A 71,794-nucleotide genomic window follows, 5' to 3' on the forward strand; every position below is an offset into this window, starting at 1 on the left:
TATAACATGCATGAATCACACAATGCACATGAAGAGGATGATGAAATGCAACATGACAAGAAGCACAAATGCAACACTAAGATGAGGCCATGATGCAACATAAGATGGCAAGTGCATAAAGAAGATGACAAGTAATGACAAGACAATGTAATAAGTACAAACCAACAAACAAAACAAAAGAGACCAAAAAGGATTGAACCCAAATGGAATTGGATGAAGAACAAGGTTGGATACATTGTCAAATATGGAAGTTTAAATCTGGGGTGTTACATATCATTGATGACCCACAAGTGTAGGGGATCTATCGTAGTCCTTTTGATAAGTAAGAGTGTCGAACCCAACGAGGAGCAGAAGGAAATGACAAGCGGTTTTCAGTAAGGTATTCTCTGCAAGCACTGAAATTATCGGTAACAGATAGTTTTGTGATAAGGTAATTTGTAACGGGTAACAAGTAACAAAGGTAAATAAGATGCAGCAAGGTGGCCCAATCCTTTTTGTAGCAACGGACAAGCCTGGACAAACTCTTATATAGAGAAAAGCGCTCCCGAGGACATATGGGAATTATCGTCAAGCTAGTTTTCATCACTCTCATATGATCCGCGTTCGTTACTTTGATAATTTGGTATGTGGGTGGACCGGTGCTTGGGTGCTGCCCTTTCTTGGACAAGCATCCCACTTATGATTAACCCCTATTGCAAGCATCCGCAACTACAAAATAAGTATTAAGGTAAATCTAACCATAGCATAAAACATATGGATCCAAATCATCCCCTTACGAAGCAACTCATAAACTAGGGTTTAAGCTTCTGTCACTCTAGCAACACATCATCTACTTATTACTTCCCAATGCCTTCCTCTAGGCCCAAACAATGGTGAAGTGTCATGTAGTCGACGTTCACATAACACCACTAGAGGAAAGACAACATACATCTCATCAAAATATCGAACGAATACCAAATTCACATGACTACTTATAGCAAGACTTCTCCCATGTCCTCAGGAACAAACGTAACTACTCACAAATCATATTCATGTTCATGATCAGAGGGATTTTAATATGCATAAAGGATCTGAACATATGATCTTCCACCAAATAAACCAACTAGCATCAACTACAATGAGTAATCAACACTACTAGCGACCCACAGGTACCAATCTGAGGTTTTGATACAAAGATTGGATACAAGGGATGAACTAGGGTTTTAGAGGAGATGGTGCTGGTGAAGATGTTGATGGATATTGACCCCCTCCCGATGAGAGGATCGTTGGTGATGACGATGGCGATGATTTCCCCCTCCCGGAGGGAAGTTTCCCCGGCAGAACAGCTCCGCCGGAGCCCTAGATTGGTTCCGCCAAGGTTCCGCCTCATGGCGGCGGTGTTTCGTCCTGAAAGCTTGCTTATGATTTTTTTCAGGGTAAAAGACTTCATATATCAGAAGATGGGCACCGGAAGCCTGCCAGGGGGCCCACGAGGCAGGGGGCGCGCCCAGGGGGGTAGGGCGCGCCCCCCACCCTTGTGGATGGTGGGTGGCCCCCCTCTGGTACTTTCTTCGCTCAGTATTTTTTATTAATTCCAAAAACTGCTTCCGTGAAGTTTCAGGACTTTTGGAGTTGTGCAGAATAGGTCTCTAATATTTGCTCCTTTTCCAGCCCAGAATTCCAGCTACCGGCATTCTCCCTCTTCATGTAAACCTTGTAAAATAAGAGAGAATAGGCATAAGTATTGTGACATAACGTGTAACAACAGCCCATAATGCAATAAATATCGATATAAAAGCATGAGGCAAAATGGACGTATCAATCATGCCTAGTGGTAGCTTCACATTGGGTTTAGAAAGTGAAATCTTTTGAGGCTTGACAATCACAATATTGGTCATACAAGCAATTCACGAATAATTAGTATAAGGAAGAGAACTTTCACATGCAAATACACTATCATGGAAATCTTTTGTGATTGTGAGCCCCCATCAAAATATTATATGCCAAAATTGTTGACGTTGGAAAAGGAAGACAACATAATGATTTATGTTTGCTCATATTCACATAGAAGTCATAGATCCTTCAACATGTGGTGCTTGCCCCCCATCTTTGCTAGCCAAAAATTCCGCACCAAGTAGAGATACTACTTGTGGATCCAAAAAATCCTTAAGCCCAAATCTTATTTTCAAGAGTCCACCATACCTAACTAAGGATTGAGCAAGATCCTTCAAGTAAGTTGCCATCGGTGCAATAAGGCAATAAAATTTTCTTCTAAAAAGTGTTAGATCATTTAGTGTAAGAAAAAATTGAGCGTTGTACGAACTTGTGATGGCAAAGAATAAAAGCGGCAGCCTGCATAATAAAGGTTGCTATCATAAGGGGCAATATAACGTGATGTTCTTTTACACTAAGGGGTTGAGCATACAAACAAATAAGCACATGGCAACCTCTACTTCCCTCTGCGAAGGGCCTATCTTTTACTTTTCAGTATTTACTTTTATGCAAAGAGTCAAAGTTTTTCTCTCTATTTCTTTATATTTTTCTCTTTTGTCAAGCATCACGTGGTGAGGAAAGATCTAGGCACATATGTCCAGTTGAATATGGGTAGCATGAGTTATTATTGTTGACATCACCCTTGAGGTGAATACGTTGGGAGGCAAAACAATAAGCCCCTATCTTTCTATGTGTCCGGTTGAAACGTTTTGCTCATGTGTATGCGGTGAGTGTTACCAATCATAGAAGACTATATGATGGTTGAGTATGTGGAGCTCTTACTTAAACTATGTTGAATAAGTTGAATTACAATTGCTTGGTGACTGAGAACATAGGTTGTTGAGTTTCAAGAGAATTCATTGTTTGAACCTTAACATGTGAGTTGGTTGCCACTATAACATGAGAAGTTTTATAAGGAAGAATTGTTGTTATGATGCTAGGAAAAGTGATAGAAATTGTCATTGATCAAACTGATGCACTTTGCTAGCATTCACACTTCATAAATTATTTCTTTTACCATTTACCTACTCGAGGACGAGTAGGAATTAAGCTTGGGGATGCTGATACATCTCCAACGTATCTACAATTTATGAAGTATTCATGCTGTTATTTTATCATTCTTGAATGTTTTACAATCATTTTATAGTCATTTTATATCATTTTTTGGTACTAACCTATTGACATAGTGCCAAGTGCCAGTTGCTGTTTTCTGCATGTTTTTACATCACAGGAAATCAATACCAAATGGAGTCCAAATGCAACGAAACTTCCATTGGGCCAGAGCAGCACCTAGGGGGTGCCCTAAGGGGGGCACAACCCACCAGGGCATGCCTGGGGGCCCAGGCGCGCCCAGGTGGGTTGTGCCCACTTCGGTGGCCTCCCACACCCCCTCTTTACCCTATAAATTCAAATTTTTCCAAAACCCTTCGGGGTTAACCTAGATCAGAAGTTCCGCCGCCGCAAGGCTCTGTAGCCACCGAAAACCAATCTAGACCCGTTTCGGCACCCTGCCAGAGGGGGGAATCATCACCGGTGGCCATCTTCATCATCCCAGCAGCCACCATGATGAGGAGGGAGTAGTCCACCCTCGGGGCTGAGGGTTTGTACCAGTAGCTATGTGTTTGATCTCTCTCTCATGATCTATATCATGGGCTTTGTTAACATAGATGGATCATATGATGTTTCTCCCCTCTATACTCTTGTTGTGATTAATTGAAACTTTACCCTTTGAAGTTTTGTCTTGCCGGATTGAATATTCAGATATGAGAACACATGATGTATGTCTTGCGGTATGAATACTTGAGGTGACAATGGGGTATCATATTTATTCACTTGATGTATGTTATGGCACTCAATTTGCGGTTTCCCAAGGTGACATTGGGGTAATCTATGCATAGGGGTTGATGCATGTTTTTATTATCTTTTCTCCGATAGAAACTTTGGGGTCTCTTTGTAGTTCTTTGTGTGGATTGAGTATTATGATCATGAAGTTGTTTGATGCATATCGTAGAATTAACTCATGGATACTCGTGGTGACATTGGAGTATCTAGGTGACATTAGAGTTGGTTGATGTGTGTCATATGGTGTTATTTTAGTATGAACTCTTGATTAGATCGATCAGAAAGAATAGCTTTGAGGTGGTTTCGTACCCTACAAACAATTTCTATCTTTTGTTCTCCGCTAATAGGAACTCGGGAGTGATTCTTTATTGCACTTTGATGGATAATCATATGATCCAACTATGTTAGCACTGTTTGGATATTGCACTAGCGAAAGTACGTAGCCTAGGCATTGTTTTCAAGCATTGCAATACCGTTTTTGTGCCCGTTTAATATTTGCTACCTTGCTGTTTTTATTTATTCAGATTATAAAAATATATTTCTACCATCAATATTACACTTTTATCACCATCTCTTCGCCAAACTAGTGCACCTGTACAATTTGCCATTGTATTGGGTGTGTTGGGGACACAAGATATTTCTTGTATTTGGTTGCAGGGTTGTTTGAGAGAGACCATCTTCATCCTACGCCTCCCGCGGATTGATAAACCTTAGGTCATCCACTTGAGGGAAAATTGCTACTGTCCTACAAAACTCTACGCTTGGAGGCCCAACACGTGTCTACAAGAATAAAGTTGTGTAGTAGACATCAATCAACCAGATATCGCACACTCTCTTCTCCCTTATTCTTGCATTAGGTTTGCTAATGTTGTTGATTCGATAGCTCCTATTCTGTTGCATAGCCTGTCATTGTTGCTACAATTGTTTATACCTTTACCTGCTATCCTAATTCTTAGTATAGGATGCTAGTACTTCAATAGTGGCCCTACATTCTTGTCCGTCTGCCATGCTATTCTACTGGGCCGTGATCACTTTGAGAGGTGATCACGGATATATACTATATACTACTATACTGCTACATCACTTGTGATACTGTTCGGATGTGGGGGCTGAAGGGACAGGTGGTTCCATCTAGGTAGTGGTGGGTCTGGGTTCCCGATGGCCCCCGAGTGTTACTTTGTGGCGGAGCGACAGGGCAGGTTGTAACCACCTAGGAGACAGGTGAGCCTGGTACTGGTCGGCGTCCGCGGTTACTTCAAAATAGCATGCTTAACGAGATCTGGATATTTGATCTGAGTCTGGCCACTGGCCTATATGCACTAACAAATTACGCGGGAACAGTTATGGGCACTCGACGTCATGGTATCAGCCGAAGCCTTCTTGACACCAGCGACTGAGCGACACGCGCCGGGTTGGACCGCGTAGCAATTTCCTTTCTATTGGAGGTTGCTAGGTCTGCTCACCGGCCGCGTACGCAACGTGCAGGTGTGCAAAGGGTGATGGGCCCAGACCCCTGCGCGCTTAGGATTTAGACCGGCGTGCTGACCTCTCTGTTGTGCCTAGGTAGGGCTGCGACATGTTGATCTTCCGAGGCCGGGCATGACCCAGGAAAGTGTGGCCGGCCAGAGGACTCGAGCTTGTTGGGTAATGTGATGCACCCCTGCAGGGAAGATTGATCTATTCGAATAGCCGGGTCCATGGTAACAGACGCTCGGAGTTGTATCCCCACTGATACAACTAGAACTGGATATTGAATGCTGAGGCATATTATGGATATGTGGCTCCGGGATCGCTTTCTCGCAGGGAGTCGAGAAAGGATCTCTGGGTGCTAATGTTACAACATGTTTGCTAAATATAAACTGCTATTCTATACTCTTATGAATGTTGCAAGATGCCTGGAGCTACTTGATGATGCTAGTATTCGATAGGCTAGGCTTTCCCCTTCTCTTCTGGCATTCTGCAGTTCAGTCCACATATACTACCCATTTCATTGACACCGATGCATATGTAGTGTAGATCCTTGCTTGCGAGTACTTTGGATGAGTTCTCACGGTTGCTTTGCTCCCCCTTTTCCCCCTTTTCCATTTTTCTCGGATGTCGCTACCAGATGATGGAGTCGAGGAGCCAGAGGATTCCGAGGATGTTTCTACGTGGAGTTCGGCTTCGAGGAGTAGTTAGGAGGTCCCAGGCAGGAGGCCTTGCCTTTTCGACCGTTGCTACTTTTGTGCTAGCCTTCTTAAGGCAAACTTGTTTAACGTATGTTTGTACTCAGATATTATTGCTTCCGCTGACTCTTGTGTATTTGAGCTTATGTATACGAGCCCTCAAGGCCCCTGGCTTGTAATATAAAGCTTGTATTACTTTAATTTGTGTCTAGAGTTGTGTTGTGATATCTTCCCGTGAGTCCTTGATCTTGATCGTACACATTTGCGTGTATGATTAGTGCACGGTCAAATCGAGGGCGTCACAAATTGGTATCAGAGTCGATTGCCTGTAGAATCCCCCTTTCCAACTCCTTGGCCGAAGTTGAGTCTAGTAATTACAAATTTTTTACTAACATGGTTGTGTGGCTTACGGGCCCACGTCGCCATTGGGTGGTATTAGGATCTTTTACTCCTCGATCTTTACTTTGGGACTCTGATATCTCTTCTACTCAGGTTAAATGATTTTGCAAACTCTAACATTAGGTTCTCGTAAATACTTCCTCCCACAGAGCCACTCATTCTAGATGGTCGCCTGTTTCACCAGAAGATTCTGAAGATACTTTTCGATGTTTTTCCGAGACCCTTGTGCCCATCGCTTCTGCAATTCCCTTCCATCGATAAACCCCTATGGATGACCATGTACACTTGTCATTCATACAATCATTCCCCGTTGCTCTTGTTATTACAAGGAACCCTGTAATACTTTCAGATATTTCAAGAATCCATTGTGCCTACTGCCTTGCCGTTCCTTATCGCCTGAATACACCTGCAAATTAATCCTCACACTTATCGAGGATTTGTTTCTCCCCAGTTGTTCATGTGTTTCACAAAATTCTTTGAAATACTATTCGATCTTTCGAAAATCCTCAATAGCCTATTGCTCTTGAAATTCTTGCTTGCTTGCATTATGGTTAATCCCATAAGTCTAGTAATCTTATTGGCATCCTTTGTCATTATCCTTTTGAGTTTGTTGATTCAATATGTTGCGAATTCTCGCAATCCTCAAACAGATCCTAGAATTCGTCCTTCTAGCTCAGACGTCATTTTAAACATGATTTGGATCTCGACCAATCAAATTGTCGTCGATTGTACCCCTAAGCTTACTCAACTTTTCCATCCTTAATCAGAGCGTTTGCTTCGGATCCCTTGTTTTGGGAATTCTTTTGCAATTGAGCTTCGAATTAGTCAGTTGTTTCTATAATCTGATCTCCTTGCATTCTTTCTTCCTATGGTTGAGTACTAATGCTCACATCAGATCCCTTGTGTACCACCAGATCCTTAGTTGGATTTTATCAAAAACGTCCTTCATAGTCAATCACTTTGGACGCTCTTTCCCTAATACATAATGCCATTGGTAATTCGTATTCTCTGATTTGGCCAACCATGCTCTACTATTGATCTTGAGTTATTTACCCCTGGAGTTTTTGGTATATGTTCCTAAGATGCCTCGGTGGGTTGAACCTATGCCTTCCCTAATCTGTGTGAACTCAAAAGTTATGCGGGTTATACTCTACTGGCTTTTCGTCAGATAAAATTTCAACGCTACAACTTCATGGAAAGTGAGAAGTGAATGAAAGATTATGCATTGGAGAAGTGGGAGTCGACCTTGAACTTTCTGTTCATGCCCATGGACACGATGTAGATCCTATCATGGAAGCTTCTTGTACTAATAATTATTTCCTTGATATAATATCATCTGGTATCTGTGAATTGATCCTTTGCAATCGTGGTTCTGACCATATTCTTCTTCTTTGATCCCATTTCTCGGACAAGTTAAAGTACTTGTCTTCTGCAGATCATTCACATGGACAACCTCTATCCTGCTCTACCTTCGAGTACTACCCTATGGTATCTTGATAGTATCATAGAACCTTGTTTCTTAAAGTGAGTCTTCTTCAAGTATTACATTCTCACTGATTCAAATTTTCCTGGGTTCTTAGTTATTAGTCACTCGAGAACACCGATAGGTGAATCAGTTCCACACTCCAATTCAATAACTCTAAGTAATTTTTGTTGCTTACAAGTTTAATAATCCTTCAAGTCATTTCTAGCCTGATCGGCTATATCATTATCGTGCTAAATTTTAATTGTGCTACCTGGTCCTTCCCGGAGGACAATTTTTGATGATGAGCTAAGCTTAAGTCGATCTTCCTCGTCATATCATTTCTCCTTGAACAACAACCTTGTTTTCGAGTTTGTGCCGTACCCGTGGTTCCAATAACCTTTCGCGTCATCATTCCTTTGACTTGATGTCATCGCCGATCAATTACATCTTCATGAAATCTCTCGACAAATGTGTCATGACCATCATCAACATTCTGAGCTCTTCCAGGTCATGAATTGAATCCATGATGAGAAATACCATCCTTGCCCCTCGATGATTTGTGTTATCATCGACAACATTATTGCCTTCCCTCCAACACAAACTTGTTCATGTCCAAATTCTCGCGTAGCAATGCGCGTAACGCCTCATCGATCGTAGGGTCTAGCTGGGCTCCAATTATCGCTATTTTGTTGGGGTCCGTTGGATGCATTTGGAATTTGATGGTTTCGTCAGCTGGTTTAAAGGATGTGGACTTGGGCCTCTTACTGAGGGTGACGTCATCCCTATCCACCATTGTGTGGAGTGCACTCAGTTCCTCAGCTGCCAGAGCCTCGGATGATGTTTTGAGGGCGAGAGACGTTGTTTTGTTTTCGGCTCAAAGGGCTCTATTCGGATCGCTTGTGATTGTAACCACGCCATTGGGCCCTTGCATGTCTAGTTTCATGTACCCGTAATGTGGTACACCCTGAAACCTTGAGAATGCCTCACGTCCTAACAGGGTATGGTATCCGCTATGGATGAGCACAGTGTGGAAGAGCAACTCTTCGGACCTGTAGTTCTCTGAAGTGCCAAATACTACGCCTATGGTGACTCGTCTGGAGCAACGAGCCTCTCTGCTGGTGATAATTCCTTGAAAGGTAGTTCGGCTCTGCTTGACTCGGGATCTGTCGAACTACATTTTATCAAGGGTATCCTCGTAAATGAGGTTTAAACCGCTGCCTCCATCCATAAGCACCTTGGTTAGTCTAAAGACATCCACTATAGGGTCGAGGACTAATACGGCGGGTGCTCGGATGGAGTGGTCCCTTGGTTCATCTTCTTCATCGAAAGTAATTGATGTGTCACCTCAGGAGTTTGCGGCTGTGACTTGGTGGACCCAGCCGAGCTCTCGAAGGACACTTTTCCTCTGATTGTTCAAGGAGAAAGTTTCGTAGATAGTCAAGACGTCATTCTCACTGTATGAGGGTGATCTTCTACTGGGGGGTACGAGTCCGAGGATAGATTCGTCGCTCTTTGCCACCAGCCTGACCACCCAAGAAGTTCGAAGCCTGTGCGTTCGGTTTGTATTAAGTAAGGCTGAGTGTATGGGGCATGGTTTGTCCAGTAGCTCTTCCAAGACTGTCCTAGGTCTTGTGAGAGGTCGAGTCTTCTTTTCAGTGGGCTCGTGTTCGGGTGACCGTCGTGAATATATGCGCTTTGCCTGAGATTTTCTCGGTTGCTCAGTGTGGGTTGACTCCGTACGCATTTTGCAGCGACCCGACCTCAAACGGTCAAGCCTTTGTGTAATCTGTGCCATCCCTGGATCAGTATGCTGGCACACACAGTACATCCACCGGTGCGCGTCGGTCCTAAACAAACGGTTTTTAACCCCTTTCCGTGACGGCATTTGGAACTGTCACAAAGTGAGTGTGTGCGATAGGGTGTCCTTCCCACACGACCCAGAAATCGTTGTGGATAGGCCCTTCTGGGACCCAAGCTGGGGCCGTGTGCGATCGGGCGAGGCATCGAAACCCAATCATTTCCGTAGGTATGTACATCCCACACGGTAATCCGAGAAAATCATTTCCGTAGGTATGTACATCCCACACGGTAATCCGAGAAAATCATTTCCATAGGTATGTACATCCCACACGGTGAATCCCTGAAAAACATTTCCGTTCGTATGTATATCACACACAGTCAATCCAAGGAATACGTTTCCGTTCTTATGTACATCCCACACAGTCAGTCCAGGGAAAACGTTTCCGTTCGGACGTACATACCACACAGTTTTGTGTGTAGGCTCGTGTGTGAAACGTGTAACTATCACACATGGTCTTCCTTGGTTAACTGTTTGCTTTTATCAACTATATCACACACGATTTGATGAAGAAAACTGTGTGGCATTGGGCTATCCATCGCAAGTGATTTTACTGCTAGAACCGTTTGCAAAGGTCCATGACACATTTAGCAGGTTTATTAGTTTACAATTAATAATTCCAGTATTACGCAAATTCACATTTCATATCGAACAACAGTTTGCCAATTTCATATCAGGCACATAAATATATTATAACATGACGGTACGGTAGCTACATGGAAACAACACAGTACCACATATAGCTAGTTCAACTTCATAAGAACAATATATTCATTTCCCTAATCGAGATCATCCAGGCTCGTCTTATCCACCTCTGCTTTCAGTTCAGTAAGAACCCGTTTTGCACGGGCCAACTGGAAAAGTGCCTCCTCCTTCGCCAACACCATCTTAGCAAAGTCTGGTTTAAAAACTCTGAGCTCATTCTCCACCTTCAACTTTTTATCCCGCATCTTGAAATATGCTTCAGCGTTGACAAGACTTTCTCTAAGCCTACGTGTGTTCTCTTCCTCATACATGCTCCAGAGCCTGGTTAGGCACATCTTCGAAGACTGTGGCCACTCTTGATCAACGCACTCCAAGTACGAACACTTCCGTTCATCCTATAATATTTAAAACTAGATCAGTAACAATTGTAGGGGAAATGGGTTTATAGAAACATAGAAAATCACCAATGCTTATTTTAAAAAACTGAAGAAACATGTTAATTATGACATATCTTCTCAAAAAGATCAATGTGCAAATGAAATAATTGGTACTGAGACAACAACCAAATTCTGGAACATCAGTTGCTATAATTAACTACAACGATGCTACAAGTTCTTACTCATGTACAATAAATAACAAATTGAACATTTTATGAGGAAGGTAAATATAACTGCAACAGCATAGCGACAGTGTTTGGATGACAGCAAATTGATACTAACAGGTGTGTACATGCACAAATTTAGTAACATATAACTAATAGCACTATGGTCGTCCACTATGTATGCCAAAACTGGGGTAAAGACAACTGTTGCTACATCTTGCCTCGGTGCCCTGCACTGGCGAGCCGATGCAGCGGAAAAAAATCAGGGACCCGGACTCCGGAGCACGTAGTTGCTCCAATGCCCAGTTCCTTCATGCCATAAAGATTTAGTATTTTATTGCTTGGCTGCTCGGATGTGTGGACCAAAGTTGGTTGCACAAACTGTTGAAGCAGTGCCAAATAATTTTCTAATGGCACCGCTGATGAGATGTCAACAATTTAAGATACTAGGTACAAACTGTGACACTGTCTTAGGATGCGTTTGGTTGAAGGTGTGATATGAATGGGTTGGGACCATGACAGTGTCTGAATCTCATCTAACAAATGATTGTAACAACGAAAGAGGGTCTAACCTTCTCTGCACATGCCAGAAACTTCCTCCCACTGTCCACAGAATCAAACGCAACTAGCTTCACTCATGGAGATTGATGGTGACAACGAGCAGATAGATCTTCAGCCACCCCGCTCCATTCGTTGCCACTGATGGTCTTAGGAAGCTACAAGAGGAAGAAACGACTCAAATCGACCTCCGGGTAAAAATCCTTCATTCCAAGTCATAGCCCGAGAGAGAGAAGAGAGGCATACCCGGGTGGTGAAGGTGTAGTCGCCGGAGGAGGAACCGCTGGAGATGTCTTTGAAGAAGACCATGGCGACCCCGGCGGTAGGATGCGAGACGGCGAGAGCGAGGAAGCGGCTATAGCTTAGCAAGGAAGGAAGGAGGAAACATGGGAAATGTGACTTGTGGTCGGGAAGACAAGGGGGTGGGGACGGGGGGAAGGGGGGCGGGGTAGATATTTTGGCAGTAGGCCAAAATTTTGGAAATGTGGAGGGAAACTTTGCGCGCGGTGCCACCGGACCATTCACTTTGAACGATTGTGTGCATCGCAAACGATTCTTTTGCTTTACGCGCATGGGATGAGTTTGATATTCAAATTTTGGTCTCAAGGCATGGGCACATTCACTTTGAACGCGCGCGGTGCCGCCGGACCATTCACTTTGAATGATTGTGTGCATCGCAAACGATTCTTCTGCTTTACGCACATGGGATGAGTTTGATAATTCAAATTTTGGTGGAAATTTCCCCGGGTACGTCATTGCATAATTTAACATCGCTTGCTAATTTGGGCACACAAAAGAGCGTATAGCAGACAGACCACACTTACTAAATAGAGCAATTTTAGTAATTACACAGAGCCAGTTGACCTAAACATTGCTCTAACAAAAGACCAGCATTAAAAACAAAGCCTAAGTACGCATAATTAAAAATCCGCCGCCGCGCCGGCCTATGCATCGCCGGTGTGAGATGAGACGTCGATGACTTGTCCTGGCGACATGCCTGTTGGAAATATGCCCTAGAGGCAATAATAAATGGTTATTATTATATTTCCTTGTTCATGATAATTGTCTATTGTTCATGCTATAATTGTGTTATCCGGAAATCGTAATACATGTGTGAATACATAGACCACAACATGTCCCTAGTAAGCCTCTAGTTGACTAGCTCGTTGATCAACAGATAGTCATGGTTTCCTGACTATGGACATTGGATGTCATTGATAACGGGATCACATCATTAGGAGAATGATGTGATGGACAAGACCCAATCCTAAGCATAGCACAAAAGATCGTGTAGTTCGTTTGCTAGAGCTTTTTCAATGTCAAGTGTCATTTCCTTAGACCATGAGATCGTGCAACTCCCGGATACCGTAGGAGTGCTTTGGGTGTACCAAACATCACAACGTAACTGGGTGACTATAAAGGTGCACTACGGGTATCTCCGAAAGTGTCTGTTGAGTTGGCACGGATCGAGACTGGGATTTGTCACTCCGTATGACGGAGAGGTATCTCTGGGCCCACTCGGTAATGCATCATCATAATGAGCTCAATGTGACTAAGGAGTTAGCCACGGGATCATGCATTACGGTACGAGTAAAGTGACTTGCCGGTAACGAGATTGAACAAGGTATTGGGATACCGACGATCGAATCTCGGGCAAGTAACGTACCGATTGATAAAGGGAATTGTATACGGGATTGATTGAATCCTCGACGTCGTGGTTCATCCGATGAGATCATCGTGGAACATGTGGGAGCCAACATGGGTATCCAGATCCTGCTGTTGGTTATTGACCGGAGAGGCGTCTCGGTCATGTCTGCATGTCTCCCGAACCCATAGGGTCTACAGACTTAAGGTTCGGTGACGCTAGGGTTGTAGAGATATTAGTATGCGGAAACCCGAAAGTTGTTCGGAGTCTCGGATGAGATCCCGGACGTCACGAGGAGTTCCGAAATGGTCCGGAGGTGAAGAATTATATATAGGAAGTCCAGTTTCGGCCACCGGGAAAGTTTCGGGGGTTATCGGTATTGTACCGGGACCACCGGAAGGGTCCCGGGGGTCCACCGGGTGGGGCCACCTATCCCGGAGGGCCCCATGGGCTGAAGTGGGAAGGGAACCAGCCCTTAGTGGGCTGGGGCGCCCCCCCTTGGGCCTCCCCCTGCGCCTAGGGTTGGAAACCCTAGGGGTGGGGGGTGCCCCACTTGCCTTGGGGGGCAAGCCACCCCCTTGGCCGCCGCCCCCCCTCAGATGGGATCTCCAGGGTGGCCGGCGCCCCCCCAGGACCCCTATAAATAGTGGGGGGAGGGAGGGCAGCAACAGAACAGCCCCTGGCGCCTCCCTCTCCCCCTGCAACACCTCTCCCTCCCGCTTGCGCTTGGCGAAGCCCTGCCGGGATCCCCGCTACTTCCACCACCACGCCGTCGTGCTGCTGGATCTCCATCAACCTCTCCTTCCCCCTTGCTAGATCAAGAAGGAGGAGACGTCACTGCTCCGTACGTGTGTTGAACGCGGAGGTGCCGTCCGTTCGGCACTCGGTCATCGGTGATTTGGATCACGGCGAGTACGACTCCATCAACCCCGTTCACTTGAACGCTTCCTCTCGCGATCTACAAGGGTATGTAGATGCACTCCTTTCCCCTCGTTGCTAGTATACTCCATAGATGGATCTTGGTGATGCGTAGAAAATTTTAAAATTCTACTACGATCCCCAATAGTGGTATCAGAGCCAGGCCTATGCGTAGTTACTATGCACGAGTAGAACACAAAGCAGTTGTGGGCGTAGATGTTGTCAATTTTTCTTGCCACTACTAGTCTTATCTTGTTTTGGCAGTATTGTGGGATGAAGCGGCCCGGACCGACCTTACACGTACACTTACGTGAGACAGGTTCCACCGACTGACATGCACTAGTTGCATAAGGTGGCTAGCGGGTGTCTGTCTCTCCCACTTTAGTCAGAACGGATTCGATGAAAAGGGTCCTTATGAAGGGTAAATAGAAATTGGCATATCACGTTGTGGTTTTACATAGGTAAGAAACGTTCTTGCTAGAAACCTATAGAAGCCACGTAAAAACTTGCAACAACAATTAGAGGACGTCTAACTTGTTTTTGCAGCATGTGCCTTGTGATGTGATATGGCCAGAAGATGTGATGAATGATATATGTGATGTATGAGATTGACCATATTCTTGTAATAGGAATCACGACTTGCATGTCGATGAGTATGACAACCGGCAGGAGCCATAGGAGTTGTCTTTATTTTTTGTATGACCTGCGTGTCATTGAATAACGCCATGTAAATTACTTTACTTTATTGCTAAACGCATTAGCCATAGAAGTAGAAGTAGGCGTTGGCGTGACAACTTCATGAAGACACAATGATGGAGATCATGGTGTCATGCCGGTGACGAAGATGATCATGGCGCCCCGAAGATGGAGATCAAAGGAGCAAAATGATAATGGCCATATCATGTCACTATTTGATTGCATGTGATGTTTATCATGTTTTGCATCTTATTTTCTTAGAACGACGGTAGTAAGTAAGATGATCCCTTATAATAATTTCAAGAAAGTGTTCCCCCTAACTGTGCACCGTTGCGAAGGTTCGTTGTTTCGAAGCACCACGTGATGATCGGGTGTGATAGATTCTAACGTTCTCATACAACGGGTGTTGACGAGCCTAGCATGTACAGACATGGCCTCGGAACACACGCAATACACTTAGGTTGACTTGACGAGCCTAGCATGTACAGACATGGCCTCGGAACACGGAAGACCGAAAGGTCGAGCATGAGTCGTATAGAAGATACGATCAACATGGAGATGTTCACCGATCTTGACTAGTCCGTCTCACGTGATGATCGGACACGGCCTAGTTAACTCGGATCATGTTTCACATAGATGACTAGAGGGATGTCTATCTGAGTGGGAGTTCATTGAATAATTTGATTAGATGAACTTAATTATCATGAACTTAGTCTAAAATCTTTACAATATGTCTTGTAGATCAAATGGCCCACGTTGTCCTCAACTTCAACGCGTTCCTAGAGAAAACCAAGCTGAAAGATGATGGCAGCAACTATACGGACTGGGTCCGGAACCTGAGGATCATCCTCATAGCTGCCAAGAAAGATTATGTCTTAGAAGCACCGCTAGGTGAAGCACCCATCCCAGAGAACCAAGACGTTATGGACGCTTGGCAATCACGTGCTGATGATTACTCCCTCGTTCAGTGCGGCATGCTTTATAGCTTAGAACCGGGGCTCCAAAAGCGTTTTGAGAAACATGGAGCATATGAGATGTTCGAAGAGCTGAAAATGGTTTTCCAAGCTCATGCCTGGGTCGAGAGATATGAAGTCTCCGACAAGTTCTTCAGCTGTAAAATGGAGGAAAATAGTTCTGTTAGTGAGCACATACTCAGAATGTCTGGGTTACACAACCGCTTGTCTCAGCTGGGAGTTAATCTCCCGGATGACGCGGTCATTGACAGAATCCTTCAGTCGCTTCCACCAAGCTACAAGAGCTTTGTGATGAACTTCAATATGCAGGGGATGGAAAAGACCATTTCTGAGGTATATTCAATGCTGAAATCAGCGGAGGTGGAGATCAAAAAGGAACATCAAGTGTTGATGGTGAATAAAACCACTAAGTTCAAGAAAGGCAAGGGTAAGAAGAACTTCAAGAAGGACGGCAAGGGAGTTGCCGCGCCCGGTAAGCCAGTTGCCGGGAAGAAGTCAAAGAATGGACCCAAGCCTGAGACTGAGTGCTTTTATTGCAAGGGAAGTGGTCACTGGAAGCGGAACTGCCCCAAATACTTAGCGGACAAGAAGGCCGGCAACACCAAAGGTATATGTGATATACATGTAATTGATGTGTACCTTACCAGTACTCGTAGTAGCTCCTGGGTATTAGATACCGGTGCGGTTGCTCATATTTGTAACTCAAAACAGGAACTGCGGAATAAGCGGAGACTGGCGAAGGACGAGGTGACGATGCGCGTCGGGAATCGTTCCAAGGTCGATGTGATCGCCGTCGGCACGCTACCTCTGCATTTACCTACGGGATTAGTTTTAAACCTCAATAATTGTTATTTAGTACCAGCTTTGAGCATGAACATTGTATCTAGATCTCGTTTAATTCGAGATGGCTACTCATTTAAATCCGAGAATAATGGTTGTTCTATTTATATGAGAGATATGTTTTATGGTCATGCCCCGCTGGTCAATGGTTTATTCTTAATGAATCTCGAACGTGATGTTACAATATTCATAGTGTGAATACCAAAAGATGTAAAGTTGATAACGATAGTCCCACATACTTGTGGCACTGCCGCCTTGGTCACATTGGTGTCAAGCGCATGAAGAAGCTCCATGCAGATGGACTTTTGGAGTCTATTGATTACGAATCATTTGACACGTGCGAACCATGCCTCATGGGTAAGATGACCAAGACTCCGTTCTCCGGAACAATGGAACGAGCAACCAACTTATTGGAAATCATACATACCGATGTGTGTGGTCCAATGAGTGTTGAGGCTCGCGGAGGATATCGTTATGTTCTCACTCTGACTGATGACTTAAGTAGATATGGGTATGTCTACCTAATGAAACACAAGTCTGAAACCTTTGAAAAGTTCAAGGAATTTCAGAGTGAGGTTGAGAATCAACGTGACAGGAAAATAAAGTTCTTACGATCAGATCGTGGTGGAGAATAATTAAGTCACGAATTTGGTACGCACTTAAGGAAATGTGGAATCGTTTCACAACTCACGCCGCCTGGAACACCTCAGCGAAACGGTGTGTCTGAACGTCGTAATCGCACTCTATTGGATATGGTGCGATCTATGATGTCTCTTACCGATCTACCGCTCTCATTTTGGGGCTATGCTTTAGAGACTGCCGCATTCACTTTAAATAGGGCTCCGTCGAAATCCGTTGAGACGACACCGTATGAATTATGGTTTGGGAAGAAACCTAAGCTGTCCTTTCTAAAAGTTTGGGGATGCGATGCTTATGTCAAGAAACTTCAACCTGAAAAGCTCGAACCCAAGTCAGAAAAATGCGTCTTCATAGGATACCCTAAGGAAACCATTGGGTATACCTTCTACCTTAGATCCGAAGGCAAGATCTTCGTTGCCAAGAACGGGTCCTTTCTGGAGAAAGAGTTTCTCTCGAAAGAATTAAGTGGGAGGAAAGTGGAACTTGATGAGGTGATAGTCGCCCCTTCCGAACCGGAAAGTAGCGCAGCGCGGGAAGATGTTCCTGTGGTGCCTACACCGACTGGGGAGGAAGTTAATGTGATGACCATGAAGCTTCGGATCAAGTTACTGCTGAACTTCGAAGGTCCACAAGGACACGTTCCGCACCAGAGTGGTACGGCAACCCTGTCCTGGAAATCATGTTGTTAGACAATGGTGAACCTTCGAACTATGAAGAAGCGATGGCGGGCCCGGATTCCGACAAATGGCTAGAAGCCATGAAATCCGAGATAGAATCCATGTATGAAAACGAAGTATGGACTTTGACTGACTTGCCCGATGATCGGCGAGCCATAGAAAATAAATGGATCTTTAAGAAGAAGACAGACGCGGATGGTACCGTGACCATCTATAAGGCTCGACTTGTCGCTAAGGGTTGTCGACAAGTTCAAGGGGTTGACTACGATGAGACTTTCTCACCCGTAGCGAAGCTGAAGTCCATCCGAATCATGTTAGCAATTGCCGCATTCTATGATTATGAGATATGGCAAATGGACGTCAAAACGGCATTCCTTAACGGCTTTCTTAAGGAAGAATTGTATATGATGCAGCCGGAAGGTTTTGTCGATCCTAAGAATGCTAACAAGGTATGCAAGCTCCAGCGCTCCATCTATGGGCTGGTGCAAGCATCTCGGAGTTGGAACATTCGTTTTGATGAGATGATCAAAGCGTTTGGGTTTACACAGACTTATGGAGAAGTCTGTGTTTACAAGAAAGTGAGTGGGAGCTCTGTAGCATTTCTCTTATTATATGTGGATGACATACTATTGATGGGAAATGATATAGAAATCTTGGAAAGTATAAAGGCCTATTTGAATAAGTGTTTTTCAATGAAGGACCTTGGAGAAGCTGCTTATATATTAGGCATCAAGATCTATAGAGATAGATCAAGACGCCTCATTGGTCTTTCACAGAGTATGTACCTTGACAAGATATTGAAGAAGTTCAATATGGATCAGTCCAAGAAGGAGTTCTTGCCTGTATTGCAAGGTGTGCAATTGAGCACGGCTCAATGCCCGACCATGGCAGAAGATAGAGAAAAGATGAGTGTCATCCCCTATGCCTCGGCCATAGGGTCTATTATGTATGCCATGCTGTGTACCAGACCTGATGTAAACCTTGCCGTGAATTTGGTAGGAAGGTACCAAAGTAATCCCGGCATGGAACACTGGACAGCGGTCAAGAATATCCTGAAGTACCTGAAGAGGACTAAGGATATGTTTCTCGTTTATGGAGGTGACAAAGAGCTCGTCGTAAAGGGTTACGTCGACGCTAGCTTCGACACAGATCTGGATGACTCGAAGTCACAAACCGGATACGTGTATATTTTGAATGGAGGGGCAGTAAGCTGGTGCAGTTGCAAGCAAAGCGTCGTGTCGGGATCTATATGTGAAGCGGAGTACATGGCAGCCTCAGAGGCAGTGCAAGAAGCAATCTGGATGAAGGAGTTCATTACCGACCTAGGGGTGATTCCCAATGCGTTGGGCCCGATGACTCTCTTCTGTGACAACACTGGAGCTATTGCCCTTGCCAAGGAGCCCAGGTTTCACAGGAAGACCAGGCATATCAAATGTCGCTTCAACTCCATTCGTGAAAGTGTTCAAAATGGAGACATAGATATTTATAAAGTACATACGGACCTGAATGTAGCAGATCCGTTGACTAAACCTCTCCCTAGAGCAAAACATGATCAACACCAGAACTCTATGGGTGTTTGATTCATCACAATGTAACTAGATTATTGACTCTAGTGCAAGTGGGAGACTGTTGGAAATATGCCCTAGAGGCAATAATAAATGGTTATTATTATATTTCCTTGTTCATGATAATTGTCTATTGTTCATGCTATAATTGTGTTATCCGGAAATCGTAATACATGTGTGAATACATAGACCACAACGTGTCCCTAGTAAGCCTCTAGTTGACTAGCTCGTTGATCAACAGATAGTCATGGTTTCCTGACTATGGACATTGGATGTCATTGATAACGGGATCACATCATTAGGAGAATGATGTGATGGACAAGACCCAATCCTAAGCATAGCACAAAAGATCGTGTAGTTCGTTTGCTAGAGCTTTTCCAATGTCAAGTATCATTTCCTTAGACCATGAGATCGTGCAACTCCCGGATACCGTAGGAGTGCTTTGGGTGTACCAAACATCACAACGTAACTGGGTGACTATAAAGGTGCACTACGGGTATCTCCGAAAGTGTCTGTTGAGTTGGCACGGATCGAGACTGGGATTTGTCACTCCGTATGACGGAGAGGTATCTCTGGGCCCACTCGGTAATGCATCATCATAATGAGCTCGACGTGACTAAGGAGTTAGCCACAGGATCATGCATTACGGTACGAGTAAAGTGACTTGCCGGTAACGAGATTGAACAAGGTATTGGGATACCGACGATCGAATCTCGGGCAAGTAACGTACCGATTGACAAAGGGAATTGTATACGGGATTGATTGAATCCTCGACATCGTGGTTCATCCGATGAGATCATCGTGGAACATGTGGGAGCCAACATGGGTATCCAGATCCCGCTGTTGGTTATTGACCGGAGAGGCGTCTCGGTCATGTCTGCATGTCTCCCGAACCCGTAGGGTCTACGCACTTAAGGTTCGGTGACGCTAGGGTTGTAGAGATATTAGTATGCGGAAACCCGAAAGTTGTTCGGAGTCCCGGATGAGATCCCGGACATCACGAGGAGTTCCGGAATGGTCCAGAGGTGAAGAATTATATATAGGAAGTCCAGTTTCGGCCACCGGGAAAGTTTCGGGGGTTATCGGTATTGTACCGGGACCACCGGAAGGGTCCCGGGGGTCCACCGGGTGGGGCCACCTATCTCGGAGGGCCCCATGGGCTGAAGTGGGAAGGGAATCAGCCCTTAGTGGGCTGGGGCGCCCCCTTGGGCCTCCCCCTGCGCCTAGGGTTGGAAACCCTAGGGGTGGGGGGCGCCCCACTTGCCTTGGGGGGCAAGCCACCCCCTTGGCCGCCGCCCCCCCTCAGATGGGATCTCCAGGGTGGCCGGCGCCCCCCCCCAGGACCCCTATAAATAGTGGGGGGGGGAGGGCAGCAACAGAACAGCCCCTGGCGCCTCCCTCTCCCCCTGCAACACCTCTCCCTCCCGCTTGCGCTTGGCGAAGCCCTGCCGGGATCCCCGCTACTTCCACCACCACGCCGTCGTGCTGCTGGATCTCCATCAACCTCTCCTTCCCCCTTGCTGGATCAAGAAGGAGGAGACGTCGCTGCTCCGTACGTGTGTTGAACGCGGAGGTGTCGTCCGTTCGGCACTTGGTCATCGGTGATTTGGATCACGGCGAGTATGACTCCATCAACCCCGTTCACTTGAACGCTTCCGCTCGCGATCTACAAGGGTATGTAGATGCACTCCTTTCCCCTCGTTGCTAGTATACTCCATAGATGGATCTTGGTCATGCGTAGAAAATTTTAAAATTCTGCTACGATCCCCAACAATGCCACCGTTGGTGGACTCCGCGTCCCCCTGCTGAAGTCGACCGCTTCCTCGTCCTCGTCCTCGGCGCCACCCTCAAGGTTGTAGTACTCACAGTAGTGGTTGCGCCAGAGCTCGCGTTGGTACTCCACCGCCGATTCCTCGACGGACAGACTCTTCTCTACCTCGACCTCGGCCACGCGCAACACCTCTTCCTGGCGCTCCTCAATCTCCGCCGCCTCCTGCATCTCCAGCTCCCGCTCGGCAACCTCATGAGGAAGCAGGTGTTCCATGGCCATCGCCGCCTTTTCAGACGTGGGTTGCATGCTGGAGTCTGAGGTGGCCTGGAATATCTTGGCGTGTGCATCCTCGATCTTGGCGTGGATGGCCTCGACCCGGGCCAGGGCGACATCAGCGGCACGGACGGCAGCTCGAGCGCTCTTGGTGTTTGCAGCAGCCGTCTCGGCTGTTGCAGCTGCCCTGTCGGCTCCCGCAGACACCCTCTCGGCGGAAGCGGCTGCGCTCAATGCGGATGCGGCGGCACTCTCAGCACAGGCGGCGGCGCTCGAGGGGGGGGAGGACGCGGCCATCGTACGGGCCTTCACGAAGTGTTTCCACTGCGTCATCTTTGCAAGAAGGGGGTGCAGGAATGGGGATCGGGATTCGTGGATTCGGGGGTTGCTGGCACTAGAGCAGACGAGCCGGCGAAGCTTAAGGAGGGAGACTTAAATAGACCCAGATATTTTCATCGCAAACGGTTCCTAGAAAACAACTGTGTGTGACGTTGTAGATATTTTGTATTAGCTGTGAAAGAAGAATTTGGAATAAAGTGCCAACGGATGGTGTTTTAAATGAACGAGAAATTTTGTAGTACTAATACAACTATCATGTTAAATTTTGGAAAATTTCAGGGGTCATTTGACCTTCTAAGACATTCAAGTGATTTTCTAGCCTTTTAATGACCGTAATTGAAATTTGAACTACATGTACATGCAACAGCTAACCATAACGGTTTGAAAACTCATATTTCGTGTACTTGTGTGCGATTTAATTCCATGTGCAGTAAATTGGAAGGAATTTTCAAACATATTGGTCTAACGACTATGACACAATTAAGCATGGAGTGACATGGCATTTTAATTCCAAAAAATTTAAAAAAATTAGAAACACATGAAACCTTGGTTGATGTAATGTCATGCCACCAAGATGATGTGGTAAAAAAATTGGCATGTTTGACCAAAGTTTGGACACACACCCCTTACAAACCGGAGCAACTCACTAGAAGGCTCGTGGTTCCGAGAGGGAACAATGCATGTTTGATGACGAACGGGAGATAGCTTCCTCTTACGGCCTTCAAATTTTTTTCTACGTCTAACATGCACCACTACAACTGTAAATGTGAATTTTTTTTAAATTCTAGGGGTCATTTGACCTTTTAAAGACATTTAAGTGATTTTCTAGCCATTTAATGACTGTAATTCAAATTTGAACTACATCTACATGCAACGCCTAACCAAAACGGTTTGAAAAATCATATTTGTGTACTTGTGTGCGAGTTAATTCCATGTGCAGTAAACTAGAAGGAATTTTCAAACATATTTGTATCACGACATGGACACATATGCATGAATACGTATGCATGGTATTTTAATTCCAAAAAAAATCAGAAACACATGAAACCTTGGTTGATGTAATGTCATGCCACCTAGATGATGTGGCAAAGAAATTGGCATGTTTGACGAAAGTTTGGACACACACCCCTCACAAACCAGAGCAATTCGCTAGAAGGTTCGTAGTTCCGAGAGGGAACAATGCATGTTTGATGACGAACGGGAGATAGCTTCCTCTTACGACCATCAAAAATTTTCTACGTCTAACATGCACTACTACAACTGTAATGTGAAATTTTGGAAAATTCTAGGGGTCATTTGACCTTTTAAAGACATTTAAGTGATTTTCTAACCATTTAATGACCGTAATTCAAATTTGAACTACATCTACATGCAACGCCTAACCAAAACGGTTGAAAAATCATATCTGTGTACTTGTGTGCGAGTTAATTCCATGTGCAGTAAATTAGAAAGAATTTTCAAACATATTGGTCTCACGACATGGACACATGCATACGTATGCATGGAGTGACATGGCATTTTAATTCAAAAAATAGAAAAATGATCAGAAACACATGAAACCTTGGTTGATGTAATGTCATGCCACCAAGATGATGTGGTAAAGAAATTGGCATGTTTGACAAACGTTTGGACACACACCCCTCACAAACCGGAGCAACTCGCTAGAAGGTTCGTGGTTCCGAGAGGGAACATTGCATGTTTGATGACGAACGGGAGATAGCTTCCTCTTACGGCCTTCAAATTTTTTCCTACGTTTAACGTGCACTAATACAACTGTCATGTGAAAATTTGGTAAAATTCGGGGGTCATTTGACCTTTTAAAGACATTTAAGTGATTTTCTAACCATTTAATGACCGTAATTCAAATTTGGACTACATCTACATGCAACACCTAACCATAACGGTTTGAAAAATCATATTTTTTGCGTACTTGTGTGCGAGTTAATTCCATGGGCAGTAAATTAGAAGGAATTTTCAAACATATTGGTGCCAAGGCATGGGCACATGCATGGAGTGCATGCCATGGCATTTTAATTCCAAAAATTTAAAAATTATCAGAAAAACATGAAACCTTGCTTGATTTAATGTCATGCCACCAAGCTGATGTGGTAAAGAAATTGGCATGTTTGACTAAAGTTTGGACACACACCCCTCACAAACCGGAGCAACTCGCTAGAAGGTTCGTGGTTCTGAGAGAGAACAATGCATGTTTGATGACGAACGGGTGATAGCTTCCTCTTACGGCCTTCAAATTTTTTCTACGTCTAACGTGCACTACTACAATTGTAATGTGAAATTTTGGTAAATTCTAGGGGTCATTTGACCTTTTAAAGACATTTAAGTGATTTTCTAACCATTTAATGACCGTAATTCAAATTTGAACTACATGTACATGCAACGCCTAACCAAAACGGTTTGAAAAGTCATATTTGTGTACTTGTGTGCGAGTTAATTCCATGTGCAGTAAATTAGAAGGAATTTTCAAACATATTGGTCCCACGACATGGACACATGCATACGTATGCATGGAGTGACATGTCATTTTAATTCAAAAAAATAGAAAAATGATCAGAAACACATGAAACCTTGGTTGATGTAATGTCATGCCACCAAGATGATGTGGTAAAGAAATTGGCATGTTTGACGAACGTTTGGACACACGCCCCTCACAAACCAGAGCAACTCGCTAGAAGGTTCGTGGTTCCGAGAGGGAATAATGCATGTTTGATGACGAACGGGAGATAGCTTCCTCTTACGACCTTCAAATTTTTTCCTACGTTTAACGTGCAACTGTCATGTGTAAATTTGGTAAATTTTAGGGGTTATTTGACCTTCTAAAGACATTTAAGTGATTTTCTAACCATTTAATGACCGTAATTCAAATTTGAACTACATCTACATACAACGCCTAACCAAAACGGTTTGAAAAATCATATTTTTGTGTACTTGTGTGCGAGTTAATTCCATGTGAAGTAAATTAGAAGGAATTTTCAAACATATTGGTGTCAAGGCATGGGCACATGCATGGAGTTCATGCCATGGCATTTTAATTCCAAAAAAATAAAAATGATCAGAAAAACATGAAACCTTGCTTGATTTAATGTCATGCCACCAAGATGATGTGGTAAAAATTGGCCTGTTTGATGAAAGTTTGGACACACACCCTCACAAACCGGAGCAAGTCACTAGAAGGTTCGTGGTCCCGAGAGGGAACAATGCATGTTTGCTGACGGACGGGAGATAGCTTCCTCTTACGGCATTCAAATTTTTTCCTACGTTTAACGTGCACTAATACAACTGTCATCTGAAAATTTGGAAATTTTCAGGGGTCATTTGACCTTTTAAAGACATTTAAGCAATTTTCTGACCATTTAATTACCGTAATTCAAATTTGAACTACATCTACATGCAATGCCTAACCAAAATGGTTGGAAAAATCATATTTTTGTGTACTTGTGTGCGAGTTAAAAATCATCAGACCATGTAAATATCTGGTGTTCAAAAAGAAAATGTAAATATCTGGCAAGACAACCGGCCCCCACATGATTTGCACTCTATCTCGCGGCTTGAGGTTTGGTAGGTGATAGGTGGGGATCATTAATCAGACACGGTTCTGTATTGGAAACCGTCAGCTATTATGCTCACACACGGATTTGCTGCGGGAATTGTGTGTAATTCAATGTACAGTACTCGTAAATTCCGGCGACCGGCGTGTGTACTGCCCCCGTCGATCTAGATTCCGGCCGCCAAAAAATACTACCTTGCTCACGTCCTCCCGCCTGCATTCTCATCTACATCCTCCCCTAGCTCGCCCTCTCTCTCTCTCAAATCTCTCCCATGGCGACGCAGGTCTGCCCACGCGCCGACGAGGAGTCGCCGCCCCCCGAGGACGCTCACTCGATTAGCAGCGATGAGGACCCCTATGCGTCGCCTGACGAGGTTGCGCCGGACCCACCAACTTTGGATTGGTTTTGGGGCCAGTACAATCTTTGTTTGTGGAAGTCGTTGTCGCCGGCTGAGAAAGCTAGGCAAGTGGCATTCAAGAAGGAGATGGCAGAGGAGGAAGCCAGGTACCAGGCGGCCTGTGAAGCCCGTGATGCCGCCTGGAAAAAGGAGGCGCCGGAGCTTTAGGGGCGGGCGCGTCGTCGTGCCGAGGAGGTGTACGAAGACGGGTACTTCGCGAGGAAGGTCATAGGCGCTGGGTGCCACGTTGTTGCGTGGAGGTGGGCCTATAAGCTCCAGCGTGCCACCGACGAGGAGCTCCGGTGGGCGCCCAACGAAATGGCAAGATCGGCCGCGCGCGTCCGCCATCAAGAGGCAGATCGGTACGTCAAGCGCTGCGAGGCGGAGGAGTCGGAGTACTGCCTCTGCACTGGGAAGACGCCGCGCACTAGGGAGTTGCTGGCGAGGGGCTACCGGAATACTGGCCCCGGGAGGGATTATTAGTTTTAGTATTGTTCATTTTCAATTTTATGCATTGTACCTAGTAGTTAAGTATCATCACGTATATATATAGCCGGTCTATTCTGCTAATATTAATAGAATAACTATTCTGATAACACTTCCGCACTGCACGCTAAACGTAAGTGCACGTCATTGTTTGAACCAAGTGTGCTGCAGTACTCAGGCGAGTGAACTTCGTGTCAAAAAAACTGCATGCAGTGTTTTTCTGGTACTGTTTTCGCTATAATTTTTTAACCATTTATCGGAACGAGGCGTATAATATACCTTTGAAAAGTTATTGATTAGGCGCAACTTCGCCATGTTGAACACTTTTCGAGATTCCTCTCGGTTTAAGAGCAGTTTCAAAAATGGTGCGGCGGATGACGAGTGGCAGCGAGCATATTTTCGTGTTTTTTTCTAAACCGCTCATCGGAATAAAGCAAATGATACGCCGTTGGAAAGATATCGTCGAGGCCCATCTTTTTCATATCTATTATTTTCTCTAATTCGTTACCGTTTAAGAGCAGTTTCAAATTTAATAAATCACGGAATTACGTTTTTTTTTTTTGAAATTTTTGCAATTTTTGGTACTGTTTTCGCTCTAGTTTTTGAACCGTTTGCCGAAACGAGGTGTGTAATACATCGTTGGAAAGCTATGGACAAGGCACAACTTTCATATGTAGAAATGGTTTTGAGATTCCTTACAGTTTTAAGTTAATTTTGAAAATCGTGCGGCAGACGACGAGTGACAGCGGCCGTTTTTCGCGAAACTTTTACAAACCGATGGTCGAAATGATTCAAATGATATGTCGTTGGAAAGATATCGACGAGACGCAACTTTTTCATGTAGAACACTCCTCTAATTCTTTACGGTTTAAGAGCAGTTTTAAATTTACCGAAATGCAGACACTCTGTTTTTCGCGACACCCAAATCGACGTGGGTACTTCATCCGACTGAAAACCGCACTGCATCGGACAAAAAACTGCACTGCATCAGACGGGTAAGAGAACTGCATGGTTTATTTTATTCAAACGTAATTTTTTTAAGGACGGGAAAGTAGAGTGCACTTCACATCGGGTGTAAATGAACCACAACACTATCAAGAAGTGAACCACATTACTTTTCTTCGCTTCCGTAACAATTATTTTGCACTTACGGGATGAACAACATCATACGACCGACCGCACTGCTTGAGACTGATAACCGCACTGCATCAGACGGTCAAGTGGACTTCATGATTTCTTTTGTCGAACGTAAATTTTTCTCAGACAAGTTTTTGTTGTCTTTTTTTTTAAATTTTCATGAACAAGAGTGGACCGCAGAGACAGGGGCAAGTGAACCGCGACATATATCGTAGTGAACCGCATTACTATTTTGTTGTTTCGCTAATTTTTTGGCAATTCCAAGTTGTGCGCAAGTGAACAGCATCACTCTCAAAAGTGAACCACATTGCTACCTCTTGAGCACTGCGTTGGTTTTCCCTTTAAGAGGAAAGGGTGATGCAGTAAAGCAGTGTAAGTATTTCCCTCAGTTTTTGAGAACCAAGGTATCAATCCAGTAGGAGGCCACGCACGAGTCCCTCGCACCTACACAAACAAATAAAATCCTCGCAACCAACGCAATAAAGGGGTTGTCAATCCCTTCACGGTCACTTACGAAAGTGAGACCTGATAGATATGATAAGATAATATTTTTGGTATTTTTATGATAAAGATGCAAAGTAAAGAAAGCAAAATAAAAACGGCGCCAGAAATAGCTTGTTGACGGGAGATTAATATGATGGAAAATAGACCGGCGGCCATAGGTTTCACTAGTGGCTTCTCTCGAGAGCATAAGTATTACGGTGGGTAAACAAATTACTGTTGAGCAATTGATAGAATTGAGCATAGTTATGAGAATATCTAGGTATGATCATGTATATAGGCATCACGTCCGTGACAAGTAGACCGACTCCTGCCTGCATCTACTACTATTACTCCACACATCGACCGCTATCCAGCATGCATCTAGAGTATTAAGTTCAAAAGAACAGAGTAACGCTTTAAGTAAGATGACATGATGTAGAGGGATAAACTCATGCAATATGATATAAACCCCATCTTGTTATCCTCGATGGCAAAAATACAATACGTGCCTTGCTGCCCCTGCTGTCACTGGGAAAGGACACCGCAAGATTGAACCCAAAGCTAAGCACTTCTCCCATTGCAAGAAAGATCAATCTACTAGGCCAAACCAAACTGATAATTCGAATAGACTTGCAAAGATAACCAATCATACATAAAAGAATTTAGAGAAGATTCAAATATTGTTCATAGATAAACTTGATCATAAACCCACAATTCATCGGTCTCAACAAACACACCGCAAAAGAAGATTACATGGAATAGATCTCCACGAGAATTGTAAAGAACTTTGTATTGAGAACCAAAGTGAGAGAAGAAGCCATCTAGCTAATAACTATGGACCCGAAGGTCTAAGGTAAACTACTCGCACATCATCCGAGAGGCTATGGTGTTGATGTAGAAGCTCTCCGTGATCGATGCCCCCTCCGGCGGAGCGCCGGAAAAGGCCCCAAGATGGGATCTCACGGGTACAGAAGGTTGCGGCGGTGGAATTAGGTTTTTGGGTCCGTATCTGGTAGTTTGGGGGTACGTAGGTATATATAGGAGGAAGAAGTACGTCGGTGGAGCAACGTGGGGCCCACGAGGGTGGAGGGCGCGCCCAGGGGGGTAGGCGTGCCCCCCTACCTCGTGCCTTCCTAGTTGATGTCTTGACGTAGGGTCCAAGTCCTCTTGATCACGTTCGTTCGAAAATCACGTTCCCGAAGGTTTCATTCCATTTGGACTCCGTTTGATATTCTTTTTCTGCGAAACTCTGAAATAGGCAAAAAACATCAATTCTGGGCTGGGCCTCCGGTTAATAGGTTAGTCCCAAAATAATATAAAAGTGTATAATAAAGCCCATTAAACATCCAAAACAGAATATAATATAGCATGGAACAATAAAAAATTATAGATACGTTGGAGACGTATCAATCATCCCCAAGCTTAATTCCTGCTCGTCCTCGAGTAGGTAAATGATAAAAACAGAACTTTTGATGTGGAATGCTACTTAGCATAATTTCAATGTAATTCTTCTTATTGTGGCATGAATGTTCAGATTCGATATGATTCAAGATAAAAGTTTAATGTTGACATAAAAACAATAATACTTCAAGCATGCTAACCAAGCAATTATGTCTTATCAAAATAACATAGCCAAAGCAAGTTATCCCTACAAAATCATATAGTCTGGCTATGCTCCATCTTCCCCACACAAAATATTTATATCATGTACAACCTCGGTTTTAGCCAAGCAATTGGTTCATACTTTTTAACGCGCTTCAGCCTTTTCGACTTTTACGCAATACATGAGCGCAAGCCATGGATATAGCACTATGGTGGAATAAGGTATAATGGTAGGGGTTATGTGGGAAGACAAAAAAAAGGAGAAAGTCTCGCATCAACGAGGCTAATCAACGGGCTATGGAGATGCCCATCAATTGATGTTAATGCAAGGAGTAGGGATTGCCATGCAACGGATGCACTTAGAGCTATAAGTGTATGAAAGCTCAAACAAAAGAAACTAAGTGGGTGTGCATCCTACTTGCTTGCTCACGAAGACCTCGGGCATTTGAGGAAGCCCATCATTGGAATATACAAGCCAAGTTCTATAATGAAATTTCCCACTAGTATATGAAAGCGACAAAATGAGAGACTTTCTATCATGAAGATCACGGTGCTACTTTGAAGCACAAGTGTGGTAAAAGGATAGTAACATTGTCCCTTCTCTCTTTTTCTCTCTTTTTTTATTTGGCCTTTTCTCTCTTTTTTTGGCCTCTTTTTTTAGTCCGGAGTCTCATCCCGACTTGTGGGGGAATCATAGTCTCCATCATCCTTTTCTCACTTGGGACAAATGCTCTAATAATGATGATCATCACACTTTTATTTACTTACAACTCATGAATTACAACTCAATAATTAGAACAAAATATGACTCTATGTGGATGCCTCCGGCGGTGTACCGGGATATGCGATGAATCAAGAACGACATGTATGAAAGAATTATGAATGGTGGCTTTGCCACAAATACAATGTCAACTACATGATCGTGCAAAGCAATATGACAATGATGGAGCGTGTCATGACAAACGAAACGATGAAAAGTTGCATGGCAATATATCTCGGAATGGCTATGGAAATGCCATAATAGGTAGGTATGGTGGCTGTTTTGAGGAAGATATAAGGAGGTTTATGTGTGATAGAGCATATCATATCACGGGGTTTGGATGCATCGGCGAAGTTTGCACCAACTCTCAAGGTGAGAAAGGGCAATGCACGGTACCGAAGAGGCTAGAAAATTGCGGAAAGGTAAGTGTGCGTATAATCCATGGACTCACATTAGTCATAAAAAACTCATATACTTATTGCAAAAATTTATTAGCCCTCGAAGCAAAGTACTACTACGCATGCTCCTAGGGGAAGGGTTGGTAGGAGTTAACCATCGCGCGATCCCGACCGCCACACAAAGGATGACAATCAATAAATACATCATGCTCCGACTTCATTACATAACGGTTCACCATATGTGCATGCTACGGGAATCACAAACTCCAACACAAGTATTTTTCAGTTCCACAATTACTCAACTAGCACAACTATGATATTACCACCTTTTATCTCAAAACAATTATCAAGCATCAAATTTCTCATGATATTATAATTAAAGCAAATTGCCATGCTATTTTAAGACTCTCAAAATAATATAAGTGAAGCATGAGAGATCAATAGTTTCTATAAAATAAATCCACCACCGTGCTCTAAAAGATATAAGTGAAGCACTAGAGCAAAAACTATATAGCTCAAAAGATATAAGTGAAGCACATAGAGAATTCTAACAAATTCCGAATCAAGTGTGACTCTGTCAAAAGGTGTGTACAGCAAGGATGATTGTGGCAAACAAACAAATAAAGACTCAAATAATACAAGACGCTCCAAGCAAAACACATATCATGTGGTGAATAAAAATATAGCTCCAAGTAAAGTTACCGATGGAAGTAGACGAAAGAGGGGATGCCTTCCGGGGCATCCCCAAGCTTTGGCTTTTAGGTGTCCTTAGATTATCTTGGGGTGCCATGGGCATCCCCAAGCTTAGGCTCTTGCCACTCCTTGTTCCATAATCCATCAAATCTTTCACCCAAAACTTGAAAACTTCACAACACAAACCTCAGCAGAAAATCTCGTGAGCTCCGTTAGCGAAAGAAAACAAAACACCACTTCAAGGTACTGTAATGAACTCATTCTTTATTTATATTGGTGTTAAACCTACTGTATTCCAACTTCTTTATGGTTTATAAACTATTTTACTAGCCATAGATTCATCAAAATAAGCAAACAACACACGAAAAACAGAATCTGTCAAAAACAGAACATTCTGTAGTAATCCGTAACTAATGCAAACTTCTGGAACTCCAAAAATTCTGCCAAAATAGGAAGACCTAGAAAATTTGTTTATTGATCAGCAGCAATTGGAATCAATATTGTATCACATTCTGGCGATTTTTAACAATTATTTTCGTGAATAGAAAGTTTCTGGAATTTTCAGCAAGATCAAATAACTATCATCCTAGAAGATCTTATAGGTTAAACTTGGCACAAACACTAACTAAAACATAAAAACACATCTAACCAGAGGCTAGATCAAATATCCTAAACAGAAGCAAAAAGCAAAAAACTAAAAATAAAATTGGGTTGCCTCCCAAGAAGCGCTATCGTTTAACGCCCCTAGCTAGTCATAATAGCAAGGATAGATCTAGGTATTGCCATCTTTGGTAGGCAATTCTTCAATGAGACATCTATCACCCTTAGGAGTTTCTTTATTTTTATTAATTATCAAACTTCTAGGCACAAAACCGAAAAATTCATTTGTAGCAAATGGTTCCTTACTGATAGCAAAAAGATTGGGATGAATACTTATAGATTTGAGATCCGCAGTTTCCTTACTAGAGGATTCACCCTTATTTTTAGGAACATACATAAGCTTGGCAATTTTAGTTGGAGGACTTGGAGTATTCTTTACGGAAGAAAAGTGGTTCCCAAGTTGGTAATGATACCCTCAAGTTTATCGATTTTAGTGGAATCCTGATTTATTCTTTCATTAACTATGGGTTCCTTCTCCTTAATATTTTTCAAAGTGACTCCTACTTTAGATCCATATTGGGTAATTTGGTTGTGGATCTTTTTATCCAAATTTTCAATTAACTCTACGGTAGCAACTTTATTTTCAATAATTTCAAGTCTTTGCATTACATGCCAAGGTTAACATAGTTCCATTAACAAAAAGAGGTGGTGAGCCAAACAAATCTATCATAGCATTATAAGAATCAAAAGTATGGCTACCCAAGAAATTCCCTCCGGTAATGGTATCAAGGATATATCTTTACCAAGGAGTAGCGCCTACATAAAAATTGCGAAGAAGAACGGAAGTAGATTGCTTCCTGGTAGATCTATTTTGAGCATTGCAAATTCTATACCAAGCGTCTTTTAGATTTTCTCCTTCCCTTTGCTTAAAATTAAGAACTTCATTTTCGGGAGACAACGCAGAAGATAGGGAACTAGCCATAACGACAAGCAAGCGAAAAAGAGGCGAACGGAAAAGAGAGGGCGAATAAAACGGCAAGGGTGAAGTGGGGGAGAGGAAAACGAGAGGCAAATGGCAAATAATGTAATGCGGGAGATAAGGGTTTGTGATGGGTATTTGGTATATTGACTTTTGCGTAGACTCCCCGGCAACGACCCAGAAATCCTTCTTGCTACCTCTTGAGCACTGCATTGGTTTTCCCTTGAGGAGGAAAGGGTGATGCAGTAAAGCAGCGTAAGTATTTCCCTCAGTTTTTGAGAACCAAGGTATTAATCCAGTAGGAGGCCACGCACGAGTCCCTCGCACCTACACAAACAAATAAAATCCTCACAACCAACGCAATAAAGGGGTTGTCAATCCCTTCACGGTCACTTACGAAAGTGAGACCTGATAGATATGATAAAATAATATTTTTGGTATTTTTATGATAAAGATGCAAAGTAAATAAAGCAAAATAAAAACGACGCCAGAAATAGCTTGTTGACGGGAGATTAATATGATGAAAAATAGACCGGCGACCATAGGTTTCACTAGTGGCTTCTCTCGAGAGCATAAGTATTACGGTGGGTAAACAAATTACTGTTGAGCAATTGATAGAATTGAGCATAGTTATGAGAATATCTAGGTATGATCATGTATATAGGCATCACGTCCGTGACAAGTAGACCGACTCCTGCCTGCATCTACTACTATTACTTCACACATCGACCGCTATCTAGCATGCATCTAGAGTATTAAGTTCAAAAGAATAGAGTAATGCTTTAAGTAAGATGACATGATGTAGAGGGATAAACTCATGCAATATGATATAAACCCCATCTTGTTATCCTCGATGACAACAATACAATACGTGCCTTGCTGCCCCTGCTGTCACTGGGAAAGGACACCGCAAGATTGAACCCAAAACTAAGCACTTCTCCCATTGCAAGAAAGATCAATCTAGTAGGCCAAAATAAACTGATAATTCGAATAGACTTGCAAAGATAACCAATCATACATAAAAGAATTCAGAGAAGATTCAAATATTGTTCATAGATAAACTTGATCATAAACCCATAATTCATCGGTCTCAACAAACACACCGCAAAAGAAGATTAAATGGAATAGATCTCCACGAGAATCGTGGAGAACTTTGTATTGAGAACCAAAGAGAGAGAAGAAGCCATCTAGCTAATAACTATGGACCCGAAGGTCTGAGGTAAACTACTCACACATCATCGGAGAGGCTATGGTGTTGATGTAGAAGCCCTCCATGATCGATGCCCCCTCCGGCGGAGCGCCGGAAAAGGCCCCAAGATAGGATCTCACAGGTACAGAAGGTTGCGGCGGTGGAATTAGGTTTTTGGCTCCGTATCTGGTAGTTTGGGGGTACGTAGGTATATATAGAAGGAAGAAGTATGTCGGTGGAGCAACGTGGGGCCCACGAGGGTGGAGGACGCGCCCCCTACCTCGTGCCTTCCTGGTTGATGTCTTGACGTAGGGTCCAAGTCCTCTGGATCACGTTCGTTTCGAAAATCACGTTTCCGGAGGTTTCATTTCGTTTGGACTCCGTTTGATATTCTTTTTCTGCGAAACTCTAAAATAGGCAAAAAAACAGCAATTCTAGGCTGGGCCTCCGGTTAATAGGTTAGTCCCAATATAATATAAAAATCTATAATAAAACCCATTAAACATCCAAAACAGAATATAATATAGCATGGAACAATAAAAAATTATAGATACATTGAAGACGTATCACACATCCGAGGACCAATCGCACTGCAGGTGTTGATGTAGTCGACTGGATTTTGAGACAAACGAAACAATTTGCACTTCATACATATAGAGGGGTAATTTGCACTTCATACAAAACTCCAGCAACACATCAGAATGAATTTTAAAAACATCACATTGAACCGCATGTCGGTACCAGCCGCACTGCATCATTGTGCACCGTTGTTGCTATAGAAAATATTACAAAGCGAGCTGCATTATTTTATGGAGTGAACCTCCAGGCCCACCAAAACTGATAAAAACATTTTTCAATATACCCACGCGAGGTACAAGTGAACCGCAACAAACACAATATAAAAGATTTTTGCTAGCAATGAACCACAAGGACTAGACGAGCGGACTGCATGTCTTTTCTGTGTGTTTTTCCTGTTGTTTTAGTTGTCATTTTTGTTGTTCGCCTATGCCTACAAATGAACTGCACTACACAACAAAGTCAAGAGTACAACACCCAACAATTAACTGCACTCCTTAAGCCATAACAAGTTTTTGAATGCAAGAGAAAAGCGCCAGAATGAATAGCCATTTTTTTGTTCGACAAACAAGCAATGCACTGCAAATATGAACGCTGAAATAAGAATCTGAACCTCCATGGGATCCAGCTGTACCGCTGTGTCATGTTTCCGGGAAAAATTCCTGCTGCTTGTCCGAGAAGTGGACTCCTTCCGGTGAAATGGCGCATGCAAGTTGCAGAACCGCTTCCCCTCACTAACAAAATTGCACGCCAGTTAACTGCACCGAGGATGGAAATGACCTGCCTCGAGGAGTAACCTGCACTTCATTGTTGGTGAATTTTGCACGAAGAAGAACAACACGAGGACTGGCTACATATCCACAATGAGCATCCAATCCGTTGCTGAAGATTGATGGCTCATTGATGCATATGCATTGTTCCAACTGATTGCACACACGCCTGTCATCCCTTAACTTGTCCCTGCCAAATCACAGATGAACCAGGTGATGATTGGAGAGTAATGGGGTGACATAGTTGATGTTCTCACAGGAGGCGTCAACGTCGTCGTCCTGCCCGAAGGCTACTGATTTGTGATCCGTAGCGGAGGAGAATGGGTGAGGGGGCAGAAGGGGCTCACTGCTGCGACAGTTGCCGGCGCCCACAACGACAGATCCGTCGCCGCGACAACGACGGGAGACGAGATCGAGGGAGGTCGCCGTCAGCCCTCCTCATCAATGACGCCGGGGCGACCGCCATGGGAGGAGCCGGCAAGGGTAGGTTGCCACGACAGCGTGGGGCGGGCCACGGTGGGGAGGCCTCCGTGAGCTAGCGGGCGAGCCGTGGCTGCCGGGGAGGGGGAGGGTGGATCCAGCCGTCGCGGCACAGAAGGAGGTCGCCGGGGGTCGGGGTTGGTAGCCAGAGCTGGGAGGGAGGTGGGGCGGCGTGGCGATCCGGCAGGCCCGATGGCCAGCGGCGGAGTGTCGGCCAGGGGCACGACGGCATCCTGGGGAGGGGCGGCGCGGCCGTGGTTTGGGAAGGGCGGACGTGGCAGATCGGCCGTGGTGGTGGTCGGTGGCGCGGTGGCCGGCGTTGTGGAAGATGGTGGTCGGGCGGTGGCCGGCGCGGTGGGAGGTGGTGGCCGTGGTGGTGGGCGAGGAGCGCGGTGGGAGGCGGTGGGGGATCGGGGAGAAGCTCGTAGGTACTGGGCCGATGGATTTGACCGCCGGTGCGGGTGGGGGTGGGTGGGTTGTGCCCGTTGGTGGGTGGGGTGGGCTGTTTTTGTTACTGTCTGTTTGGCGTCTCGTGTTAGCAGAATAAGCATGTTGTTAGCAGACTCTTAAGGGTGTTCGCAGAATAGACCACCATCGCCGCCCGCGCCCACGGCCCTCCACTGTGACCACCATCGCCGCCTCCTTCCACCGCGCCGGCGGCATCCCTCCACCGCGCGCCGCCCCTCTCCTTCCCCGCGCCGGCTACCTCCCTGCCCCTCGCGCCGAACGCCTCTCTCCACCGTGCGCCACCCTCCTCCTTCCCCCGCGCCGGCCACCTCCCTCCACCGCGCGCCGCCCCTCTCCTTCCCCGCGCTGGCTACCTCCCTGCCCCTCGCGCCGAACGCCTCTCTCCACCGTGCGCCACCCTCCTCCTTCCCCCGCGCCGGCCACCTCCCTCTCCCGCGCGCCGGAGGCCGCCTCCTTTCCCCGACCCTCCGGACGCCGCCTCCTTCCCAGATCCCGGCACCGCCCTGCAACACAACCGGCGCCACGGCTGTTGCCCCGCACCATATTCATGCGCTGCTACCGCTCTACCACCGTGTACAGGCAGTTCAACGCTCCAACCACACGCCGTTCAATCTCTCCAGCGTGGACACGCCATTCCACCTCCTTCTAGTTGCCTCTCATCCCGGTATGGCCAGGGCGTTGGGTTCGCCGCCGCTGCGACCAGCAGTCCAACCCGGCCGCCCCAGGCCGTTCACCGTCGCAGCTCCCAGGCCGACTGTGTCGAGCCACCTTCCGCCCGCACCTTGGGCTCCCGTATGCGTCCCCTGCCCAAGCTGGTGCACACGTCCCTGCCCACCGTCCCTCCTCTTTGTTCTTCACTACATAAGGTTTTTTTGAGTGCACGCCATGTGTTTGCTAAAATGCCTCAGTGCACTCGCCTACTAGTTTTGATGTGTTCATGTTCGTTTGTAGCTAATGTAAAATCAGCTTTCTCTTGAGGCAGGGACAAAGAAGTGAGCCAAAAAGATGAATGACAGTTTGTTCACAAGGTCAGCCCTTTATGTTCAATTACTAACTTAGGTACTTGCCATTTCTTAATGTGTGTGACTTTTGGTTAATATCTTGTATGATCCATTTGGCTATAAAGATTCATATGATTTGTGAAGCTTATATACAACACTTTTGTAAATAAAATCATTTTTACATGTCAATGGTTGAGGTGCAAAAAAAAGTACATGTACATATACAGGGGAGGTTCACCCCAAATTAAAGAGTTCACTTTGGTTAAAAAATGTTTTATAAAGAAATGTGCTTGAAGTTCAATTACTATGGTCTAAAAAAATCAATTACATCGCTAGTGCATTCAGAATTGCAAATTTTAAAAAAGTGAAGTTCCTGTTTCAGGATTATGTAAGTTCAAAAATATTGTATGATGTGTGTGCCATAGTTATCTGAACTTCAATTCTGACTAATATTCGATTATAGTACTACTGCATATTCACTTCTGATTGCTTCTTGCTGCCACTATTTTTATCATGATTTTGTGTGTGCACTCAAGAGTGTTTTTGTTTCTGTAGGTCATCTGCTCAACAAGAGAAGCATGTACTGCTCAGTACATGTATAACTAATGGGAAGGTTCAAAAACCAGAACTCATCAAGTTCAACGTTGATGGTACTGTGCACATGCAAAATTAGATCAATAGTATTGTTGAACAATTCCTACTCCTCAACTCCAGCGTCCTCCCTCCATCCCGCACTGCCGCCTCGCCACCTCGCTCAACCTTGCCAACGTCCTACCATCCCTGGTATGTCCCTGGCCACCCTCACGCCACCATAGCGCTCAGGCCGTTCACCGCCGGCACCATAGTACGTTCACTGCCGATACCCGAGGTTGTTCAACGACGCAACGACGAAGTCTGGCCTTCCCCCTTACCCTTTTCATGTAGCATATTCTGCAAAAATATCAGACGCTCTCAACTGAATGGAAAGTGTGTCCCACAACTGCAGGTATAACCACTGCAGGAGTTTGAAAATCTCAACAAATAAAGCTCAAACCAAAGTTCAAGAACTGCTTCCTTCATAAATTAGTTTTCTTTTGGTTAATTCGTTGTTCTAGACAGTACAGATGTAAATTATTGTCTAGTACATGTGCGTATTGTATATATTGGTTAATAAGATATAACAAAAAGTTCATAAAAAACCCAGAACACATGGTAGTTCTGGAATCTGGGAGTTCAGGAAAAAATGATCCAAAAATGAGCATTGGGAGGGTTTGAAAAATACATCATCAGCAAGGATTTATTGTACGCTCACTAGTTCGGTTATAACTACAAAAGTTGATCTCTGTCTTGATCTCTGTACTTATTCATCCTGTCACTCGATCGTTCTATGGTTGTTATGATGTGACTTAACATACAATCACTTTTGGCGTTCTTCCATAAACAATGAAGGGAATGCTAAAAGGAGGGTATGTTTTCCAAGCTGACATCTGCAAGCCCTCATTAGGACAAGCAAAGTGCAGAAATAAGTTCTGACCCTGAAAACTGGTAAGTTCGAAGAAACAAATTCAGTGTTATACATGCTCTATACTAGAACTCTTGGATGATTACATTTTTCTGAAGCTCTAGTGGACCTTATGATTGCAGCAGAGTTGGACTTCCTCGTATTCAAGTGCTCGCAACTAAGCTTCACTTCTGGTTTGTTTGAATTAACTGGTAAAACTGAATAATGAGACAGATGTATTAACTGGTAAACCAATGCGTTCATGTGCCTAGGTTAGCAGTTCATTCACCATTTTTTTGCAGGTCCAGACGTCTCAAGCTGCTAAGGCCTACATCTCCCTGCCAATGTCTCATCGCCTGTGCCGACATGGTCGTGGTAAGTTCGTTGGCGTAGTTCCTATGCTTTGATGAGGTCAAGCCCACTGTCGTATTAGTCGCCACAACCTCATATCGTTGCCGCCAAGGTTTCCCCTCGCTCTCTCCCCTGAATTCTCTTGAAGAACATCCATTTATCTCGCTGAATTCTTGATAGCATGTTCTAAATAAGCTTGTATTCACTCCCTAAGTACTCCTAAAAAGCACTTTTATTCTAATTATACGAATTTTATACTTATGGGATGTTCAAATAAACCAGTACACACGTGTGGTGCCGTCTATATAATTATGTAAAGAAGATCTATATGTGTAAGTTATCTGATAAAAGAAAGAGGAAAATCAACTTGCAAATTTAGGGAAACATGTGTACCTTGAGAAAAGTTCACAGAATAAATGCTAGGAGGGTCATTTTGTGTTTGTTTAAATGTCTTCAGTGCAAGTGTGGAGGGCCGGTAAGTTCTACTACCAGTCTAAGCCAAGTTCAGGAGCATTGCCACTGATGCAAGGACAACGAACCAACGACATCGGATCATAGGTCGAAGGAGTCTGGGTCAAGGCGCCATGACTGGTTATTGTTGTATGCTGGTGTCGTGCTTGTTGATGCGGACTAGCAGATCAATGTATATGCATGTTGTTTGCTTTTGACATGGTATATATAAACTATTGGTACAAATTCTAGTACCTATATCACAAAAGTTCATTGCGAAAAAAAATATCAGTTCAATGGATACATTGTATCTGTTTATCACATATACTTGCGAAAGAGTTCAAAATGTTCTTCCCTTTCTGGAAATTACATGTGATTATTCATTTCTTTTTGGGCCATACAAACAACAATAACTCATTAGGCTTGTATGGCTGAATTTCTATTCATTTGCTCGTATGACTGGAATGCATCTTTGCTTGTATTATCTCTTGTAACACTAAGATTTTTTTATGTTGTCATGTCTTTAGGAGCGCCCCGGCCGATCACAGCCACCACCACAGGCCGTTCAACGCCACCTCCGAGGAAAACCATATCCAAAAAACAGAGTAAAGTCCAATATGTGAAAATAGCTCAGTACAAACACACAAATGGATCAGTACGAGTACTCTGTTTTTCGTCGAAATACTATTGTTTGAACTGAATCATCTGAATTGAAGCACAGTGGCATCAAAACCAAATAATTTCCATATCAAGGTTCAGTGTGGATTTTACACTTATGAAATGATTTTCACCCTAACAAACTAGCTTCAAACAACCTTTTAGCATAATGTCGTGCCTGTTGAACACCTACTGATTTGATTCAGCAACTTCTACTGATGTCTATAATCGTACAACAGTTTGGATTCCTAACTGAAACAGATTAGCAGCAAAAGTTTCAGCAAACAATCTGTTTTTTAGATTGCTAAAAAGAAACCCAAAACATCCGGACAAGTTGACTACTACAAATAAGAGTTTCTTGCCAAAGGGAAGAGTTAGGAAGTGGAGGGGCTCTCACGAGGTGTCCCGGCGGCGACGACGATGACGTGGAGGCTCTGGCTATTGTTGGGCAGCATTAACATTTTGATAGTCCTTCTGCAGGGCCCAAACCCACTATCGTGCAGAAAAAGAAAGCAAAGCCCCAACCATCAGCTGCTCAATCATCAGGTAATTAATCAGCACTAAAAACATACGTGTCTAATCCAATGTTGCGAAAGCAAGCTTGGAGTTGCGTGACTTATCTTTAGGTGTAGAACTGATAGTAAGATCGAGAAGAGATAATGCAACAAAAATCTTAGATAGGGCAGTGAAGTCCATTGCGCATTCTGATTTTTTGTAGCTCTGGACATCAGTTGTATTGAGACATGGATGGCTCTACACCTGAAGCACATATATCTGACAAGCATGATCACATGTTCCCTTCAGGGTCTGATGGCCGATGGAGAAGCGAAGCGAAAGACGGTTAGGAAGCGCAAGAGAAGTGGCAAAGACATCAGGTCCATGTGTATTTAACAGCAAGTCCATGTATTACTACATGAGAAGTACTGCTAGTGAGACTTCACTGCCCCATTTCAACAAACTTGTATACGCAATCCTGGTTTGACAAAGTACTCTACTGCTGCTGGTTTCAGTTCCCTCACTGGATTTGCAGGCTCACGACCATCCTCTAACACCCCGTCAGTGCCACCTATTTGAAGGAGCTCCGTGAGCGTGTACTTCTCCTGGTATATAATTTCGTTCCTCCCTGTATTGCAGTCATTTTGGTTAGTAAACTTGTATGGACGAAAAAGAATTGTGCCAGGAAGTTCATATCTTAAAACTAGATAAGTTAAAAAAACAAACCACGACCAGTTTGAAAAAGAACCAGCCTCACCCTTGCCACCCTCGCGCCACCGCGGCGCCCAGGCCGTTCACCGCCGGCAACACAGTCCGTTCACCGGTGACACAGAGGTCATTCAACGACGCAATGGTGAGGTCTGGCCTTTCCCCTTCCTCTTTTTATGTAGGCTCCGAGTCGAAATTCACCTCCATGTGCTGCGGCGACCTCATACCCGGCAGGCGTCCTGGTTGAGGAGCACGCCGGACTGGTGGGTGCCCATACCCGGCAGGCGTCCTGGTTGGGACCTCAGGTCTTAGATGTTAGGTTTGGCTGCAAGGTCTGTTTGGTATTAGGCCTAGACTATCAGTGCCCCTTCATCAACTGGATAGGAGTAGCGACAGATGTTGCTTAGATGGTGGCTTTGGTCTTACTGTTGTATGACTTTGTAAGGTCTTGTGTTAATAATTAATAAGATGGTTGTGTATGCATCGTCCAGATGCAGAGGCCGGGGTTTTTCCTCCTTATCTAAAAAAAATGTGCTGCTCCACTCGTAGCTCCCAGCCTACCCTCGAGCAAGTTCGTGCCGTGCACGAGATCAGTTCAACCTGTGCACTTGGTACGTTTGTGGGAATGTCTGAGCAAAAAGAGAAACCATATAATTTTGTGCAACATTTCGACCCTGCATCCCATGAGTTCCTGATTTTCTTTTGTGCAACAGTTCGACCTCGACGCTTGTGGCAGTCCCACAAGGACGAGTGTGGTCTACGATCGACCAGTTGGTTCCCAAGCGAGTTCCTGGCTGAAGGTGGGCTTCCATGTTGAGGTGTGGAACGCAATGTACATGGAGATCTTGATGGAGTACGATGATGGCGATGTGGCGCAGGTGGACCTCATGGAGTTCGGCTGGGCTGGCGGCGGTGGACGCGGATGCATGAGTTGTGGGGCTCCATCTGTCGCTCGACCACCGCTTACTCCCACTCTGTTCACTGGTTTTGTTTTCACTGTCACGCCTGTTCCTCGTCAACCTGCAGCAGCAGGAGACATGAGATCACCTCCGGCACCGCTGGTCACATGAAGGCCGTCAAAAATGGTATATTCTCCATAAAAATAGGTGTTTGCTTATCTATATTCTCTATTGTTGAATTATAGCACAAACATTTGCCTCGCGTGCCCCAGTGTGGCCGCGCCCTCATCATGGAAATACAGAGCTTCCGTTCACAAGTACACCAACATGTTTGGTGCTCGTTCATAAGTGCTTGTTCGTGCAGATCTCATATCCTTGTGTGTGCGTGTGTGTTGACGAACTTTGTGCTAAAATGAGTTCAACTAAGTTTAGATCTCTGTAAAAAGTTCAACTAAGCCCTTGACACCCCTGTTACGATGTGATATACATGCCGCCAGTCTCGCGTTGCCGATGAAAATCCATTAGAAACAAAAGTTCAATTTCGTTAATTCCTGCAGTTCTGTGGTTAGCACAAACTGGTGGTTCATTTTGCTAATTCTTGTGGTCTACAATTTCTTTTTGTTTTGCTAAAACTGGTAATTTTGTTTTTCAGAAGATGGTGAACTATGGGAGTACATCAAGGTCGAAAAAGCCCTTCATCTGCATCCATCTGCGGGAGGAACACTGCTTTGACATCAGGAACATTGTGAGAGAGCCTCTCCTCTCTTTTCCTTTTGCCTTCTAATCCCCAAGTGTTCGTTATTGCATTTTGATCAAGACATAACCTTGAGCTAATAAACTGTTCTTGCTGGAAATGCATTTACAAAATTATTGACATCGTTTTGTCAGTAAGGCTGTAAGCAATCTGGAGATCCCTAGTATGCCACTGTATGTTTCTTTATACAATCCCAAATGGATTATATAGCTTCTGATAACAGAATAAATATTCTGGAAAAAGCTCAAATACTATCATACGGTCAGTTCAAGAAAATCTGACGAGCACTTGCAATGTACATAGTTTTTGCAGAAAAGATTTCAAAAACTCGGGTTCACTGATTTAATGAATTACTATAAGTTCAAATGTGCTAATATCTACAGTTCTGGTTGAGGAATTTAGGTAGTTTATTTTTCTAACCCCCGACTGTCTATAGTTCATTAGTTCATTGCCAGTACACACATTGTTTACAAACTTAAAGTTCAGAGGGTTGGTTGTATTTAGTACTTCTAATTGGACTATTTAAGTCCAAATGTTTACTTTGCATGATGGAAAAAATTGTGTATCGTGTAGTTCCTCCACTAGAGCCACTGCGGCCTACGGCAGCCCATGGTGGCGGAGTTCGTCGCGTCCATCAGTCCAACCCCATGGCTTCAGGGCATCCGATTTTTGTCGCGGCCATCAGTTCGGACACCTGCGTCACTGCGTGTGTTGCAGCCACACCCATTTGTGTCACTGCGTGCTCCGTCACCGGCCTCCTGCGCGCCGTGACCCCTGCCACACTCCTTCCTCTCCCTGAAGCTGTTCGTGCCCTCCCAGGCTTGATATCCTGCTGTAGCGATGAGCTCCTGTACATCGCCGAAGTTCCATACCTGCTCAACGGCACCAGCACGAGGATGCAGCAGCTAGGCTGAACCCCAGTTTGTGCCTCAAGGTCAAGTACGCGTACGCCTGCGAGAAGGTATCCATCTCTCTCTTCCTGCTCCTATGCTTTATTTGTACTAAGCTTTTGCGAAGATGCTTAAATGCACATGTTTCTTATAATCTTTACATACACACTCTTTCTATTTTGTCCCTCGCGTAGTCACTTTGCCTTTTGATGCTTAAATGCACCTCCAGTGCAGGTTCTCCGGTGCGCCAAGTATTGTTGGCAGCGATGCCTGCTTACGTCTTCCTCGTATGATTCACCAAGGCCGCGTCCTCCTCTTGAGATAAGAAGAGCGACAAGGAGGTAAAAGGAACACCAGATTTTTACAAATTCTGCAGATGTAGTACGTATTTGCCATTTTGCCAAAGCAGTGAGTCTATGTGCTGATGTTTCTCTTGTCTTCTCTTGGATGTATTTGTCTAGATGGAGAGCACGGTCTTTTTTCCGTGGAGCTGGCTGCTGCAGTACGGCCTAGTCCAGTCTAAGCCCTCCATGGTTGCTGTTGCTATTTCCGCAACCAGGCTACCCCGAAGAAGACCCCTATGTGGACTGACAATCTAAATTATAGTGTGTGTTCTTTATTTATAATTGAAGTTCAAAAATATCATTGGCAGGGGTACAGAAATGATTATAGTCGTTATAGCAAAAAAAAAGCGCAGAAACTTGAAGAACAAAATTATTGGTACACATAAACAAATTGGATTTATGTGTTATGTAGTATTGGTACTTAAGAACAAAAGTTCAGATTTCAAACTTTCAATAGTTTAATGCTACGTAGAAAGGAACATAAGTCCACCCTACAAAAAAACCCAGTAAATGCATTTCGGTTATGATCTAAATTTCTTTTGGTCCATCTCTTTTAGTCTCTAACAGAGAACTTCCGCTGATATTGTAATAATCGATAGTTTTTTCATCTTTAGCTCATTAAGTGTTAAGATTTCAATGAAGTAAAATGCTTCTAAGCTTTGGCCATTTTGGTTATTTTCAGGATTTTCTAGATCGGGGAAGGTGCGGAGCTTGCCTGATTGCTTGCTACTTTGCATGTTCTGTTTACCCACTATGCATGTGTTGATGTTGCTGCTTCTAGGAGCCCTAAATTTTGTACCACGCCGACAAGCCAGGCAGTCGGTCTTTGCATCACGAACTGGTGCAGTTTGATCTTGCGCAAGCGGGAAATTCCCTGATGCCGAGTGTATCAGTACGACCCTACGCTCCAAGCACGCCTCCTCCTGGTCGCCCATCAGTTCTCTTGTTCTTGCTGCTTCTCCTAACATCACCATAAAAGTTTTGCTAGGAAAAAAATGCGTGGATAAAGAGGATTGCAGTGACAGTAATTTTGGTTGCCATTTCTCTCTATAGCAGATCGCATCCGTACAAAAAATGCTACTGCAGTTTACTCTATGTAAAAAATTAATAAGGTTCAATTCACAAAAACATGTGGAAGTTCGTTTGGAAAATTCTGCAGCCTATTTGATTACGCCAAGATGTACAGGATGACAATTCTTTATTGTGTGCCTTCAGCACAATTTAAATTAACTAGTTGAGCATATGTCTAATGTTTTTCTTTTGTTTACAGAAAAACTAATATGTGAGGATATTTCAGGTTTCTTTGCGAACTTGTAGTGTTACTGTACATGAACTTGTACATTACCTTGTCATCAGTTCATGTGTATGTGATGGTAACCAATTACCGTTGTATTACTGCAGCTGCTCTATGTAATTAGCCCCTTTGTTGGGTGAATCTCATACTATTTGCTAGCTTTGGCATTGTAAAAACACAACAAGTTCACAATTTAAAAGGTTGTAAGTTCAACATGACGTATATAAGTTTGGGAAAAAAAGCTCAAACAAAAACAAACCTCAAAAAAATTCAAATGGTAAAAATTTCAAGTCGTACAATGAGAGAAGTCCAGAACATCATTGCAAAAAAATGTTGAGTTAAAAAAACAAAAAAAATTTATTTTTGAGAAAATATCAATCAGCTCAACGTTATAAACCATGCAAGTTCGAGGACAATGATAATGTAAAGCCTTGGAAATTATGAGGAAAACCATACTGAAAAAAAGAGTAGTCGATTTTGTTAAAACACGCTCAGTACAAGCGCATACGGACATCAGTTCAAGTACTCTTTTTTGGAACCATTTAAAATTAATATGTGAAAAATACCTCAGTATAAACACACACATAGCTCAGTACGAGTACTCTGGTTTTTTTTACGGAAAAATAGCACGACGTCAATTCTAACACCCCGTCATACGTAACAGCCCACTTTCCAGATCGTAAAGGTCTGGTAGTAGTTTATGTTCCCTACATACATGCTCGCCCCATTCTTTACTTTCTTCACTTGATCCAACACCGCGTCGATTCTAACAAATGTGTCGTCGTCACACTACATTACGTATTTCGCTTGCACAACTCGCACCTATAAGATAGACAAGGTCAGAATGAGCATTTTTGTCGATGGAGCTGAAGCATGATCCAAGAACAGTTAAACACGTACTAGTTTTTCTTACCCCATACTCAGTAATGGCAATAGTCTTTAAAACAACGAGGTCATAGCTATCCATGAAAAGGACTAGAACAATGTCACCAAAGAACTCTTCCTCCTTCTTCAGCTCCTCGTTGACCTCTTTTTTTCCCATTCTGTATAGAAGTCTTCTATTAGAGTTTGCAAAAGTCAGCAATATAACTTTAAAGTTGTAGCAATCATCCACAACTGCTTACCAGAGCGAAAAAAAACCAGGCAACACTATTAGATGATTTCCTTGTAGCAATCATCCATGACTTGCGAACGGCCATCCACTCCGCGAAATGGTTGGCTGCAGAAAGGATGCCAATGAACAGCTCAACAGGTTCAGTTGGTAGAGGTGGGGCCTTCCACTGTTCAGACATTTTGAGGTATCGCTGTGGGTCGAAGCTAGGGTGTGATTTGGGCAGATGGCCGGCAGAAATTGACTCGATGTCAAGGTCTCCGTTCAACGACAGGCCTGTCGCATCCTCGAGGTTGTAACCCTGTTGGTTAAATCAACAGATTGACAACCCATCAGATAACAAAATTCTCCATCCATGATATATAAGTAAGCAACGAGCAATCTCTGCAGAGGCATGGCAAAAATCTTACAGTGCAGTAAGGGAAGGATGCAATATGTCGGCCATCGACATTGACATGGTAGCCTTCGAGACCGGCTGCGATGGTTAGGAAAAAGAGCTTGCCCTCTGCAAAGGGGTATGCCTGATCAACAGAGACCTTGTCTGGCTCTGGCATGCCGATCAAATTGTTGAGCAACCACTTTATGTTTGACGATTTGTTTGTCTTGGGGCCATCATCCCGAGTCCATTTCTCACACTTGAGCTCCCCATCAACTGAAACCTAAACCAACACGTTAAAATTCACACGAATAGCAAGCAAATTCAGTTTCCATGTAGAACCGGGACATTCCTAGATACCGAACGACATGCAGAGCAAATTAAAAATTGAACTGTGCAATCGAAGGAGCTCACCTCTGTCGTCGTCGGGCCAGGACGTCGGGCCCTCGCAGCGCTGCGGCAGCGCCCACTTCATGCAGTAGCAGGCGTTGAGCTCGATGACGAGGCGGCCGCTGAAGTCGCCTCTGATCCTGGGGTGGAGAATCCTGGGCGGCTCCTCCCCCTGCACGGCCTTGGTGCCCAGCAACTCTGCCATGAACTACGACGATGGCGCCCCGTCCCTCCTCCTCGGCCGGGCCACCACGGTCACCCGTGAGCCAACGACCATCCCGCACGTCAGCTCCACGGCCACCGGGATGGCAGCACGGGGTGCCGAGACGGTGGCGGGGCAAGACGCGGGGGCGGACGGGGAGGGGGAGGGGGATGAGGAGGCGGAGGCGGGAGCGGAGGGGGAGAGGAGGTGGGGCAGAAGGGGAACCACGGCGGCGAAGGTGGAGGAGGCTGCGGCATCAATGGAGGAGGCGGAGGAGGGGTTGGCGCGGACACGGATGGAGGAGAGCGCGAGGCGGGCGCGGCGGGGCGGGGGTCGGGAAGGTGCGCGTGTGGGGCCGGAGCGGCGCGGATGTGGTGGTGGAGGAGGAGCGGGCCTCGAGCTCGCGGTGGTGCAGGCGGCGCGGGAGAATAATATCAGTTCAACCGCTCGAATTTATCAGTTCAACCGCTCGAATTCATCAGTTCAACAATAGTAACAGAATAATATTCTGTTACGTGAAACAGAATAGCCCAGATGTGTGTATATGATCGGTTCTACGAGAAATTCTATTTATATATATGCATAACGTGTATAATATGTAGTACCGTAAAATACCAGCAAATGAAAAAGAATTAAATGGAAAACACAAAGCTAAAGAAAAAATAAATCATAAACCCAAAACCCCTAAGCCTTTTAGTCCCGGTTGGTGTAACCAACCGGGACTAAAAACCCCCAGGCCCCCGGCGCATGCTCGTGCCACGTGGTGGCCCTTTAGTGCCGGTTCGTGTTGAACCGGGACTAAAGGGGGGGGGGGCTTTAGTCCCCACCCTTTACCAGCATTAAAGGGCCTTACGAACTGGGACTACAGCCCGATTCTGCACTAGTGCTTGAAGATGTCTAGGACACATATTGGCAAAAGCTCAAGACTCATCATTTATATTTTAGTGATCCAAGACCACATTGAGACCATAGGAAAGCCAATACTATTAAAAGGGGATGAGGTGTTGCTTAATGGTCTACTTGCTCAAAATGCTTAGTGATATTTATCCAAAGCCCTTAACCACCTTCTCTTTCCAAATATGTCCAAAACCCAAAGCCAAACTCGGCTCCACTGATATTTCCTATCCGGCGCCACCGAGTTCATATGAAATAGCGACTGCCAGAAACCCTAAACAGTTCGTTCACACCGATACGGATCTCGGTCTCACTGATATGCCCTTGCCAAGTCTCTGTTGCATGTTGCAATTATTTCGGTCTCACCAAAATTGCGATCGGTCACATCGAGTTGGCTTGACATCTTCTCTGTTGCCTTATTGCTTCACTTTGGTCTCACCGAGTTGATGCAATCAGTGCCACCGAGTTGATGTTTTCCCTAAGCCCTAGCACATCGGTCCCACCGAGTTGTTCCAGTCGGACCCACCGAGATTCCTAACGTTCACATTTTGAACTGAATCGGTCTCACCGGGTTCTTCTATTCAGTTTGACCGAGTTGGATCAAATGTGTGTAACGGTTGGATTTTGCATGGAGGCTATATATACCCCTCCACCCCCTTCTCCATTTGAGAGAGAGCCATCAGAACGTGCCTACACTTTCGGCATACATTTTCTGAGAGAAAACCACCTACTCATGTGTTGAGATCAAGATATACCAATCCTACCACAAGAATCTTGATTTCAAGCCTTCCCAAAGTTTCTTTCCACTCAAATCATCTTTCCACCATATCCAAATCTGTGTGAGAGAGAGTTGAGTTTTGGGGAGACTATCATTTGAAGCACAAGACCAAGGAGTTCATCATCAACACAACATCTATTACTGTCTGGAGAGTGGTCTCTCCTGGATTGATTAGGTGTCGCTTGGGAGCCTCCGACAGATTGCGAAGTTGAACCAAGAAGTTTGTAAGGGCAAGGAGATCGCCTACTTCGTGAAGATCTACACGAGTGAGGCAAGTCCTTCGTGGGCGATGGCCATGGTGGGATAGACAATGTTGCTTATTCGTGGACCCTTCATGGGTGGAGCCCTCCGTGTACTCACGCTGTCGGCGTCCTGGGAACGGGGGTGCCCAGACTTGCCTGGCTGTGGCCCGCGAGCGTGGCTCCATCAACGGCCCGGTACGGCCCAGCTTCAGCAGCAACAACTCAAGACCCTCGCGAGGGGCCAAGCCTCGCAAGGCGGACGACACCAAGACCTCCCTGGGGGCAGTCTCACTAGGCTGTCTCCCGAGGAGCGGAGATATCTATGCAAGGGGCACCTCGCGAGGTTCACATGACGTGAGCCATGACGACCAAGGCCAGGAGGGCGCCAGCGGGCGCAGTTTACCAGTTTCCTCTTTGGTGCTAAGGAGGCAAGCGCAGGCGCGAGGTCCTGAGGCATCAGGCAAAGGTTTCCATATCAGTGCAACAAGACAAAGACCAGCAGAATGGCAGGACGGAGGTCATCGCGGAGCCCACAGCAGCGTCACCACCAGAGCCTTTGGCAGACGAAGACTACTTCTGTCAGGATAGCTTGTACTAGTTGTCCTTCTTTAAACTTGGCCGTTGTGGGATCCCTTCCCGCCTAACATTTGGGAAGAGGACTAAGGCCACTATAAATAGGACCTAGCCACCACCGTAGCAAGCGACAGATCATTCAGATCATCCTCACACCCACCAGCTCATCGAGCGCAAGAACACCTCTCCTCCCGAGACTGTTCGTCCACTGTATTAGTTCATCCTCAGCCCCTCGAGGCAATCCACCACACACTGGAGTAGGGTATTACACCGCGAGGTGGCCCGAACCAGTATAAACCCCTGTGTCTCTTGTTCTTTGGGTTTATCAAGCTAGGCCGTGGAATCATTGAGAGAGCAAGCTGGGGAGAGAGTGTTCTTCGTGCACACCCCAGAGTTCGAACCTCTCAAGGGTCTACGGGACCCGCAATCCAACATTTGGCGCGTCAGGTAGGGGTGCGCCGAAACCCCTCTTCCGCCGATCGACGCACCACTGCTCCACCACTTCCATGGCTGATGCCCGTCGAGCCCGTGCTGAGCGCCGGGCCGCTCTCAATGCTCGCGTTGCCTAGACAGCGCCCGTCGGCGGGCCTCCCCGTTGCTCTCCATCACCCACTGCCAACGCCGCCACCGGCCCGGCGGGGAACGAGCAGCAAGCCTCATCACTGCACCCCTCCGTGCGGAGGGATGGACGCACCGCCACCCCGTCGCTGACTCCGGCCGTCTTGTCGTCTCACGCTCGTCACGGGCCCGCGGACGCGTAGGCTGTGCTGCTCATGGCCCGCGAGCTCCTGTGCTACCGCCCCGTCGACGACCTCTACGAGGACTGGCTGGACCGCATCGCCGAGCTCGTCAGCGCCGCTTGGGGCTCTCCTGCACCGACTCTCTCGCTGCCTCGCCCGCCTCCCGCTGCGGGCGACGTAGCCCATGGAGCGCCTCCACCACCTCCCCATCAAGATGTTGTCCTCGGGCCAAGACGCGCGGCCCCGCAGCGCGACCCACCATGCAGGGTGCCTGCACGTGAAGAAGGAAGCTGCCAGGAAATCCCACGACCGCAAGAAGATGCTCCAGCAATCCCAGCACCACCACGTAAGGACCGCGCCTAGCCTGCGGCGGCGGCGCGCGGATACCAAGACCAGGCTCCACCTCCACGACAGGCTCCGGTGACTACAGCGGGCTACCGTGCCTTCACCCCCGGCAAGTTCAAGCCCGACCTGCCTCCGCGCTACGATGGCACCCCTGACCCTGCTGAGTTCCTGCAGCTCTAAGAGCTGAGCATCGAGGCGGCCAACGGCGACGAGAAGGTCATGGCAAACTGGTTTCCCATGGCTCTCAAAGACGGCGCGCGCTCGTGGCTCCTGAACCTGCCCGCGGGGTCGATCTCCTCCCGGGGCGAGATGCACGAGCATTTCGTCGCCAACTTCCAGGGCACTCGCGACCGCCCGCCTTCCGCTAGTGACCTGCGGCGCAACAAGCAGCAACCAGGGGAAACCCTGCAGAAGTACATCCAGCGCTTCAACAACGTTTGCCTCAAGATTCCCAAGGTGACGGACGAGGCCATCATCTCAGCATTTTCTGATGGCGTCCATGATGTCAAGATGAAGGAAGAGCTCGCCATACACGAGGACCTGTGCACGGCTCTGGAGATGTTCAACATGGCGACCAAGTGTGCGAGATCTGAGGAGGGACGCCTCTCCCTCCTCGAGCTTCCAGCTGCAGACCCAGAAGACAAGAAGGCCAAGACCAAGGACGTGAAGCGCAAGGGAGCGACCGTGCTCACGGCTGAACAAAAGATGAAGCGCGGCTGCGATCACCCAGAATCGTCCAAGGGCAGCCGCCCGTTCTGCACCTTCCACAACGTACACAGCCACAACACCAATGACTGTCAGGAGCTCAGGGCCATCCGCGATGGGCGCTTCGGTCGACGCCTGGAGCGCAACGACCGAGGCTACGACGGTGGAGGAGGCCGAAGTGGAGGACACTGGGACGACCGCGGCCCCCGTCAGGAGTGGCGCGACCAGCCTCGTGAGGATCGCTGGTAGGGCCAGCCTCGCGAGGGTGCCTGGAGGGAACAGCCTCGTGAGGACCTTCCTCAGGGCAAGGCTGGGCTCCCTCCACTGCCACCACTACCAAGGAGGAACGATGACTATCACCAGGACGAGGGGGCTGGGGGCTTCCAGGAGCCTCGCGCCATAGCCTGCATCTTGGGTGGCCCCAGGCCCCAGCCTCTCATTGCATCTTCAAGCGGTTCGCCCATGAGGTGAATGCCGCCCTCCCCAGGCTTGAGACCACGTGTCCGCTTAGGTGGTCCAAGTGCACCATCACCTTCAGCTCGTCCGACCACCTCAAGTGCGCGGTGTTGGGGAACGTAGTAATTTCAAAAAAATTCCTACGCACACACAGGATCATGGTGATGCATAGCAACGAGAGGGGAGAGTGTTGTCCACATACCCTCGTAGACCGAAAGCGGAAGCGTTAGCACAACGCGGTTGATGTAGTCGTACGTCTTCACGATCCGACCGATCAAGTACCGAACGCACGGCACCTCCGAGTTCAGCACACGTTCAGCTCGATGACGTCCCTCGAACTCCGATCCAGCCGAGCTTTGAGGGAGAGTTCCGTCAGCCGAGCTTTGGTGACGATGATGATGTTCTACCGATGCAGGGCTTCGCCTAAGCAGCGCTACGATATTATCGAAGTGTATTATGGTGGAGGGGGGCACCGCACACGGCTAGGAGATCAAGAGATCAATTGTCGTGTCTATGGGGTGCCCCCTCCTCCGTATATAAAGGGGGGGAGGAGGAGAGGGCCGGCCAAGGGGGTGGCGCGCCCTAGGAGGGGGAAACCTACTCCAAGTAGGTTTGCCCCTCCCTTTCCTAGTCCAAGAAGGAGGGGGAAGGAAGGAGTGGGAGAGGGGAAAGGCAAGGGGGGCGCCGCCCCCTTCCTTGTCCTATTCGGACTCAAGGGGAGGGGGCGCGCCTCTTGCCCTGGCCGGCCCCTCTCTCTCTCCACTAGGGCCCAACAAGGCCCATTAGTTCCCCCGGGGGGGGGGGGGGTTCCGGTAACCCCCGGTAGTCCGATAAATGTCCAAAACCTTCCGGAACCTTTCCGGTGTCCAAACATAGTCATCCAATATATCAACCTTTACGTCTTGACTATTTCGAGACTCCTCGTCATGTCCGTGATCACATCCGGGACTCCGAACAACCTTCGGTACATCAAAACATATAAACTCATAATATAACTATCATCGAAACTTTAAGCGTGCGGACCCTACGGGTTCGAGAACTATGTAGACATGACCGAGACACGTCTCCGGTCAATAACCAATAGCGGAACCTGGATGCTCATATTAGCTCCCACATATTCTACGAAGATCTTTATCGGTCAGACCGCATAACAACATACGTTGTTCCCTTTGTCATCGATATGTTACTTGCCCGAGATTCGATCGTCGGTATCTCAATACCTAGTTCAATCTCGTTACCGGCAAGTCTCTTTACTTATTCCGTAATACATCATCTTGCAACTAACTCATTAGTTGCAATGCTTGCAAGGCTGATAGTGATGTGCATTACCGAGTGGGCCCAGAGATACCTCTCCGACAATCGGAGTGACAAATCCTAATCTCGAAATACGCCAACCCAACAAGTACCTTTGGAGACACCTGTAGAGCACCTTTATAATCACCCAGTTACGTTGTGACGTTTGGTAGCACACAAAGTGTTCCTCCGGTAAACGGGAGTTGCATAATCTCATAGTCATAGGAACATATATAAGTCATGAAGAAAGCAATAGCAGAATACTAAACGATCGTGTGCTAAGCTAACGGAATGGGTCAAGTCAATCACATCATTCTCCTAATGATGTGATCCCGTTAATCAAATGACAACTCATGTCAATGGCTAGGAAACATAACCATCTTTGATCAACGAGCTAGTCAAGTAGAGGCATACTAGTGACACTATGTTTGTCTATGTATTCACACATGTATTATGTTTCCGGTTAATACAATTCTAGCATGAATAATAAATATTTATCATGATATAAGGAAATAAATAATAACTTTATTATTGCCTCTAGGGCATATTTCCTTCAGTCTCTCACTTGCACTAGAGTCAATAATCTAGATCACATCGCCATGTGATTTAACATCAATAGTTCACATCACCATGTGATTAACACCCATAGTTCTCATCGTCATGTGACCAACACCCAAAGGGTTTACTAGAGTCAGCAATCTAGTTCACATCGCCATGTGATTAACACCCAAAGAGTACAAAGGTGTGATCATGTTTTGCTTGTGAGAGAAGTTTAGTCAACGGGTCTGCCAAATTCAGATCCGTATGCATTTTGCAAATTTCTATGTCAGCAATGCTCTGCACGGAGCTACTCTAGCTAATTGCTCCCACTTTCAATATGTATCCAGATTGAGATTTAGAGTCATCCGGATCAGTGCCAAAACTTGCATTGACGTAACCCTTTACGATGAACTTTTTGTCACCTCCATAACCGAGAAACATATCCTTATTCCACTAAGGATAATTTTGACCAATATCCAGTGATCTACTCCTAGATCACTATTGTACTCCCTTGCCAAACTCAGGGCAGGGTATACAATAGGTCTGGTACGTAGCATGGCATACTTTATAGAACCTATAGCTGAGGCATAGGGAATGACTTTCATTCTCTCTCTATCTTCTGCCGTGGTCGGGTTTTGAGTCTTACTCAACTTCACACCTTGCAACACAGGCAAGAACTCTTTCTTTGACTGTTCCATTTTGAACTACTTCGAAAACTTGTCAAGGTATGTACTCATTGAAAAATTTTATCAAGCGTCTTGATCTATCTCTATAGATCTTTATGCTCAATATGTAAGCAGCTTCACCGAGGTCTTTCTTTGAAAAACTCCTTTCAAACACTCCTTTATGCTTTATAGAAAATTCTACATCATTTCCGATCGACAATATGTCATTCACATATACTCCCTCCGTCCGGAAATACTTGTCGGAGAAATGGATGTATCTAGACGTATTTTAGTTCTAGATACATCAATTTTTATCCATTTCTTCGACAAGTATTTCTGGACGGAGGGAGTACTTATCAGAAAGGCTGTAGTGCTCCCACTCACTTTCTTGTAAATACAGGCTTCACCGCAAGTCTGTATAAAACTATATGCTTTGATCAACTCATCAAAGCGTATATTCCAACTCCGAGATGCTTGCACCAGTCCATAGATGGATCGCTGGAGCTTGCACATTTTGTTAGCACCTTTAGGACCGACAAAAACTTTCTGGTTGCATCATATACAACTCTTCTTTAAGAAATCCATTAAGGAATGTAGTTTTGACATCCATTTGCCAGATTTCATAAATGTGGCAATTTCTAACATGATTCGGACATACTTTAAGCATCGATACGAGTGAGAAAACCTCATCGTAGTCAACACCTTGAACTTTGTCAAAAAAACTTTTTCGACAAGTCTAGATTTGTAGATAGTTACACTACTATCAGCGTCCGTCTTCCTCTTGAAGATCCATTTATTTTCTATGGCTTGCCGATCATCAGGCAAGTCAACCAAAGTCCATACTTTGTTCTCAAACATGGATCCCATCTCAGATTTCATGGCCTCAAACCATTTCGCGGAATCTGGGCTCATCATCGCTTCCTCATAGTTCGTAGGTTCGTCATGGTCAAGTAACATGAACTCCATAATAGGATTACCGTACCACTCTGGTGTGGAACATACTCTGGTCAACCTATGAGGTTCGGTAGTAACTTGATCCGAAGCTTCATGACCATCATCATTAACTTCCTCACTAATTGGTGTAAGCATCACTGGAACTGATTTCAGTGATGAACTACTTTCCAATTCGGGAGAAGGTACAATTACCTTATCAAGTTCTACTTTCCTCCCACTCACTTCTTTCGAGAGAAACTCCTTCTCTAGAAAGGATCCATTCTTAGCAACGAATATCTTGCCTTCGGATCTGTGATAGAAGGTGTACCCAACAGTAACTTTTGGGTATCCTATGAAGACGCACTTTTCCGATTTGGGTTTGAGCTTATCAGGATGAAACTTTTTCACATAAGCATCGCAACCCCAAACTTTAAGAAACGACAACTTAGGTTTCTTGCCAAACCATAGTTCATACGATATCGTCTCAACGGATTAGACGGTGCCCTATTTAATGTGAATGCAGCTGTCTCTAATGCATAACCCCAGAACAATAGTGGTAAATCGGTAAGAGACATCATAGATTGCACTATATCCAATAAAGTACGGTTATGACGTTCGGACACACCATTATGTTGTGGTGTTCCAGGTGGCATGAGTTTGTGAAACTATTCCACATTGTTTTAATTGAAGGCCAAACTTGTAACCCAAATATTCGTCTCCGCGATCAAATCGCAGAAAAACTTTTATTTTCTTGTTACAATGATTCTCCACTTCACTCTGAAATTCTTTGAACTTTTCAACTGTTTCAGTTTCATTAAGTTTCATCAAGTAGATATACCCATATCTGCTCAAATCATCTGTGAAGGTCAGAAAATAACGATACCCGCCGCGAGCCTCAACACTCATCGGATCGCATACATCAGTAGGTATTATTTCCAATAAGTCAGTTGTTCGCTCCATTGTTCCGGAGAACAGAGTCTTAGTCATCTTGCCCATAAGGCATGGTTCGCAAGCGTCAAGTGATTCATAATCAAGTGATTCCAAAATCCCATCAGCATGGAGTTTCTTCATGCTCTTTACACCAATATGACCTAAACGGCAGTGCCACAAATAAGTTGCACTATCATTATTAACTTTGCATATTTTGGCTTCAATATTATGAATATGTGTATCACTACGATCGAGATCTAACAAACCATTTTCATTGGGTGTATGACCATAGACGGTTTTATTCATGTAAACAGAACAACAATTGTTCTCTAACTTAAATGAATAACCGTATTGCAATAAACATGATCAAATCATATTCATGCTCAACGCAAACACCAAATAACACTTATTTAGGTTCAACACTAATCCCGAAAGTATAGAGAGTGTGCGATGATGATCATATCAATCTTGGAACTACTTCCAACACACATCGTCACTTCACCCTGAACTAGTCTCTGTTCATTCTGCAACTCCCGTTTCGAGTTACTAATCTTAGCAACTGAACTAGGATCAAATACTAAGGGGTTGCTATAAACACTAGTAAAGTACACATCAATAACATGTATATCAAATATACCTTTGTTCACTATGCCATCCTTCTTATCCGCCAAGTATCTAGGGCAGTTCCACTTCTAGTGACCAGTCCCTTTGTAGTAGAAGCACTTAGTCTCAGGCTTAGGTCCAGACTTGGGCTTCTTCACTTGAGCAGCAACTTGCTTGCTGTTCTTCTTGAAGTTCCCCTTCTTCCCTTTGCCCTTTTTCTTGAAACTAGTGGTCTTGTCAACCATCAACACTTGATGTTTTCTTGATTTCTACCTTCGTCGATTTCAGTATCACAAAGAGCTTAGGAATCGTTTCCGTTATCCCTTGCATATTATAGTTTATCACGAAGTTCTAGTAACTTGGTGATAGTGACTAGAGAACTCTGTCAATCACTATCTTATCTGGAAGGTTAACTCCCACTTGATTCAAGTGATTGTAGTACTCAGAAATTCTGAGCACATGCTCACTAGCTGAGCAATTCTCCTCCATCTTATAGGCAAAGTACTGTCAGAGGTCTCATACCTCTCGACACGGGCATGAGTATGAAATACCAATTTCAACTCTTAGAACATCTTATATGCTAAATGGCGTTCAAAACATTTTTGAAGTCCCGGTTCTAAGCCGTAAAGTATGGTGCACTAAACTATCAAGTAGTTATCATACCGAGCTTTGTCAAACGTTCATAACATCTGCATCTGCTCCTGCAATAGGTTTGTCACCTAGCGGTGCATCAAGGACATAATTCTTCTGTGCAGCAATGAGGATAATCCTCAGATCACGGATCCAATCTGCATCATTGCTACTAACATCTTTCAACATAGTTTTTCTCTAGGAACATATCAAAATAAAACAGAACAACATCACGGGCCATCTATCTACAATCAACATAGACAAGAAAAATACTATCAGGTACTAAGTTCATGATAAATTTAAGTTCAATTAATCATATTACTTAAGAACTCCCACTTAGATAGACATCCCTCTAATCCTCTAAGTGATCACGTGATCCAAATCAACTAAACCATGTCCGATCATCACATGAGATGGAGTAGTTTCAATGGTGAACACCACTATGTTGATCATATCTACTATATGATTCACGCTCGACCTTTTGGTCTCAGTGTTCCGAGGCCATATCTGTTATATGCTAGGCTCGTCAAGTTTAACCTGAGTATTCCGCGTGTGCAACTGTTTTGCACCCGTTGTATTTGAACGTAGAGCCTATCACACCCGATCATCACGTGGTGTCTCAGCACGAAGAACTTTCGCAACGGTGCATACTCAGGGAGAACACGTATACCTTGATAATTTAGTGAGAGATCATCTTATAATGCTACCGTCAATCAAAGCAAGATAAGATGCATAAAAGATAAACATCACATGCCATCAATATAAGTGATATGATATGGCCATCATCATCTTGTGCTTGTGATCTCCATCTCCGAAGCACCGTCATGATCACCATCGTCACCGGCGCGACACCTTGATCTCCATCGTAGCATCGTTTTTGTCTCGCCAACTTATGCTTCTACGACTATCGCTACCGCTTAGTGATAAAGTAAAGCATTACAGGGCGTTTGCATTGCATACAATAAAGCGACAAACATATGGCTCCTGCTAGTTGCCGATAACTCGGTTACAAAACATGATCATCTCATACAATAAAATATAGCATCATGTCTTGACCATATCACATCACAACATGCCCTGCAAAAACAAGTTAGACGTCCTCTACTTTGTTGTTGCAAGTTTTACGTGGCTGCTACGGGCTGAGCAAGAACCGTTCTTACCTACGCATCAAAACCACAACGATAGTTCGTCAAGTTAGTGCTGTTTTAACCTTTTGAAGGACCGGGCGTAGCCACACTCGGTTCAACTAAAGTTGGAGAAACTGACACCCGCCAGCCACCTGTGTGCAAAGTACGTCGGTAGAACCAGTCTCGCGTAAGCGTACGCGTAATGTCGGTCCAGGCCGCTTCATCCAACAATACCGCTGAACCAAAGTATGACATGGTGGTAAGCAGTATGACTTGTATAGCCCACAACTCACTTGTGTTCTACTCGTGCATATAACATCTACGCATAAAACCTGGCTCGGATGCCACTGTTGGGGAACGTAGTAATTTAAATTTTTTTCCTATGCACACACAGGATCATGGTGATGCATAGCAATGAGAGGGGAGAGTGTTGTCCACGTACCCTCGTAGAACGAAAGCGGAAGCGTTAGCACAACGCGGTTGATGTAGTCGTACGTCTTCACGATCCGACCGATCAAGTACCGAACGCACGGCACCTCCGAGTTCAGCACACGTTCAGCTCGATGACGTCCCTTGAACTCCGATCCAGCCGAGCTTTGAGGGAGAGTTCCGCCAGCACGACGGCGTGGTGACAATGATGATGTTCTACCGACGCAGGGCTTCGCCTAAGCACCGCTACGATATTATCGAGGTGTATTATGGTGGAGGGGCACCGCACACGGCTAAGAGATCAAGAGATCAATTGTTGTGTCTATGGGGTGCCCCCTCCTCCGTATATAAAGGGGGGAGGAGGAGAGGGCCGGCCAAGGGGGTGGCGCACCCTAGGAGGGGGAAACCTACTCCAAGTAGGTTTGCCCCTCCCTTTCCTAGTCCAAGAAGGAGGGGGGGGGGAGGCAAGGGGGGCACCGCCCCACCTTCCTTGTCCTATTCGAACTCAAGGGGAGGGGGCGCGCCTCTTGCCCTGGCCGGCCCCTCTCTCTCTCCACTAGGGCCCAACAAGGCCCATTAGTTCCCCCCCGGGGGGGGGGGGGGGTTCCGGTAACCCCCGGTACTCCGATAAATGTCCGAAACCATCCGGAACCTTTCCGGTGTCCAAACATAGTCGTCCAATATATCGATCTTTACGTCTCGACCATTTCGAGACTCCTCGTCATGTCCGTGATCACATCCGGGACTCCGAACAACCTTCGGTACATCAAAACATATAAACTCATAATATAACTATCATCGAAACTTTAAGCGTGCGGACCCTACGGGTTCGAGAACTATGTAGACATGACCGAGACACGCCTCCGGTCAATAACCAATAGTGGAACCTGGATGCTCATATTGGCTCCCACATATTCTACTAACATCTTTATCGGTCAGACCGCATAACAACATACGTTGTTCCCTTTGTCATCGGTATGTTACTTGCCCGAGATTCGATCGTCCGTATCTCAATACCTAGTTCAATCTCGTTACCGGCAAGTCTCTTTACTCATTCCGTAATACATCATCCCGCAACTAACTCATTAGTTGCAATGCTTGCAAGGCTTATAGTGATGTGCATTACTGAGTGGGCCCAGAGATACCTCTCCGACAATCGGAGTGACAAATCCTAATCTCGAAATACGCCAACCCAACAAGTACCTTTGGAGACACCTGTAGAGCACCTTTATAATCACCCAGTTACGTTGTGACATTTGGTAGCACACAAAGTGTTCCTCCGGTAAACGGGAGTTGCATAATCTCATAGTCATAGGAACATATATAAGTCATGAAGAAAGAAATAGCAGAATACTAAACGATCGTGTGCTAAGCTAACGGAATGGGTCAAGTCAATCACATCATTCTCCTAATGATGTGATCCCGTTAATCAAATGAAAACTCATGTCAATGGCTAGGAAACATAACCATCTTTGATCAATGAGCTAGTCAAGTAGAGGCATACTAGTGACACTATGTTTGTCTATGTATTCACACATGTATTATGTTTCCGGTTAATACAATTCTAGCATGAATAATAAACATTTATCATGATATAAGGAAATAAATAATAACTTTATTATTGCCTGTAGGGCATATTTCCTTCATGCAGCAATTGTCGGCGCCCTCCCGATGCTCTGCTCACCCGTCATCAGCAATGTCCTCGTCACCAAGACCCTCATTGATGGCGGTGCGGGGCTTAATGTCCTTTCCGTCGAGACATTCGACCGCCTCCAAGTGCCATATGATCAGCTACAGCCCACCAAGCGCTTCTCAGGAGTGACCGATGGCTCCACCACCCCGATAGGGCAGATCCGCCTCCCTGTCACCTTTGGCCAGCGCGACAACTACCGCACCAAGCTCATCGACTTCGACGTCGCCCACTTCCGCCTGCCGTACAATGCCATCCTCGGGTATCCGGCCTTGGCCAAGTTCATGGCGATGACCCACCATGGCTACAACGTCCTCAAGATGCCAGGAAGCTGCGGCTTCAGCACAGTTGCTTGCGAGGAGAAGGACGCAGTGTGCTCCCTTGAGCGCGCGTACCAAGCTGCAACAATTGAAGACCCAGACAATGAAGGTGCTATCTACCCTCTTGAGGCTATCCCCAAGAAGAAGAAGCAGTTGCTCCGCCAAGAGCCTCAGGAGAGCGGTGTCTCCAGCGGCAACACCTCAGGACCAGCGCCCACGGATGGGGCGCCTCCTTCTCTCGCATAGGAAGGCGCGCCCGATGCCCTCCTCAGGCTGGGCTCGGGGGCTCTCTTCTGGAGGGCCTCTGACTTAGCCAATGTCACGAGGGAGGCACTCGGGTACCATGTGGAGGCATGCTTCACCTCACGCTTCCCTCATGAGGGCACGAGGCATGGAATTCCTGGTGCTCAGGAGTTCATCACCAAGGCGACCGAGGAGCTTCAAGAGGCGAGAGCCATGCATGGCGACCGCCGCCCATCACCGGGCCGAGCTCCTTGTCCTGGCGAGGACAACAAGCTACGCGTCTGCATCAACATCCCGGGGCTCAATAGGGCCGCATCCCAGGAGCGCTTCTGGCCTTCGCACGTTGGTTGGTGCGAGGGTCCCCGTCGCAGCTATGTCTGCATGCCCTTCGGCCTGCCAAACGCGGCTGTCACCTTCCAGCGCCACCTGCGGAGCGTTCTGGCGGCTCAGGAGGCCAGGCATCACGTAGTCCTGGCGGAGATGGTGACGGTTCTTCATGAGCCTCCCGGGACCCCAATGCCTCCCGAGGCTCAGGACCCAGGTGGCTCATGAGGAGCAACTTCTTCAACATGCGTCTTCAGCTGCTTCAACATCCCTCCAGCAACAGTGCCAGGTCACTCTTTTTCAGTTCGTTCAGTTGGGGGCGCCCCTCGGGCAGCATTATCCCTAAGTCGCATGGGCCTATCCCTGCGACATGTACCCTTTTGCATCTTTAGCTTACTCTGTTGGGGGTGCCCCTCGGGCTGCATCATCGCCAGGCCGCATGGGTCCGTCCCTGTGGCATGTATCATTCTTGCATTTATCTGAACTAGATTGTCTCCTTCCGTGAGTTGCTTTATGATTATCACCTGCTTAACTGTTGCCCTTCGCGGCCTCCCGCGTTGCTGATCGGCCTCCTTCTCATCCCGCAACGGGGGCTACACATGTTGGCATGACGCTTGTGCTTGGGTCCGTCCCTGCAACGCTGACAAACCTGAGCGGTCGAGCTCTGGCTCGCGGCCTGCCCCGCGCACGTCACCTCACCAGATCCTCAGTGCTTTCATCTTCTTGCGAAAAGATCAGTGGCGGGATAGCAAATGCGATTATGAGCCGTATCCTCCTCTCAAACTAACCCGCAGGAGACTCCGGAGCTTAGCTACGGGTGGCCTCGTCGGCTGCCCTCCTTTCGCGCGATTCGCTTGCGCGTTAAAGGGGGGCTCCTGAGCATCGCACCCCAGGAGCTCCTACTGACTCTCCAGCCCTCACCCCTGGCCTTGACCACGGCATCGCGACCTGGCATACCAGCGGCGGCTGAGCTTGCTCGAGGGTCGGGACCCGAGGACACAGAGCACTTAGATGAGCAAGGAAGGGGGAAGCCAGCGTGAGCCTCACCTAGTAACACTGCCGCTGAAGCGCAAATCGGGCGCTGTACAGGGAACCACCTCAGGCTCGACAAGATAAGTCACATATTCGCGTTAGCACGACGTCGCAATTGGAATTTTTGGTTCGGGCAGCCTTGCTCTGGCAATGCCGCCTTCCTTTCCAGCCTTCGGGACGCTGCTTGCACGCCAAAGGGGACCTCTCGAGCATCGCACCTTAGGAGCTCTTACCAGACCTTGGGCCGCTCACCTCTTGCCCTTGACCACGGCATCGCGACCTGGCATACCAGCGATGGTTGAAGCCTGCCTGGGGATTGGGACCTACCGGCGTAGAGCGCTAAGCTACCGCAAGGATGAAAAGGGGGGGGGGACAATGCCAAAGCAAGATACGCAACCACAACCTTGAAGTATGAACCATAAACATTGGGGCAAAAGCGTTACAGGTTTCTTACACACCCCACAGGGTTCGTTCCGATTCCTCGTAGGGAACAATAGAAGAAAAACTTCAAGGGGTCCTAACTATGGGCATCGCCGCCGACGCCATCATTAACAGTGCCCACGAGAGGCCGACGCCAACCCCATCCAGGTCATCGACGACGACGGGCGGATGTCGCTGCCGCGCTCCGGGCGCGACGAGAGCTTGGTGGCGCGTAGCTATCGTCACTCGTCTCCGGAGACTCGTCAGGCTCGGGAGAGTCGCTGGACTCCCAGGAGTCGTCGCTGCTGCTGGAGGAGCTGTCGGCAGGGTCGGGGGCAGGCTCGGCGCCAGCTGCTGCGCCATCCTCATCGAAGACCTTGAATAACAGCACGGAGGCGTCGTCGTACTCGAAGTGGATGGCGAGGGCCCCCTTCGCGTGGCAAGCGTGGGCAACCTCGCCCCATCCACGGGTCATGAAGATCTTGCCCGGGGAGACGACCTCGACCTCCGCCCCCATGGCCAGAGTGCTGCACTCGGCGTGCTGCAGCCATAGCCCAAGCGGCCCCCTTGGTGGCATCTCCTCGACGAAGAACCGCGGGAACTGGATCCACGTGCGCGGTGGCATCGCCGCCCATACCACGAACTCGCGCGAGGAGTCCGCGGCATGGGTTCGTAGGCCACCAGCTCAGGCAACCACAGCTTGGCCACCACGGCCGTGACGCGAGCGGCGCGGGGCGCTGCCTCCTCCTCCGGAGCCTTGCGCTTGGGCGTACAAGGGCAGTGGGTAGTCGGGAGGAGGCCGCTCGTACCAAGGCCGCGTCACCTCCAACCTCGCGCCGGCGTCGCGGGAGCAGCAGAACCTCTTCTTCGACGGAAGTGGCCCCTGCTCATTGCGGGGTTTTTTCCCCTTCTCAGCGGCGGAGAATCTCCTTATCGGCGCAATGAGTATCGCGGCAAGACGGCGAGGCGAGGAGGAAGAAGGGGAAGCAGGCGGTGAGAAGAAGGAGATGAGCAACGGGGGCTTCGCCCCTCCCCTCATTTATAGCCAGAAGAAGGCCAACTGCCGGCCTCCACTATCGCACATAATGATGGTTTTCTTCTGCATGCAGTAGGGTCTCGTCAAGTCGAACAGTTGCCGAGGCAGCGTGGGGAAGCGGAGGCGCCCACGTCCCGTCAATCGCCACGCATCGACCAAGGCCGCAGGTGGTTCGGGCCCGCGGCGCTCCGCACATGCCCTTTGGCTTCAACTCGAAGCCAAGTTCGAGCGCGCCTTGGGCCCGGGGGCTACTATCGGTGTCCTGGGAACGGGGGTTCCCAGACTTGCCTGGATGCGGCCCGCGAGTGTGGCTCCATCAACGGCCAGGTACGGCCCAGCTTCAGCAGCAACAACTCATGACCCTCGCGAGGGGCCAAGCCTCGCGAGGCGGACGACACCAAGACCTTCCTGGGGGCAGTCTCAGTAGGCTGGCTCCCGAGGAGCAGAGATATCTATGAAAGGGGCACCTCGCGAGGTTCACGTGACGTGAGACATGACGACCAAGGCCAGGCGGGCACCAGCGGGCGCAGTGTACCAGTTTCCTCTTTGGTGCTAAGGAGGCAAGCGCAGGCGCGGGGTCCCGAGGCATCAGGCAAAGGTTTCCATATCGGTGCAACAAGACCAAGACCAGCAGAACGGCAGGACGGAGGTCATCGCGGAGCCCACAACAGCGTCACCACCAGAGCCTTTGGCAGGCGAAGACTACTTTTGTCAGGATAGCTTGTACTAGTTGTCCCCCTTTAAACTTGGCCGTTGTGGGATCCCTTCCCACCTAACATTTGGGAAGAGGACCAAGGCCACTATAAATAGGACCTAGCCACCACCGTAGCAAGCGAGGGATCATTCAGATCATCCTCACACCCACCAGCTTATCGAGCCCAAGAACAGCTCACCTCCCGAGGCTGTTCGTCCACTTTATTAGTTCATCCTCAGCCCCTCGAGGCAATCCACCACACACTAGAGTAGGGTATTACACCGCGAGGTGGCCCGAACCAGTATAAACCCCCGTGTCTCTTGTTCTTTGGGTTCATGGAGCTAGGCCGTGGAATCATTGAGCGAGCGAGCTGGGGAAAGAGCGTTCTTCGTGCGCACCCCAAAGTTCGAACCTCTCAAGGGTTTGCGGAACCCGCAATCCGACACACGCAACCATTACCCTTCGTGGGTTGAAGTCTCCATCAACGTGGATGTACGATAGCACCACCTATCGAAACCACACCAAAAAATCTCCGTGTCTTCATTGCATTCGCACACTCCAGTCCCATCCCTTTACTTTCTTGCAATTAGCATGCTTTACTCTTTTCGCTGCATATACTCTTGTCATGCTTGCTTGAAATGTATTGTGAATGCTTAAACTTGTGCTAAAACTCCACCTAAACTTGAAGAATCTAAAAATTGTCACTTTTACTTGTTGAGGGTCTAATCACCCCCTCTAGACCCCTCTTCTTGATCCTTTCACCACGGGGACGCAATAGGGAGCAGATCTATTTGCTAAACACCAGATTCATGGATTGAAATAAGCAAAAACACACTAGGAACAACAAATCGCAAATAAATTGGTATGGCTATTTTTGGGGAGATTTTCAAAATTGGGCAAGAAAATTCAAACTAATGGCTAGAAAGTGAGGGGTAGGGCTCCAAATTCATGAAAACCTATGCTTTGATCCAAGATGATGTAGGGCCAGGCCCTAGCTAGTGATCTTTCATGAATTGGAGGTGGAAACCCGAAGAACACTACAGAAAAACACTTCCGTGATAATACGTGTTTGTCACAGTAGGTCACGTTTTCTCTCACACATGTACATCCATGACGATTTTATGACAAGATCAAGATAATCATACATGTGTTGTCATAGGAGTGTTCCATGAAAATACTGAAAATATCATGGCGGAAGTGTCCACTTCCATGACGATAAATGGCGCTTCATGGAAGTGATTTCTTCAAGGGTAGCCAGCACGTGGCAGCCACCTTAACGGGTCATCGTTAAGCTATCGAGTGCCATTTTTGGATCTGATAGCCATTAATAGCACCGACTGATGAGGATTTTCCACATGTGAATTTCTCATTCGCTAGCGGAAGCACGTGTCAGCTATGTATTGTGACAGACGCCATCCATCCAATGGTCGAGACGCGCCTATGAAACGTTGACACATGGTACGACCCAATAGTGGTCCATTTAGGTTAAAAGGCAGGCCCATTTGACTTGCTCAAAAGTTAGCGGGTCGACCCATGGAAAGCCTGTTAACGTCATATTTGCAGATAGCCCATTTACGGCCTGGGGTACTCACGGCCCATTATGGCTTTCCGAATTCGGCCCAGTAGCGTCATGTGGGTCGTCCAATATGATTCCATCCCATTATCACTTTTGGCCCATGTATGGCCTGTGACGTCTTTCGGCCCATATGAGGCCTTTTGTATCTCTAGGCCCTTTAACGGCCCATAGTGAATCTGGCCCATAATAAACAGTAAATTGCTTTGGGCCCATTAACACCCATGATTCAGTTGGGCCATTTCTAGCCTGTGTTATCTTTCGACCTTCTACGGGCCCATACATTCTTGGGTTCATTTCCGACCCTTGATTACTAATGACCTGTTACCGGCCTGTTCTCCTAATTGTCCAAATTCAGCATGTGGTTACAATCGGCCCCTCTGTGGCCTGTTAACCCATTGGGCCGTTTTATCCCATCATGTATTTTGGCCCATCAACGACCCTTTATGCATGTCGATAGAATTAAGCATGTGCTGTCTTCCGACTTGTTAACGGCCCGTTATGGTCTAGGCCCATAAACAGATGATTCCGATTTTGGCCCATTTACGACCCATGTAGTTTTAGACCAAGAATAGTACGACCCATTTGTGGCCCATGGATCCTATGGCCCGTAGGAGGCCCATGTGAAGGAAATATGCCCTAGAGGCAATAATAAAGTTGTTATTTATATTTCCTTATATCATGATAAAATGTTTATTATTCATGCTAGAATTGTATTAACCGGAAACTTAGTACATGTGTGAATACATAGACAAACAGAGTGTCCCTAGTATGCCTCTACTTCACTAGCTCGTTAATCAAAGATGGTTAAGTTTCCTGACCATAGACATGTGTCGTCATTTGATCAACGAGATCGCATCATTAGAGAATGATGTGATGGACAAGACCCATCCGTTAGCTTAGCATAATGATCGTTTAGTTTTATTGTTATTGCTTTCTTCATGACTTATACATATTCCTCTGACTATGAGATTGTGCAACTCCCGAATACCCGGAGGAACACTTTGTGTGCTATCAAACGTCACAACGTAACTGGGTGATTATAAAGATGCTCTACAGGGTCTTCGAAGGTGTTTGTTGAGTTGGCATAGATCGAGATTAGGATTTGTCACTCCGTGTATCGGAGAGGTATCTCTGGGCACTCTCGGTAATGCACATCACTATAAGCCTTGCAAGCAATGTGACTAATGAGTTAGTTACGGGATGATGCATTATGGAACGAGTAAAGAGACTTGCCGGTAACGAGATTGAACTAGGTATGATGATACCGACGATCGAATCTCAGGCAAGTAACATACCGATGACAAAGGGAATGACGTATGTTGTTATGCAGTTTGACCGATAAAGATCTTCGTAGAATATGTAGGAGCCAATATGAGCATCCAGGTTCCGCTATTGATTATTGATCGGAGATGTGTCTTAGTCGTGTCTACATACTTCTCGAACCCGTAGGGTCCGCACGCTTAACGTTCGATGACGATTTGTATTATGAGTTACGTGTTTTGGTGACCGAAGTTTGTTCGGAGTCCCGGATGAGATCACGGACATGATGAGGAGTCTCAAAATGGTCGAGAGGTAAAGATTGATATATTGGAAGGTTATATACGGACACCGGAATGGTTCCGATAAGGTTCGGGGATTTTTCGGAGTACTGGGAGGCTACCAGAACCCCCCGGGAAAGTTAATGGGCCTATTAGGCCATAGTGGAGAGAGGGAGGCTACCACAGGAGGTGGTGCCCCCCCAAGCCCAATCCGAATTGGACAAGGGGTGGGGGGGGGCCCCTTTCCTTCTCCCTCTCCCTCCTTTCCCCTTTCCCCTCTCCGTTGGAAGGAAGGAGGGGGGGGGGGCGCAAATCCTAGTTGGACTGGGAGTCCAAGTAGGACTCCCCCCTTGGCGCGCCCCCTTGGGCCGGCCACCTCATCCTCCCCTACTTTATATACGTGGGCAGTGGGGCACCCCAAAGGCACAACAATTATTTCTTAGCCGTGTGCGGTGCCCCCCTCCACAGTTTACTCCTCCGGCCATAGTGTCGTAGTGCTTAGGCGAAGCCCTGCACTGATCACATCACCAACACCATCACCATGCCGTCGTCCTGATGGAACTCTCCCTCAACCTTCTACTGGATCAAGAGCTCGAGGGACGTCATCGAGTTGAACGTGTGCTGAACATGGAGGTGCCATACGTTTGGTACTTGGATCGGTTGGATCATGAAGACGTTCGACTACATCAACTGCGTTAACATAACACTTCTTCTTTCGGTCTACGAGGGTACGTGGACACACTCTCCCGTCTCATTGCTATGCATCTCCTAGATAGATCTTGTGTGATCGTAGGAATTTTTTTGAATTGCTACGTTTCCCAACACCATGGTCACTATGACAGGTAGCAGGCCCATGGTTACCACGGCCCATATGTGGCCCATGGTTATTGCAGCCACTAGCAAACTTAGGAAAAAGAACCACAGTGACTAAAGCAAATAAATAAACAAGATTATAAGGAAATAAATAGCAACTAATGCAAAGCTATTACGGCTATTACATAGATTATGTTCACTGGGCATCAAAGTTCGCCAACAATACAAATATAGATAACAACAAAGTAGCATATTACATGAACTCGGCACAAAATTTGACCACCAGAGCAAATAAACGTGGCAACAAAACAAGTCCAAAACTAAAACCACTTAGGGAGAGCTCAAGAAATGTTATCCTGGGTATCCACTACTACTTCTTGAGCTTGTGTTGATTTTTCCCTTGAAGAGGAAAGGGTGATGCAGCAAAGTAGAGATAAGTATTTCCCTCAGTGAAGAACCCATGTATCAATCCAGTAGGAGGCACAAGCAAGTCTCCAATCTATGCACCTACACAAACTAAAAAACACTTGAACTCAACGCGAAAAAGGGGTTGTCAATCCCTTCACGGTCTCAAACAAGAGTGAGATCTAATAGAGACAGGTATAAAAGATAAATAAAAGAGCAAACTAAAGTAAATCTAAATAAATTGCAGCAAGGTATTTTTTGGGGTTTTTGGTTTATAGATCTGAAAATATATGATGGAAAATAGACCCGGGGGCCATAGGTTTCACTAGAGGCTTCTCTCTTGAAAGAAACATACGGTGGGTAAACAAATTACTGTCGAGCAATTGATAGAAAAGCGCAAAGTTATGACGATATCCAAGGCAATAACTATGAATATAGGCACCACGTCCGTGTTAAGTAGACCGACTCCTGCCTCCATCTACTACTATTACTCCACACATCAAAGAAACAAGCAGACACATAACATGTTTAGCATGTACTATTATATGAAACTCATTTCGGTGAACCAGTTCATTAGTAAGGTGGACATGATTAAACTACCAAGTCTTCTATTGCCAAGTAGTACATAATTAAAGCATCAAACAAACATATATCTATGTCCTATGGTCACTGCATTGTCCTGCCAAATCAAAATAGAGACAGTTCAAATCATATTAGTTCAAGACAAAGCAGCACTGAAAGAATACAAAGCGTGGGAAACTACACAGCACAACAACATTCCAGATGGGTACCACGGGTCTACATGTACAACAACACTACTGGTTCTGTTGTGATGCTAGTAATGTGCATGATATGAGAAGTCAATTGTATACACAATTGAAATCAACAGAGCTATTTATAAGAGCAAGCCTGTTAAAGAAACCTGCGTAAACATACCTATTGTGCCATTGGAGTTTCGATTGCATCCTTCAATTTAAAAATTAAGTTTGTATGAGTAAATACAGTGATACAAGAGCAAAGCAGTATGCACGATAGCAATGGAATCTTAGATGAGAACAACTGTTCTTCATGTTTAAGCACTTGTTCTACATGAACAGAGTACAGTAAGACGCATGCATATAGTACTTAAAATAAAAAATGAGCTCATAGACCTTACCACATTCTTAGTTCAGGACCAGTACAGAACAAGGTGTTCCCATTCATCGTCGAGTAAATGTGTCTCAGGAGAACGTAAGGGAATTTGATCAGTTTCTTTGCCAGTGAAGTAGGTTTTCTTCAAGTAATTCCGATACTGTTACCAAACATTCTTGAAGGTAGCAGAGGTATTAGCACATGGTACCTCATCCCGAGTTTCCAAATTGGTCCTTCTCTATAGAGAAAAATGGGAAAATTTGCTGTATTATAACCATCATGGAGGTAGAATGTATGGGAAAAAGCAAAGTAATTGCCATGAATAACATTACTTACACATAACTCTTGGACAAACACCTGCAACTGGCATTTTCCTTCATCTTCAGTATAATATTTCCATGATGGGAAGATACGCACATAGGATTTAACAACATAAAATGTGATAGATGCTAAAATACGAATGGATGGTTGTGCTTCCTCCACAGGAATAGATGTACTAACTGGTGGAGTTGGGGTTCGCCGTGGTAGTACTGGCGCTTTGGGCACTGGAGATGCCTTACTAACTGTTGTTGTTTGGGAGCTTTGTGGTGGAGGTGGTGTTGTGTCAACAGGAACTGGGCTACTATATGCTGGGGTTGGGGTTAGATTGGGTGAAGCTTGTTCTCTGTCCATCGCACTAGGGGTACAATCTGCGAGAGTCTGGGTTATGTGTGGTAGGGCTGGTTCTCGTGCATGTACAACCGGGGTGCTATCTCCACCAAGAGGTAACACTGTTTTATTTGAAGACCATGTTTTTACTCCG

The 71,794-nt window shown here is 46.0% G+C and overlaps 2 protein-coding genes and 1 long non-coding RNA gene across 52 annotated transcripts; 1 reads left to right on the forward strand and 2 right to left on the reverse strand.

The window, feature by feature from the left end:
- Window positions 1–35,236: 35,236 nt before the first annotated feature.
- Window positions 35,237–36,557, reverse strand: LOC120976637 (uncharacterized). Its single transcript, XR_012204766.1, has 2 exons — window positions 35,885–36,557; window positions 35,237–35,727 (listed from the first exon to the last, which is right to left on the reverse strand). It is a non-coding gene; the product is annotated as an uncharacterized lncRNA (long non-coding RNA).
- Window positions 36,558–36,585: 28 nt separating this feature from the next.
- On the forward strand, window positions 36,586–45,757 carry LOC109777389 (uncharacterized). 49 transcript variants are annotated; one of them, XM_073510321.1, is made up of 19 exons: window positions 36,592–37,351; window positions 37,437–37,513; window positions 38,042–38,099; window positions 38,201–38,269; window positions 38,915–39,010; window positions 39,110–39,178; window positions 39,269–39,429; window positions 40,295–40,372; window positions 40,894–40,970; window positions 41,229–41,299; window positions 41,435–41,527; window positions 42,177–42,238; window positions 42,341–42,427; window positions 42,506–42,712; window positions 43,179–43,271; window positions 43,854–44,241; window positions 44,405–44,511; window positions 44,632–44,775; window positions 45,197–45,757. In XM_073510321.1, the coding sequence occupies exons 2-5, from the start codon at window positions 37,491–37,493 to the stop codon at window positions 38,996–38,998; spliced, it is 234 nt and encodes a 77-aa protein (XP_073366422.1). In that variant the 5' UTR covers window positions 36,592–37,351; window positions 37,437–37,490; the 3' UTR covers window positions 38,999–39,010; window positions 39,110–39,178; window positions 39,269–39,429; window positions 40,295–40,372; window positions 40,894–40,970; window positions 41,229–41,299; window positions 41,435–41,527; window positions 42,177–42,238; window positions 42,341–42,427; window positions 42,506–42,712; window positions 43,179–43,271; window positions 43,854–44,241; window positions 44,405–44,511; window positions 44,632–44,775; window positions 45,197–45,757. The 49 variants fall into 49 exon arrangements, 37 of the variants coding, with proteins under 37 accessions (XP_073366390.1, XP_073366403.1, XP_073366397.1 ...); XR_012204762.1 differs by lacking the exon at window positions 38,201–38,269 and having other exon boundaries at window positions 37,085–37,351; window positions 38,042–38,136; window positions 40,905–40,970; window positions 41,229–41,353; window positions 44,632–44,777; XM_073510303.1 differs by lacking the exon at window positions 38,201–38,269 and having other exon boundaries at window positions 36,588–37,351; window positions 38,042–38,136; window positions 39,269–39,341; ... (1 more) ...; window positions 41,229–41,353; window positions 44,632–45,757.
- A 579-nt stretch (window positions 45,758–46,336) lies between these two features.
- On the reverse strand, window positions 46,337–48,148 carry LOC109777388 (hydroxyproline O-galactosyltransferase GALT6-like). Of its 2 annotated transcripts, none has more exons than XR_012180966.1 (5): window positions 47,710–48,148; window positions 47,330–47,571; window positions 46,933–47,220; window positions 46,722–46,851; window positions 46,337–46,630 (listed from the first exon to the last, which is right to left on the reverse strand). XR_012180966.1 is itself a non-coding variant. In XM_073495928.1 (5 exons), the coding sequence occupies exons 1-5, from the start codon at window positions 47,888–47,890 to the stop codon at window positions 46,598–46,600; spliced, it is 858 nt and encodes a 285-aa protein (XP_073352029.1). In that variant the 5' UTR covers window positions 47,891–48,028; the 3' UTR covers window positions 46,459–46,597. The 2 variants fall into 2 exon arrangements, 1 of the variants encoding a protein (XP_073352029.1); XM_073495928.1 differs by having other exon boundaries at window positions 46,459–46,630; window positions 46,722–46,835; window positions 47,710–48,028.
- Between the last annotated feature and the right edge of the window lie 23,646 nt (window positions 48,149–71,794).

Source organism: Aegilops tauschii, chromosome 3 (assembly GCF_002575655.3).
Source record: "Aegilops tauschii subsp. strangulata cultivar AL8/78 chromosome 3, Aet v6.0, whole genome shotgun sequence".
NCBI lineage: Eukaryota > Viridiplantae > Streptophyta > Magnoliopsida > Poales > Poaceae > Aegilops > Aegilops tauschii.

What these genes read in the sequence shown, in the direction of transcription:
- LOC109777388 (XM_073495928.1), bottom strand. Translation starts at nt 47,890, where the DNA reads ATGGCAGAGTTGCTGGGCACCAAGGCCGTGCAGGGGGAGGAGCCGCCC. An exon ending in CCTGGTTTTTTTTCGCTCTG is followed by an intron (nt 46,836 to 46,932) that starts GTAAGCAGTTGT and finishes GGAAAAAAAGAG; the next exon opens with GTCAACGAGGAGCTGAAGAA. An exon ending in TTGCCATTACTGAGTATGGG is followed by an intron (nt 46,631 to 46,721) that starts GTAAGAAAAACT and finishes TCTATCTTATAG; the next exon opens with GTGCGAGTTGTGCAAGCGAA.
- LOC109777389 (XM_073510289.1), top strand. Translation starts at nt 39,311, where the DNA reads ATGTCTCATCGCCTGTGCCGACATGGTCGTG. An exon ending in CCTGTGCCGACATGGTCGTG is followed by an intron (nt 39,342 to 40,294) that starts GTAAGTTCGTTG and finishes TCATGTCTTTAG; the next exon opens with GAGCGCCCCGGCCGATCACA. An exon ending in AGAAGTGGCAAAGACATCAG is followed by an intron (nt 41,300 to 41,434) that starts GTCCATGTGTAT and finishes TGCTGGTTTCAG; the next exon opens with TTCCCTCACTGGATTTGCAG.